The 72,089-nt window shown below is 40.7% G+C and overlaps 1 protein-coding gene across 1 annotated transcript; it reads right to left on the bottom strand.

Moving 5' to 3' along the window:
- Positions 1-42,709: 42,709 nt before the first annotated feature.
- Positions 42,710-66,984, bottom strand: LOC124287070 (heat-stable enterotoxin receptor-like). The gene is made up of 6 exons (XM_046723549.1): positions 66,816-66,984; positions 64,775-66,103; positions 62,465-62,602; positions 59,153-59,251; positions 44,979-45,070; positions 42,710-42,862 (listed from the first exon to the last, which is right to left on the bottom strand). Exons 1-6 carry the CDS (start codon positions 66,982-66,984, stop codon positions 42,710-42,712), a joined length of 1,980 nt encoding a protein of 659 aa, XP_046579505.1.
- Between the last annotated feature and the right edge of the window lie 5,105 nt (positions 66,985-72,089).

Here is a 72,089-nt window from a genome sequence, read left to right as displayed (position 1 = left end):
CCAATTGCTGCAGGCAGAGCAGTGGGATTTAGGGACTTGCACTCATGGCTGAAGATTGGACATGATGTCTGTAGAATACTAAGAATAGGAAATGACAGCAAGAAGATAGCAGGTTTACTGCAGGCCTGAAGAGGGAACAGTAGCTGTCTAAGCTGACAGCACAAGGACGCTATTTCTCTCGAGGGAACACGGGATTGATTAAGAATCACTGAAGTAGGTAGGTCCTGAGCACGACATCATTTTCACTCTGCAATGGACAACGTGTAACTTAATTTTAAATGTACAATACGTGTCAATAAGTTTACCAGGTGACATCTCCTCTGAATAAATCCACTTTCTTCATTACCTGCATCACCTTCGGCCAAAGGCAAGAAGAATGCTCAAGTTTCCTTCTCACGCTTTCAAGTAGCTGTCGTACGCCATTAGCGCAGCTGTCTATCACGTTGCGGTTGCCTCACAATGGCAATAATTGTTATTTGTCTGGAGTGGATGGTCTCACCCGAGGGTAGACATGGTGAATATGTACGTGCGGTGTTACAGACGATGAAAGTGTGCATATTATGGGACGTTTTCTGACAGCATGAATATATGTTGATGTTGACACGGGAATTGCATTAATAGCGTTGTCTTGTCGCCTTCTTCACGTGTAGATGGTTACGTGTTGACTTCAACATTTAAACAAGAAGACCCGTGAACATCCGGGTAAGAATTGGTTTTCGGTAACCCTTGCTTGTCGTAAGAGGCGACTAACGGGATCAGGTGGTCAGGGTTACTGACTTGGTCGACACATGTCATCGTGTGCTAATTGAGTAGATCAGTGCTCATACTGTTGATCACTGGATTATCTGGCCCAGATTCGATTATGTACAGACTGCCGCCATACAGCTGGAATACTGCTGGGTGCGACGTAAAACAAATAAAAACACTCTCATTGAAACAAGAAACATTGCCTGAGAAGAATCTAGTGTGTAACAAACGAATAGCAAGGAAATGCTACACAATGAATTAAAATTACAAATACATATAACTTACTGTACTTTTACTACAATGACTGTACACAATAGTGTGGCAGTACAGAATTCAATGGCAGTTCAATTATAATGGAAGCAAAAATACAGATGCAGTGGTAATAGCAATAAAGGCGTGATAATAACACTCACCTTACAGCAACTGTGCAGGTATGTTTACACAATGCCATTTAGGAAGTGGTCAAATGTAGCATATGTTACTGTGGAAGGCGCAATGGCTAAGCGGGTTAGGCGGCTGACTTTGTGTGCTGGCGATTAGGTGCCTGACTCTGAGGGTGTGGGTTCGAATCCCGGATGGGATTCAACCCAACAAAAGTACAAGAATCCGTACTTTACTAAGAAAGTGTAATCCCAAATATAACATATGTTAAAACTGTACATGTAATCAAGTTTGCTAAACAATGTAAAAATGAAAATAGGGTGGATACATAGTATAAATATGGTCTTCACTCAACTCCTGGTTTCGATATAAAGCGGGTTCCTCAAACGATTAATGTATCATCACCCTTGAAATGTTATGAAAGTCACGTTTCACAATGCCATATAAGGTTATATTACATATATCATTTGGATACCTTGGTTATGTGTAGTGTTTTGTCATATGTGTCGTACATATGAAAATATCCTATTGTCGAGCCCACCAACACACCTAGGCAAATCATGTACCCTTGGTCAAAGACGTATGTGTAAAAAATGCCCAGAAAATTGACTGTCGGTGACAGGAGGCGGCTTGGTATTCTTGTTTCTAAAAACAAACGAAGGAGTGTAGAAAACTTAAGGCTGGATATGATTGATGGAGGAACTGTGGCTGTCTGTAAGGAGACAATTAGAACTGAGCTGCATGCAATGGATTGGCAGAAAAGTCGAGGAATTCCATCACCGATCATGAAACCTGAACAAAAGGAGCGAAGGTTGAACTGGTGCTTACAGCATAGACATTTTAACTGGGACAATGTGATATTCTCAGATGAAAGTTCTGTGTGGCTGTGTGGCTGAAAAACCTTTGTATCAGTGCCCAAAGTACAGTCCCAAATTTAACGTGTGGGGTGGCATATCTGTGTTAGGGGCAACGTCCCTCTGTGTATTTGAAGGGAATATGAACAGTGAGCGGTACACAGATATTCTCGAGGGACATTTACTTCCATCTGCTCACGTGTTCTATGGAAAAAATTTGATTTTCCAGCAGGACAACGACCCAAAACATCGTTCAAAGCATTCACAGGCCTGGTTTCGTACCCAAATTATGACATTATTAGATTGGCCAAGCTATAGCCCTGACCAAAATCCGATAGAAAATGTTTGGGGACTCATGAAGGAAAGTGTCAATAAGAAAATCTGACAAATATTGCTGAAATGAAAGAAGATGTGGTCCGACATTCGGACAGCATGGACCACGACTTTTTAACTTCTTTGATCAGTAGTATGCCCCGCCGCATTGACGCCTGCATTGCTGCCCATGGTGACTTGACAAAATACTAACTGTTCACCTGTCTTTGGATCTGGAGTTATGTTCTGATAATATTCACCTAAATACGTGAGCAATGAGTGAAAAAAATATATAAAATTACAATCTTTAAATTCTCAATAACTACCAAACTAAATAGTCAGCAAGTCACTGATATCTTATTGTATCTGAGACTCTATGCCATATCGGTAGTGGTAACTCCTTCAATAAATCTTACTGTGTTACCGCTCGTTTGTAATAGAAATCGTAGTTTTTACATGTTAAGCCAGTTTAAACAGGACAGCATCACCACTTTCATGGCAGTTTGATGTTTTCTTGGGGCTCCATTTGAAACCCGGTTATTTTTTTCACCTGCTGTGGTCAAACTGACCCAAAAGGATATAAAGATTCCAATAACCTTCCCTGTTCTGCAACACGTGACACTGTAGCACGTGGGTCCCTGTAGAGCTCTGCCATGAAACTGATACGGAAGTGTATTGGCCATTTATTGACATTTACCTCTGGTTGTTTAAACCTTTTTTTAAGTTCGTGGACGTGTCTGACTTTTTTTTTCTTGCTTCGAAATCTTGGTCCAACATGGAATCAATATTCCCAAGAATGTGCACGGCATGATCACGTCGTTGTTTCGGGCACGCATATTCGAGTCAAACAATCACAGCATGTTCGATTATATTCTCTTGTCGAGTTCGCGATGAACGTTTTTTCCTGGGAGTATAATATATATCAATTGGAATAGAATTATGTATTGGGGCATTTGGTACGTTGATGTAAAGAATCCGCCAACAACTGCTTGCACTATTTTTGTTTGGCTTTTCTTGTTAAGTACTCTATGCATCCTTCTCAATAATGGATGCACAAAGTATACCATTGTTCTGACCTATTTCACCATCTTTTGAGATCAGTTGTACTGTGTTCATTAAGAAAACGTACAAAGCATGACATTAATGAAAACCTGTGGTTCGATATCACTATACATGTATTTCGCACACGCTCTGAGCACAGTTGTTGGTTTGGTATCAACTTTACAAAAGATACATGAGATACTACCATTTATCGGCTTGTATACCTTTTCCTGTTCCCTGCATGTGCTTGTGAAAAAAGATGGTAAAGGTAGTTGTCTATATTTATTCAACATGGTTTAAAACTTGAATGTAAAGTTCATCGCACGTTGCTCCGAGATGACAGAAGTAATATTGTATTTCATCTTTCTTGTACATCAGCCCGTAAAGATCCGGGTTCGAACTGGTCTTCAGCATCCCATAAGGCGACTAACGGGATCGAGTGGTCAGGCTCGCTTGGTTGACACATGTTATCGTATCCCAACTGATATTGATCACTGGATTGTCTGGTCCAGACTCGATTATTTACCGACCACCGCCAAACAGCTTGGAATATTGCTGAGTGCGAAGTTAAACAAGCAAACAAATACACCAGCTGTTGTGTTCTATTGATGATGATGGTGATGATGATGATGATGATGACGACGACGATGTTGATGATGGCACATGGATGATATGGTAAAGGCGAACGTCGACTGGGCGTTCAGACACGCCGCTCGGCTCTGATTAGGTTTTTGAGGTGTGTTGGCAAAATACCAAATGCTTTTGCGTTTCCACACTTAGGGATTTCCTTCCACATCATTCACATATGCCATGATATCACTCAAATACTGTTCAAATCGTAGCTGATGACATAGAATAATGAGTATAAAATCGTTTCTACTGTATTCTGTACTCCGCCATCAGTCATGATTCCAGATGTTCGATAGCAAACGTCTCAAACACGCGAAGGCTATTATCACTTGTGCAATAAACTGTGCATCAAACAGTCATGAATCGAGGGGTTTGCGAAAAGATAAATGATTGCAACCGTCAGAAAATACACGAAGGCTTTCATCACCTGAGCACTAAACTGTACACCAAACCCACCAACTCAAACACGCATCATTCATCCCCCCCCCCCCAACCGATCTTCATTACATGACATATCTCTTTTGAACAACCATTAATTCATGGATGTTAAATGACATGTCAAGCAGCTGAAGTCCCATTTGTGATGATATTGATCAGTCGAACTGCTATCACCTCATACGATGTCATATTTTCATTACCTGTGAAGATCCGTGTTAGAACTGATCTTCAGTAATCCATGCAAGTGGTAAGAGACTGACTGACTGACTGACTGACTGAGTTTGGTTTTACGCCGCTTTTAGCAATATTCCAGCAACATCACGCGGGGGGACACCAGAAATGGGCTTCACACATCGGCGTGACGAGCCAACGCTTTAACCATTAGGCTACCCCACCGCCCCTATGGTGGGAGACGACTAACGGGATCGGGTAGTCGGGCTCGCTGACTTGGTTGACACATGTCATCGTATCCCCGTTGCGTAGATCGATGATAATGCGATTGATCACTGGATTTTCTTGTCCAGACTCGATTATTTAAAGACCGCCGCCATATAGCTGGAATATTACTGAGTGCGGCGTAAAACTAAACTCACTCACTCACTCGTATTTTCACAATATTGCTATTATCGGTTGCTGATTACTTTTTCAAGTTTGTAACTCATTCTACGCCACCGGTCCACATTCGTAAAACTTTGGAGACGCATTACATAACTTCATGATTTGCGGTAGTTCCAAAACCATAACGATAGCTTACGAAATATTATGTCACACCTTGTTTTTTACTTTTGTACATTCATGCTTTTTCACTGCATAGTAGGACAAGGCCGTTCTTCTGTGTGCCTCGCCAAAGGGGATATAAGGAATATCACTGAAAGGATTTCTGTTTAATCATACAAGAAGCAGATTATACCTAGCGCTATGTGAGCACAACATACGTTTTAATCACGGAATGGGGCCATCTACGCGCAAAGAGGAAATTGAGAAAATTAATTACATTATGAATACAGGGCATTTCTGTATCAAGAACTAGTGCGTTAAATATCCATGTCAATCGAATCAACAAAAACATATTTGATGGTAAACGAAAAACGGGGCAGTCGACAGAAAACTATAACATGTCATGACGACCGTTGCTTGCAAGAGTACATTCAAACTGTATCGTAGCTCGCCGAAGGGGGATTACTGAAGCTTAGGGAAGAGATCCCCACCCTGATATGTTATACAACTGCACACAGCTGCACTTGGGTTTCTGAATGATCCGAGCTAAGCCTGTAAGTGACGTGAAGAAAACTGAAAGAGAAGTTTTATTTCATCCTTGTAGTGTTTGTTTGTTTGCTTAACGCCGCGCGCAACAGTATTCCGGCTATATGGTGGCGCTCTGTATATAATCGAGTCTGGACTGCACAATCCAGTGATCAACAACATGAGCATTGATATACCCAACTGGGATACGATGACATGTGTACCAGATCAGCGAGTCTGATCACCCGATCCCGTTTTCGCCTCTAAAGCCAAATATGTGTTGCTGAAGACAGTTCTGACCCGACTCTTCATGGGTTTGTTGTGCGGACTGTGGTCCAAACTTGATATATTGCATCATGCTCGTGATGTCAATCACTAGAGTAACAGGTCCACACTTGATTATTTACAGACCACCGCCACATAGCTGAAATATAGCTGACTGAGCGTTGAACACCAAACAAACAAACAAACACTCTTCCTTTGATGTGACACGTTTCCAGGCACACTACAGTGAGAATTTGTTGTTTGGGTTATTTTTCAGGTAGAGGTCGTATGAATAAGAACCCTTAGAGCCCATGCAATTCCCGTTCATGCATGCATCACGCAACGTGAAAAACAAGCATGTCTCGATATTGTAGTTTGCTGTTCTGTGTCGGTAATCCTTTTCATTTTACTTTTTGAAATCTTTCAAATAATTTGCTGATTCCAAAAACGGTAGTACAGGAAGTATTGATATTTAAGGAACGTATTTTGTTCAGTGATATCATTGGAATGTTTTCCTAATATGTATATGTTTTTCTTGTCTAAATTATTAATCTAATACGTGCCGTTTTGACTTTGTATTTTGATTTACATATATGTTTTGATAAAAAGGTATATTTTCTTCTTTTTAAACCGAAATGTGTAGTTATATTGTAGATTTGTGAAATTAAGGACGCTGACTGGCTTGTAGCGAAATAAGCATTTGTGTAATATGATGCTTTGATATGTCATTTTATCGTTGGAAATACCACTTGAATAAACCCAAAAAGCAAGATCGAGGAAATAAACTTCTGCGAAATGTCAAATCCTTGTTTGCCAATAATACTGCTGCTATTCAAAAGATATAATAACGTTGGCGAGATGAACATTCATTCCTCGGGAACCCGATGATTGCTTTTAGTTACGTTGGCTATTGAAAATACTTAGTACGTTATAAATTCTTACTTTATATGGAAGGGATCTCGCATTGGTTATAATTAAAACTTTTAAAAAACATATAGTTTTGCCGTGTGGGATTTGCTCCAAAGAAAGTTTTACCAGGCTGTCACTTCAGCCATAACATAACATAATACTTTCAAAGAGGAACAACATAATTAGAAGTTATTTTCTTTACTGTCGTTGTTTGCACGTATGAAACATAAATGACAGTGTCGACAAGTTTTGGGGGGGTTTGCTTTCAGGACTTAAGGTTTCCGTGACGTATTACATTGATAACATTCTGACAGACAAATGCTAGTACCCTAAATGTGACAAGATTTTTAGGATCAGTAATTTTTCAGTAGAAACTGGAAGCGTTCTACATAGGTTCTTTCTTCATGTACTCACGTCTCAGCGAATAGCTTTCTTTTTTCAAAATAACTTTACAGCAATAGTATTTAATTAGTCGAACGGAAAGGAAATTTAATTTTGAGATGACAGCAACCGAAGAAATATAAGCAAGTGTAAGAGAACAAGTGATGTCGTTTGGCATTTCATAATGAAGATAGGCAGGAGTCTTACAGGAGTTTGCCCTTTTCTGAGGCCCCATTGACAGTTTGCGTTTTTGGTGGTGGTTATTTGGAAGACGTGTGGATCAGTGGGTAAAGCAAAGGGGACGGCGCACATGAGTGTTCAAGTCCCTTATTCAATCCGCGGCATTGGTGGTATTCATTAATGTCATCAATTGGCAAAATGACTTTAGTCTTCGCGGATTCCCTCCAACATTGTGGAGGGGGCGGGGTAGCTGTGTGGTTAAAGCAGTCGCTCGTCATGCTGAAGCTCCAGGTTCGCTGAAACTCCCGGAGTGTGTAAAATGTGTCTATGTGCCTCCGTCTCCTTCAGTTTGCTCTATACTTACAGTGGAGGAAAGCTATGATTGTTAACGGCATATTTTGTTTACATTTTAAATTGGAGAGTGAAAAACAATAAATGCGTCTTCGTCATTCAGAAATATCCTCAAGCAATCGGTAACACTTGAGAACAGAATTATCCTTATCAAATTTGAGTAGAATATCCCCTCAAATGTGAGTAGTATAGTTTTAAACCTCTGTAATGTCGTTAATGCTTCCCCATCGTCTATGTGCCGGAATATACACCGATCAACATTTATTTTCATTTGACCATCACCAAACCACAACAAGATTTCAAGAAAGAGCATATCTCAGTAAAGGGGCCATTTACACAGCCAATCGGGCATCCTTAACACCATAAGACCTGTTCTAAAAGACTACAGCACATTCTGGAACTGATGTCGTTCCCATTACGAGATGATTGTGTCTGAGATCTGGCGAGTCTCCTGTAAGTCACATTAATCAACCTGCCCAATTGCTACAGGCAGAGCAGTGGGACTTAGGGGCTTGCACTCATGGCTGCAGATTGGACATGATGTCTGTAGAATACTAAGAATAGGAAATGACAGCGAGTAGATAGCAGGTTTACTGTAGGCCTGAAGAGGGAATAGTAGCTGTCTAAGCTGACAGCACAAGGACGCTATTTCTCTCGAGGGAACACGGGATTGATTAAGAATCACTGAAGTAGGTAGGTCCTGAGCACGACATCATTTTCACTCTGCAATGGACAACGTGTAACTTAATTTTAAATGTACAATACGTGTCAATAAGTTTACCAGGTGACATCCCCTCTGAATAAATCCACTTTCTTCATTACCTGCATCACCTTCGGCCAAAGGCAAGAAGAATGCTCAAGTTTCCTTCGCACGCTTTCAAGTAGCTGTTGTACGCAATTAGCGCAGCTGTCTATCACGTTGTGGTTGCCTCACAATGACAATAATTGTTATTTGTCTGGAGTGGATGGTCTCACCCGAGGGTAGACATGGTGAATATGTACGTGCGGTGTTACAGACGATGAAAGTGTGCATATTATGGGACGTTTTCTGACAGCATGAATATATGTTGATGTGGCATAGGCATATTGACACGGGAATTGCATTAATAGCGTTGTCTTGTCGCCTTCTTCACGTGTAGCTTGTTACGTGTTGACTTCAACATTTAAACAAGAAGACCCGTGAACATCCGGGTTAGAATTGGTCTTCGGTAACCCTTGCTTGTCGTAAGAGGCGACTAACGGGATCAGGTGGTCAGGGTTACTGACTTGGTCGACACATGTCATCGTGTGCTAATTGAGTAGATCAGTGCTCATACTGTTGATCACTGGATTATCTGGTCCAGATTCGATTATGTACAGACTGCCGCCATATAGCTGGAATACTGCTGGGTGCGACGTAAAACAAATAAAAACACTCTCGTTCAAACAAGAAACATTTCCTGAGACGAATCTAGTGTGTAACAAACGAATAGCAAGGAAATGCTACACAATGAATTAAAGTTACAAATACATATAACTTACTGTACTTTTCCTACAATGACTGTACACAATAGTGTGGCAGTACAGTGAGTGAGTGAGTTAAGATTTAAAGTCACATCGGCAGTATTTCAGCCATATCGTGACTAAAACTAGATCTAAATTCATAATACCTACATATACTATATACAACCCTGTCAACGAAGGACAGTAAAACCACTAGATTATCACAGATTGAGTTAAAACTAGCTAGCATATAACTTTAAAAGTAGAAAATTATTTCTGGACAATACAATGTAAAAATTGGCTATATATCGCCAACAACTGAAGGTAGATCACCATACTAGGGACCATGGGGACTTACAGTGCCTTTGCTACCTGCATGGACCCAAGTTGGATTTGCACCATCCCTTCAGCCGCTGGCGATTGCAGGACAAGTTTAGCAGAAATTTAAAGGGACAAATATACTACGTTTAAAAATCGGGTAAGCAAAAATTTAACTTTGAAAGTATTGGGACTTACATACCCTTTCAGGAGGACAATAATTTTACCATACTTTAACCCCCTTCGAGGATACAGCCACTAACAATCGCAGTTGCAAATTTATACTACCATGTTTAAAATACCATTGATCTATTTACAAATCATTTAACAAATCTAATTCTTTTAAAAATGCAATAATTAAATGAGAACTGACATTACTAAAAAGATCTTTCATAGTTCGTGATTTAAAATAGATATCCCTTATGATGGAATATTCAACACAGTCAAGCAGGACATACTTGACCGTGATTCTTTCATCACAAGGGATACAAAACGGAGGATCCTCACTTTTCTGTGGCAGTACAGAATTCAATGGCAGTTCAATTATAAAGGAAGCAAAAATACAGATGCAGTGGTAATAGCAATAAAGACGTGATAATAACACTCACCTTACAACAACTGTGCAGGTATGTTTACACAGTGCCATTTAGGAAGTGGTTGTGTAGCATATGTTACTGTGGAAGTTGCGCTGGCTGAGCGGGTTAGGCGGCTGACTTTGTGTGCTGGCGATTAGGTGCCTGACTCTGAGGGTGTGGGTTCGAATCCCGGATGGGTGGTGCAAGAATCCGTACTTTACTAAGAAAGTGTAATCCCAAATATAACATATGTTAAAACTGTACGTGTAATCAAGTTTGCTAAACAATGTAAATAGGGTGGATACAGAGTAAAAATATGGTCTTCACTCAACTCCTAGGGGCATCCTAGGAGATAGGGGCATGCACTTACCAACTTTTATGGTCTAAATTCGTCATAGCCTCAACGAAGGTTCCACTCCTAAATTAGTCTAAAGTTGTTCGAGAGGATTCCACAAATTATGGTAAGTTCCACACCACTACTTACATTACAACTAGTTAGAACAAACAATCTGTTGAATTTCTCTCTGAGTTTCGAATAAAGCAGGTTCCTCAAACGATTAATGTATCTTCACCCTTGAAATGTTATGAAAGTCACGTTTCACAATGCCATATAAGGTTATATTTACATATATCATTTGGAAACCTAGGTTATGTGTAGTGTTTTGTCATATGTGTCGTACATATGAAAATATCCTATTGTCGAGCCCACCAACACACCTAGGCAAATCATGTCCCCTTGATCAAAGACGTTTGTGTAAACAATGCCCTCGCTGGTTTGAGTCATTCCTGCGCCCCCTGGCTAGAGACGTTGGTGTAACCTATATGCCGCCGAGCTGAGACGCCTTTTAACACAATCTTTCCTCTAAGGATTACTGTACAGCTTCTCTAGACAACAGCCGTGCCCCATTACGGTCAGGTTAGGTGCAACAGTGACACATAACAGTTCATTATCTGAACTGGTGCACTGTTGATGAACCCGCCCTGTTAAACAATACGCAAGCCTGACAGTAAATTGTTCTGCTGCCCCTGTCTGCGTCATGGAAGCCCGGTCCAATTACCAATTTCTTGATTGACAATGCTATTCTTTCAGGATAACCTAACTGAACGCCTCAGAAAGGATGCACTGTAAACTGAAACTGATTCGTTGTCTAAAAAAAGACGCTCTTGCAGGTAAAGTACACGCAATAACGTTCTGAAGACATCAAAATCAAAAACGATTTAATCATGTGTTACAGGTGTGAGGTAAAGTGAGTGAGTTAGTTTTGCACCGCTTTTAGCAATATTCCAGCAATATCACGACGGACACCAGAAATGGGTTTCAGACATTGTACCCATGTGAGGAATCGAACCCGGGTTTTCGGCGTGACGAGCGAACGCTTTACCCACTAGGCCACCCCACAGCCCCTGTGAGGCAAAGGAGCAGTAAAGTAGAACAAACTCTTCGCTGATATGTAACACTACCATCTTATCAATGACACGTGACTCCACAACAGCCTCTGCAACATGTAACAATGTCACGAAACACCACCCGCTAGTAACACGTAATACCTCCACCTTCTAAGACACACCTAAACCTTCCACCTGATCAGTTACACGTAACATCAAGGAAACTGCAGTCTACTAACATGTAACACTACCATCTAATCAATGAAACGTGATTGATTGACTCATTGAAACATGTAACAATGTCATGTAACCCAACCTGCCAGTAACACGTAATTGCGTTACCTTCACACAAACGTAATTCTGCAATATGTTAGCGTTACACTATCAACAAGACCGTCTACTTACACGTGACACCACAATTTACTCTCGAACTCGCAACACCACCTACTATTAACACGCGGCACTACCCTACTCAATAAAACGCGTAATAGTGTCATCTGATCAATACCACGTAACCCCACCACCGCACCACCGAACCACCCCACCCAACACCTCCAACCCCACCCCCCAGCAACAAACATACTGTCACCTACTCAGTTAAATGTAGCACCGGCATCTACAACACAATCTACTCAATATCTCACAACACTTTCATCTACGTAAGAACACAACACTTAAATCTACTCAATAACACGATTCACAACTACTTTCTCACTAGGTTGCAACACCGCTTTCTTGTCTACACCGCGCAGCACCATCATTTACAAGTAACACCACCTGCTTATGACGATAACGTGACACCACCATCGTAAGTTTCTAACACACATGTACCACCACCATCTACTCACGACCACATAACACCACTATCTACTCACGACCACTCAAGGCCACCATTTGACCCGTGCAGATCCGGGTTAGAATTGATCTTCAGTAACCCATGCTTGTCGTAAGAGGCGACTGACGGGATCGGGTGGTCAGGCTCGCTGACTTGGTTGACACACGTCAGCGTATTCCAATTGCGTAGATTGATGCTCATGATGTTGATCACTGGATTGTTTGGTCCAGAATCTATTATTTACAGACCGCTGGAATATAGCTGGAATAGTGCTGAGAGTGGCGTAAAACTAAACTCCTTTACTCACTGAAGCCCACCATTTACTCATAGGCACATAGCACAACCATCTTCTTACGTGTAGATTACATCGGCATGTGGACACGTCTCTCCAAGTATCATAATTACCTGCTTAATTATACCTACACAACAAAATTAACTGATGTATTACCTTCAGATCAATATGGTCAAATCGACCTGACGTTTGAATCACGAAAGCGAACAGAATTTTGCATTCAAATATATTCTGATCAATCACAGCTCAAGAGATCTGAAATATTCTATGTTAAAAGTACACATTAAGTGCACAGGGCCATTGTCAGAAAATCGAAGTTGAGATCATTTGTGAAGATATGCCTTTCATCTGCGTCGATGAACACAAGCCAGAAGACTTCATTGAATATCGGTGACTTTCTGCACAATCAGCGGTTTCAAATGACAATAGTCACTTCTAATCGAAATAGTTGATGTGACAGCGGCGGCACCAAAGATGTCATTGATAAAAGTACTTCTTTCTCAGGCTGGGCATTTGAAATAGTATGTACACATCCAGGTTACAAGAGGATGTGTGGCAAAAAAACACAATGCAGAGTGTCGAATATATTATGCTATAACAGTGGCTTGCTAAACATATCAAGATTCGTTCAGATTGCTCCAGGGGTGCCAACTTCATTTTGTCTGACGATGTCTCTGTTCTACTCGCTACTGGCTTGCTAAGACGTGTAAATTTTGTAATTTCTCGGATTATGTGATACTTCATTTGAGTTTCGTTTTCTCTTGAATATATTAAAAACACTCGTGAAATATTTCTTTCTGTGTGGCACGTGATAACAGGTACGATTCGAGCCACTGCCCTGAACATGGAACTACCCAGTGTCAACATGAAGACCTTCCAGTGGACCTTCACTGTGCTAAACAATAATTTCAATAATTAATATACTGTTATGTATTTGATTAAAAGTAAATATGTAATTGCACTAGATACCTATATGAAAACTTCATTCTGCGTCATGATAATTTGAACAAATATTTGGACCGATATGTTCTCAGGAAGTCACAGCACCGGGCAGTCCTCATACCGGACGTGAAGCACGGACTCATAAGTCCGTGAAGCTATTGATGATCTTTACCACATGTCGATACAGATTGTATTGCATTCTAAAATGAGCTTTATTTTGTATTTTAGCCAGTTGGAGCTCCAACAGGATATGTTAGTTCATGGCATGTAGAATAAGTCGATTCAACTTATAATTACATCTTCTGAAGTTTCCTTGGCTGACTTTGGAATACGTTCCCCTTGGGCGTTCTGGTTTGTGATATCAGACGACTGTTTGTTTTAACTGACTGAGTTAGCGAGTGAGTATGGTTTTACTCCGCTCTTAGCAATATCACGGCGTTGGACACTAAAAAGGGACTTCACACATTGTACCAATGTGGGGAATCGAACCCGAGTCTTTGGCGTAATGAGCTAACGATTTAACCACTAGGCTACCGATACGCCAAGAATATTTACTGAAAGCTGGGATACATATGTAATAAAACAACACTCACTCACTCTTTGAGTTATGTTGAAGCGACCTTAATATATATATATATATCTTGATACAAATCAACGACCAAATTTACAACCATGAAGCAACTAACTATACTACCCATCAAAAGTTTAGACTCACTTAAAGAACTCACTATATGTTATGTATATATACTGAAATTAGGAATACTGCAATACTGTATATATGTATGGTTACATCGAAGATGTATGTTTCCACTAACTTGGGGGAACCAACTGAAAACCTTATGCAGATGAATTGCACGAGGATCATGCATCAAATCGCTGAAAGCATGTGCAAATATCATGCATGTGAACAGCTGCGTTTTGGTGTAAACTTTTGTTACGAATTCGTCAATTTTCACTGAGTTTCATCATTTATTGAACTCATGACAATAATCTTTTCAACGTTACAAATGTGTTTTACAATACATCAGTTCATGACATTGTGTAAACAGTACCTTTAAACAGTATGGGAAGTTTTGCAAAATTTATATTAGAACAGTTGACTTAAGTAAATGGCTACATTTATACTAGTGAGTCTAAACTTTTGATGGGGAGTATATGACACAAGTCTTTGAGAAGGCATTTTCACAACCTTTGTCAGATGAAAGGAACATTGTCAGTGAAAGTTTCCTGTCTTCATGAAAGCGTAACTAAATATGCAACGGGCAGTAGTCTAGAAAAAGTGTGACATATTCAGTGTCTCCTTGTTTGTAGTGGGGCGAAGACCATGATCACATTCAAACTGGCAAAGTATAACTGATCCACCTTGTTTTTCCCTGGGAGGAAACGTTGGATACTTTCGGATTGATAACATCAGGCAGTGTCGGCTTCTCTGAACGCTTTGAAAAAAGAAAGTGGGTGGCTCATCCACAGTCAAAGACTAATTTTAACAAGTAATGTTTTATTTTCAATCATGAGTAAAACTGTAACACGGAAAGGAAAAAGGGGGTTGACTCGAGGGGTTATTTTCAATAGTTTGATCCCATATGTCGAGAGATTGTCAGATAGAACGTTAATTGCTGATGTCCATATACGTGGAGAAGGAAAAGTCTCCCCGTCCCAACCAAGTCTTTCATTTAGAGGTGCAACGTTGAGGAAACTATGTCTGTCAGGTCTTGAACTTCCACACAATGCAGTTATTGTCTGCAACACACAACAAAAGCTACAAGCATGCTGACAGAAAATTGTAAGCGTCTTGATGTTTCGGTTAAGAAATATTCTGTGGAAAAGTTACCCAAACCAGTCTCTGCCAGTGAAAGTAGTTCATCAATACTACCATGTAAAAGACTCTCCAACACATCAATATGGATCTGTTGACAAATGCAACATATCTGGCCCCCGTATTGACTCAAATGTCCCGACGTCTTACAACTGAATTTTAAGCAAACCAAACAAACGCTCACATACTCACAAACACAAACACTCGCTCACATAGTTGTCACAAGACGCCACTCTGTACAGTTCAAGTGACAGACGCATGTGAAGAAAGGTAACATCTGCATGGTGCCGTTTATCGCAAAGTCCTGTCGACGTCAGTTGAGGGACATAGTAAATGTCTATATATCCTTCACACAGCTACATTATATGGACATTGATTGGCGTGTTATCGTTCAATGTGACGTTGTTAAATGGTCCTCTTTTTATTCTTCTGTGTAGGTGCTTCCGCACCAATTACAAAGCAACGCTTTCTTACACAAAGTAGATGTGAGAGGAATTTGTCACATAATCGAACAGTTTGAAAGACAGTGGTTCACGGTAATAGCAGTTTGAGGAGAGCATCATCTCAAGCCTAATGTCCAATGGTATTAGTATTTTATATTTGTCTTGGAATGAATAGTCTGCGCTGTATATGCAAAGGACGGTTTTAAGTAAAGTAGACAGATGACCGAGAATGCATTGTACAGCTAAATCATACGAAGGATTATTTTTGAACTGATGGAGAGGTAGATTGCAGATAAATGGGACCATTTGCCGAAATATAATATTCATTAAACAAATAATTTCTGTGTGATTAAATATTCACACGCGGTAGTTGAGTGGGTCAGGTTACAAGCCCATCCAGTGGGTTTGGTTTCCAGTAGAATCACGACGCGCCAGCTTAATGAGCGTGGGCATCGCTGAATGACGAATATTACAGACGGTTGTCAATTTGGTGAAACCAGAGAGATGATAAAACAAGGACTGTGTATTAATCAAAACGATTCTGGGATCCAAGGGATCGTCTACAAATATGATGAAACTGGTCACAATTCTTCTAAATTTCCTCCACCATTTGGTATCTACGTTTCACAACACATGAGGCACAATCAAGCTTACTCCTTCTGCGAAGGAAATTTCCATGAGCACCAATTATAGAATCTAGCATCGACGTTGGAAATGAGCAAATAAAGCGTGATATATATAACTGTTAGTGTCAAATTTGCTTTGTATTGAGACATAACAGAGGATGTGGATGTGACGCTATGGAAACGGGAAATGTTTATGGTATGCATGTTGAGGAAATCCTAGATTGTCTGGTCCAGACTAGATTTGTTTACAAACAACATCGTACAGCTGAAGCAAAAACATACTCATGATGTAGTCACAACTGTACAGTCGACATGTAGAAGAAATGTCTTATGGATGTCGAAAGGGTCTTGTTGGTTGTTTTCATTTAACACATACCATTCTTCAGTGACACTTCCAAGAGGAAAAAAAGAAAAAGAAACAATCGAACAGGATGGGGTCAATCCATTTTTAAATTGATCTTGATCGATACAGATTGTATTGGATTCAATTGCAAGCGTGCTGATACGCAAAGCCCCATGGGAAGTTCAGGATGGAGTATATTGAACACACTATCACACGCCTGTCCACAACATCAAAGGATTCGATGTATGCCTTAAGCGTAACCCTATCGCGTGGATTATTGTTTTACGTGATGTCAGTCGCATGGTTTGCAGTGTCACAGTTTGATATTGGTAACGGTCTATAAATGATCAGTATGACATTGATCCGTAATAACCCATAACCCGTAATAACCCATAGACATAAATGTCATTTGAGTATTTTTCTTACGAATAATCATATTCCTCACCAGCTGTACGTGATGAACATGAAATGTTGTAGTTTCTTACCAACACAAACCTACACTCAGTAATTGCATATTTAAAGGACTATATATTTACTCTTGCTTAACAACGGTAAAGGAATCTATACCGAAACGTCGCATCATAATATAACAGAAAAGTTGTTACCCATAAAGTATCGTACCTTTCTTATTATTCATCAACTCCTAAAATGCCAATCAAACAGAAATACATTTAAAGATTGAGAATTGACATGAAGTACTTCTATATTTATCACTAGAAATCCACACTAAAGCAGAGTTTATTTCATGTATAAGGCATGTCTTTATAATCCCAGGGGTCATCGAAATGGTGGTCGTATCCTGACATTTACAAAATACTCCAGTCGATCACTGGAATTGTCTGTGGCATTTATCAGTCGATTTATAAAAAATAGATGTACTGCCCTATGACTCAAACAACCAAACTGACATTTGAATTTCCGCTTTTGTTATGAAGTAGAGAGCCACGAAAAGGGCTCCCTAAACACACATTTCAAGTCCAGATGAGACGTAACATGTAAATGGTGCTGGTGAAAAAAGTCCAACATGGGTATAAACATTTTCTGGGGGAAAGGCGAAGATCATATTTCAGCTGTCAAGGTAAAATTAGCCAGTCTATCAAATTCTCCTCAGGGAACAAACGCTCTATGTTGTGCGACAGAAAGCCAATTGTCTGCTTCTTTGGAAGAAGAAAGTCAAAACAAATTGAACAGTCTGTGACGATTGCACAAATCGTGTTTCAAAACTAATGTTCGAGTATTATTGTATTAATCTGGAGTCCATGCACAAGAATTGGCAACCACTTGGTTCCACGTCATGCAGAGTTCGCTTTTCAGATTGAATTGTTCTTAAATTAACCTTCATGTACAAATGACCATATTTTGACTTTACCAATCCGAGTAGAAATTCTTATTCATACGCATAAAATGAGAAATCAGTAAGAAATGGAGCACAACTGATACCGCCATATATCTCCAATACTGCTGTGTGCGGCGTAAAACTAAATTCACTTACACACTGATACCTGAGGATTCCTCCTTCCAGCATAGATGCCCCCCCCCCCCCCCCAAGTTTACACAGATGCTGCTCAGGGGCGGTGGGGTAGCCTTGTGGTTAAAGCGTCCGCTCGTCACGCTCAAGACCCGGGTTTGATTCCTCACATAGGAACCATATGTGAAGCCCATAACTGGTGTCCCCCGTCGTGATATTGCTGAAATACTGGTAAAAGCGGCGTAAAATCATACTCACTCACTCACTACACAGATGTTGTCAGTGAGGAAGTCCACATTGTTTCATTCTTGGCAAGTTTTCTTGTAATGAACATCTGAAGTTAGGCATGTAACAATACAATTGTTTCCCACGTTTAATCAAATGCCCCTTGATTTGTCTTTTGTCACAAAGTTCTTTTTCTTTTTCTTTGTTTATTTATTTATTTCGTGTGTTTGTTTGTTTGTTTAATGGTTTCAACTAAAATAGCAGTGTATGAAATAAGGCCCGTCCGACCGCCCGAGACGGGCTAGATTTCTGCCGGACGGTCTAAGTTTGCAGCTTGCCAGCCCGATGGACGGGTGAAATAACTGGCCCTGACTGGTTAAATCCCTTCTGGGCTGGTAAGTTTTTGAAGTTACCAGCCCAGATGTCTGGCTGGGTTTTTGGCTCATTTCATACACTGAAAATAGTAACCGTTCCATCGTCTCGCTGGATTGTCTTGTCCAGGCTTCCTATTACTGTCTGGTCTGTCCATATGCGATTGTTCACAGACGTATTGCTGGCTGCAGTGCTAGGCAACAAACACATGTTTTGTAAAGCAAACTGTATGTGTGGCAGCAAATGCCGCTAGAAAAGAACATGCTCTCGACGAACACCTGCTTTCATAACCGGCTTTCGGCGATTCATTCATTTGTAATACTATTTTGTTCATGCCCAATAGAATCTGTTTAGACACACAATGGAGAGTAAATATTCTTCTTACGTTGACGTTTAGGTATACGTATCTTCAGTTACATTTTCTACATACCGCCATATATCACTAACATCATCCTTACAAAACTACGTTACACCTGTAGTCAGTTGAATTATGATCTATTCCGTGCTGGTTTAAGAGATAACCCAAGTTGTTCTTGTGGAAATGTTTGTGAAAATTCTTATCATTACTTATTTGACTGTCAATTATATACAGTACAGAGAACTATCATGATGACTAATTTACGCAGTATTACAAATGTGGATATAACCTATGAGTTACTATTACATGGCAATGCAGATCTGACTGTTCACATAAATCAAAACATATTTAAAATTGTTCAAACATATATTTGTCATTCAAAACGATTTTCTTAAATGTTGCAATTGTTCCTCTTTTTCCCATATTTCTGCTCTGTTCTTCTCTGTCCATCTTGTAGAATGAATGTAAATAATACTATGTAAATACTACGGAGAGGGTGTTCTAAGTTGTATAACTTGTACCCAATCCTTTTCTCATGAATAAAATATGTTTAAAACAAAACATTTTCTACTAAATGGACTGTGGTTTGTTTGTTTGTTTGTTTCAGGCCGCACTCCAGCAATTGTCCAGCAACAAATATTAAATCAATGTCCCTGGTAACACAGTCACCAAATCAAGCGGACAGTATATATTAAATAGTCTCCAATTACAATGTGTGTATAATTAAGAAACTATTTTATTGCCAATGTGAAACGTGACAATGTTACTGCAGCCGCGTCAGACAGCTAATCCTTTCATGACAGTTATAGACTTACCATGAAGTACAGCTTATCCGTCCGAGTGATTGGCTGAACCGAGATTAAGGACCGAGTCTTTAAGTGTCACGGGAATTTATTCCAGTGGGACAGACAGTCAGCAATTCCGACTTTCAAGTTGATTATTCTTTTCATTTCCAAGGATATTTCACAAAATTGACGAAAAGCGCAGGAAATGTCAGCTGTAATTAGCTGAAGTCAAATAAATATTAAACACTTGAGGAATTAGTGAATAAAAATGTACTGTAACAGTTAATGAAGAAGAACACGACAGAGATAAACTGAGCTGTATGAGTATGCTTGAGTAACTCGGTAAACGGGAGGTGAAGAATGTAAATGAGCAAGCTAAGAAGCAAGACCTTAGTATAAGTTGACGAGGAAGGTGTTTAGAGTACCTTGGTGATTAGGATCCTGGGAATCATCAGAGAAATACTCTTCAGTCGCATAGGACATCACAGGATTAACTGAAGAGGATTGCTCTTTAGTAACTTAAGGTTGCAAATGATGATTAAGTTCCGGTAGAGCAGGACAGAAGAAATCCATGAAGAACTTTCTTGAGGAACTCAAGGTGGTAAATGGCGTTCAGGTATCAGAGGAATATGCTAAGATTAATTGGACTCGTGGGCAACTTAATTTACTAAATGATGACTGACATTGGGAAGAACATGATATTCCAGAAGACATTGTCCAGTACGTTAAGGACAACGATGATTAGGTTCTGGATGTACATGATAGGATTAGTTGTAAATTAATATTAACGTATTTGGTTTTACGCCGCTTTTAGCAATAAACCAGCAATATGGGGGGAGGACGCGGTGGGCGAGCTGGCTAAGGCGCCAGGCTAGTGATCCAGCGAGGTTGAGGTGTTGAGGTGCCGGGATCGAGCCCACCTGTGACCAGGCGTAAAAACCTTGGAGTCAACTTTGTGTGCAGACTCTTTCAGTGTTGTTACAACCCCTAGTGTACAGTACACAACCCTGTGCACTAAAAGAACCCACGAATACGTTGGCCACATGAATATATGTGCATACATCTAGTTGAGGGTACGGCAACGTGCAGTGAACTTGGAAAAAGTACTGTTACTATGTGTCCCAGTCCACTCAGCTGTGAATGGGTACCTCGTTAGTATGAGAAAGCCACCATAACTCGGTGCGCCTAGTGGCAGAAAGAGTTGTGTACTCCCCAAGGAATTGAGATTGATAATACGATGTGTCGTTGAGATTGACATCCAATGACATCCAAAAAATACCAGCGCCTTGAGCATGCACTAGTTGCGTGGATATGTGCGCAATATAAATATCCAATAATAATAATAATAATATCACGGCTTGGAACACCAGAAATGGGCTTAACACATTGTCCCCATGTGGGGAATCGAACCCGGGTCTTCGGCGTGACGAGCGTACGCCTTAACCACTAGGCTACCCCACCGGCCCTTGTGACGTTAGGTTGCAGATGATGAACAATGATGTCTGTTAACCATTACAATGTCCTTATGCATAAGGTCCTGAAACAATGACGAGTGTATTCAGAATTTCCCTCCTATCAATGAGGCGTTTATTACATAACAAATTGACAGATGATATATGATGATCAAATAGTTGTGACATTGTCTACACACTTCACACCAGCGGAGGAAAATATAAAATGGCTGGATGCCTTCTGTATATCCATATGTCATTACTACGCATTATATGGTAGCCTGGGTATTGTTTTATGAGAAAATTTGTACCCGTATCGGGTTTTAGGATGCAAAAGAAAAGGCGTGAGTGAGTTAGCAATAACCCAGCAATATTACTAGGGATGACACCAGAAGCATCATACACGGTGTAACGAGCGGACACTTTAACCACTAGGTTCTTGAGAAGTTCTTGAGAGTCATTTAGAAGTTGGTGTTCAAATAAAACGCAAATATTATGGATGACAACTTCTTCTTTATTGTATGTCACAACGTTTCAGAAATCCGGTAATCCGTTGTGACATACAATAAAGAAGAAGGTGTCATATATATATTTTGCCTTTTACTTGAACACCAACTTCTACTTTACTTTTACTTTAACCACTAGGTTACCCAACGCGCCTCAGAAAATGGACACCCTCTGATTCTGATTCATAACCGTCTCCAGCCACCCTGGCGGAGTAGGATGCAAACAAGACACATGATGCACACTTACATACACTGAGTAAGGTCAGGGCTTGGTGCTGTTACAACACAATAACCGTTATCATGAATATATCGTTATCATGTACATTATGTGGCACGACAATTGGCTTGCACAGACAGTGTAGGGCTTTTAACCTGGTGGCGGCTAAATCATCAGGTTCACATGTTGACAAGTCTACATCTCATACCTCACAAACTAACTTCATGAAGTCCGCTATTTGTTTTGATTCGATACCTGTTAAGTGTCGACCAGTCGTATCGAACAACAAATTGCCCACTGCGTCAGCTAGAGATGAGCTTAATCACCTTACCCTGCCAAAATAGAGCAGATGGTATCGCTAAAACACACCATGTGTTATGTACCAGTCAGGAAGGTTGGACGTTTGTTGGGTGATTACTCATGATATAACATTGCCTAACAAGCTGTGTGTCCCCTACGCCGGGCAGGGTTGGATGAAGATATATTTCAGCCATGTAGTTGTTGTCATATCGTCTAGACAACTATGTATTTCTACAGCAACATGTTGATGCAGACTGTCAGTAATTTATCGGGAAATGAACGTACTGCTGAGCAAACAAAGGCTGAGGCAAAGCACTGGAACTTGTTTTCTATGCCTTCGAGCAAATAGGTTCAGAAGTCTACATTACATGTTGGTTATATGTGTTCTATTGGCATTTCCCTGGTTCAGACTGGGTGTGTTTACAAACAGCATCGTGCAGCTGTAATACATACTTATGACGTTGCTTTCAGCAGAGATTTCTAAAGGATACGGAAAGGATTTTGTCACTTCTATTAATAGGAACCATTTGAAATGCATGTAATGCAATTGTTGAAAATGATGCTAAAATGTTACTACTTTTTGTGTAGTAACCAGGGAAACGCTAATATAACCTTTCTCACTCTTTCACTAAATGAGTAGCCTTTTACGCCTCTTTTATATTTCCAGATTACACCTGAGGAATCCAGAACAGACTGTCTCTAGACTTACGAGTGACACAACTGTATATTGGTAGATATAAAGTGTTACCCCTGACGAGGTTATATAGTCATAGCGCTACGACAGACACTGTTATATATTGTTATATACAAAGCGCTATGGCAAACACGGTTATATATTGTTATATAGAAAGCGCTACGACAGACACAGTTGTATATTGTTATATACATAGGGCTACGACAGACACGGTTACATATTGTTATATACATAGCGCTACGACAGACACGGTTATATATTGTTATATACATAGCGCTACGACAGACACGGTTATATATTGTTATATACATAGGGCTACGACAGACACGGTTACATATTGTTATATACATAGCGCTACGACAGACACGGTTACATATTGTTATATACATAGGGCTACGACAGACACAGTTACATATTGTTATATACATAGCGCTACGACAGACACGGTTATATATTGTTATATACATAGGGCTACGACAGACACGGTTACATATTGTTATATACATAGCGCTACGACAGACACGGTTATATATTGTTATATACATAGGGCTACGACAGACACGGTTACATATTGTTATATACATAGGGCTACGACAGACACGGTTATATGTTGTTAATACATAGCGCTACGACAGACACGGTTATATATTGTTATATACATAGGGCTACGACAGACACGGTTATATATTGTTATATACATAGGGCTACGACAGACACGGTTATATGTTGTTAATACATAGCGCTACGACAGACACGGTTACATATTGTTATATACATAGCGCTACGACAGACACGGTTATATGTTGTTAATACATAGCGCTACGACAGACACAGTTTTATATTGTTATATACATAGGGCTACGACAGACACGGTTACATATTGTTATATACATAGCGCTACGACAGACACGGTTACATATTGTTATATACATAGCGCTACGCCAGACACGGTTATATATATTGTTATATACATAGCGCTACGACAGACACAGTTGTATATTTTATATACATAGCGCTACGACAGACACGGTTATATATTGTTATATACATAGGGCTACGACAGACACGGTTATATGTTGTTAATACATAGCGCTACGACTGACACAGTTTTATATTGTTATATACATAGGGCTACGACAGACACGGTTACATATTGTTATATACATAGCGCTACGACAGACACGGTTACATATTGTTATATACATAGCGCTACGACAGACACGGTTACATATTGTTATATACATAGCGCTACGCCAGACACGGTTATATATTGTTATATACATAGCGCTACTACAGACACAGTTGTATATTTTATATACATAGCGCTACGACAGACACGGTCATATGTTGTTAATACATAGCGCTACGACAGACACAGTTTTATATTGTTATATACATAGCGCTACGACAGACACAGTTATATATTGTTATATACATAGCGGTTCGACAGACACAGTTGTGTAGTTTATATACATAGCGCTAAGACAGACACAGTTGTATATTTTATTTACATAGCGCTACGACAGACACAGTTGTATATTTTACATACATAGCGCTACGACAGAAACAGTTGTATATTATATATACATGGCGCTACCAATGTCCCACGTTTTTGTTGCTGTTACAGAAGTGGACCGGCAACACCTTCAGGCATCACTGATAGCCAGGCATCCATTCATGCAAGTTCAGCACTAGTTTCTCTGTTGTGCACAATGGAAATTGGTTCTGTGTTACTGGCATTGGCGTGAAATTTGAATTGGGAATTCCTTCCACAGTCTTGGGTAACGCCAAACGTTGACATTTTTATACTCTGGATACTTCTGATTTCAACAAGACTGGATCTTAAACTCGGCTGCGTGTTGGAAGAAAGCGCTCCTCGCTGATGAACGGACAGTCAAGCAATGGCTCCACGCTACTGAAGACAGTCTGCCGTTGTCCACTGGCTAATTGCAGGACCGTAAAGAGCCGGATGAAATTCAGCCGATGACGTTGCCTGCCACTCATATGGACATCTAACACCAATGTAATGGCACCACGAGGCTCCGTGTTGTTGTGTTACCCAGCAACACCAGACAAGAAGTGCCAGCTCTTCTGTTAGTTGGCGCAAAATGGACACAGGGACAACCCGTAACAAATGTGTCTTCTATGGAGCAGTGCAATCAGTTTCTGTTGAGGTCGAATCACGTGTCCACATCCAAGCCAAACAAATTTACCAAAGCAAGACAACGCGATTAATTACTCCATTTGTCACTTTAAATAACACTTTTGATCTGTACTAAACCACAATATCAAAATGACATATGTTTGATATCAAATAAGTCGCGTTGTCGAATTTTTGCGCTTTGTTTAATTTTGCTTGTTATTGTAAGATTAACAACGCGACAATATTCCTTCAATTTATAGACCCGTGAAGATCCGGGGTAGAATAGGTCTTCAGCAACCCATGTGCTTGCCATAAAAGGCGACTATGCTTGTCGTAAGAGGCGACTAACGGGATCGGGTGGTCAGTTTCATGCTGTTGATCACTGGATTGTCTGGTCCAAACTCGATTATTTACAGACCGCCGCCATATAGCTGGGATATTGCTGGGTGCGGCGTAAAACTAAACTCACTCACTCCTTCAATTTATATAAATTTGTTTGTAGATTATTTTATTTCCAAATGTCAAGATTATTAAACACGATCGTATATATTTTTCTGAACTGGACTATGTCTTTTCGGACGACTTAACAGCACTGTAAATATGTTTACATAAATGTATCCAATCAAACATTTCTTCCTGTTACCAACATTCTCATCACAGAATATAAGTAGTGCTACATTTTATGTGCGATTCCTTAAACATCAGTTTATGGTTTGACCAAAAACACACAAAACGTCAACTCCAGAGAATCTCGATTATCCAAACAGTGATGAAATCTGTGTAACTGGATCAATGAACATAAGTGCAGACACCGGGTGTTCGCCTAGGGTACACGCGTCCTGCTAAAACATAAGTAAACAATATGCTTCATTTTAGATTAACCTAGTATCCCGCGTTCAGAGTCGTGACATGGCCAAAGTAACCTGTTATAGTGCAGAATGCAATTCCTGCGTCGCCGTAGTGAAGCTGTAGAGCATAATGTTTTATGTTGTGTTCACTTTTGTTAGCGGCATGATTACGTTCCATTCTACGGCATATGCACAGCATTGGAAAAATCAGTGAGGATAGTTTTACGCCGCTTTGAGAAATATTCTAGCAATATCACGCCCAGAAATGGACTTCATACATTGTACCCATGTGGGGAATCAGACCCGGGCCTTCGTCGTGAGAAGCGAACGCTTTTAACCACTAGGCTACTCCACCGACCCTATTTTGAATGAACAGATAAACCTCTTTCAATTCTCTTACATTTACACCTGTGCCATTTGCAGATTCGACTTCGTAACTTTAGTTAGGAACCGCAGCGTGATGTTTAAAATGATGTATGTAATGAAGATGTAAATGCTAAATTTGCAGCACAACGTTCTGTGATTGTGAAGGCAAAGACAAAAACTGGAATTTCAAGTTTGTTCCACCTGTTCTGGCATAACGACGCCTGTGATAGAATTACCGACTTCCACCGCCCACCTTACAGACGTTCCACCCACAACAGCACGGAGGCATGAGTGATGGGTTGGTGGGTGACTTGTACAGACACTAACTGTTCTGCTTAGAAGTCCACGGAGCCAGCACAGCAAGATGCATGTTATACGCACAAGTTCCTTCTCCATCACTAGGGACGCTTTTATCTCAAGTGATTTGGGTCCATGTATAGTTAACACGGTTAGCCATTTACGTCGTCTATCGTTGTTGATGAAGAGTGTCGTCTGTGATGTCGGGGGTAATTATGCAAAGCCGTCAGAAGCAATTACTCCACCAAACCTAATAATCCACTGTGCAATTTCAGTCAACATGTTTGTTTGCCGAAAGTACCTTTCGTAGTTTCGAAATGTGGCATCGTAAGGTCACCACAGCATGTAATTGCATCATAATGCTTTGCAGAACATTGTGACGTCATCGGTTACTATAACGTCAAAATCAAATGGCATCACCGTAGACTTGACCGAGTGTAAAAGGTCAACAAAGATATGATTCTTAAACTCTCATCGAGTATTGTTTATGGTAATATGTATTCGATGTCTAAAGGTGGAGATTATATACACATGTTTTAGGTACTTGATCAGCAATTCATTACCTCGGTCTTTCCAATCCCTCGCCCCTCCAACCGATGGCACATGTCACATACACATGCAAATTATTCGTGTCAGCTATGTCGCAAACAAGACTTTACTCTGATATTTAAAAATTAAACTGGAATCACTTACTGACTCTTCGACATAACACTCCCAACCACCAACCCCCAGCCCCCAACCCATCGGCTCTTAATCGAGGGCACACGTCACTTGTACGTGCAGTGAGTCAGATCCATTGTAAACATTTTATTACTCTGATTTCAAAACTCGAATCACTCACAGTCTCATTACAGAGACAAACTGGTACTTAAGTGAATACCAAACTCAATGAGACCTAATTATATCATTTCATGTGTTTTGTTTTTGCTAACGGTTTCGTAAAGCCCTGTAAGCTATACATGTCATGGTAAAAAACACAATTCACTACATTGTTCTTGTAAAAAATGAAAAAAGTTAATTTTTTTTCTTATTTGAACAAAAACAAAACATTCAACATGAACGAATCATTTCATCAAAACTGTCTGCGTTCGGGAAAAAAGTTAATTTGGAATGCAGCTCTGCGATTCCTATTTCAAAAACACGCAACAGTTGACTTTCAAGTGATCTTTGAAAAAGAAAACCTGAGCTAAGGGGCCCTGTGGGCTGTCTGGTCCATCATGAAAGATAAGGCCCCCTGGACTCGAGATAATGGTGTACATTTCTCAGCGTGCTCATACATACAAATATGCGCATAACGTGTTGAGAATGGATGTATGTTTTCAACCCAGTTTTATCAATATATAACTACATAAAAAAAAAGAACATCCGATATTTTCAAAGAACAATTATTAATCTGCCATACCAAGATGTATTACCTTTAAAGATATAAAACATTCTTGGCAAACATAATAACACAGTGGCGTCTTTTCTGTGTAAATGGTATCTGTGACTTATTCAGCTAAAACGTTATAGTTCTTCAAGAAGTATCCGAAACAAATAATTATTAATTTTCAGTACTGCTCTTATCCACAGGGTATATCCTTCTATTTCATGACAACAATTTGTAATGTAATACGATGGCAATGTGCCTGTATCCGTTGTCATGAAGAACAACACTCAGAAAGAGAAATATAGTGATATGAATTAATCAGGCGTTTCTTTTGAGTAGTATACAGTATATGGCGATGCAGAACACACAATGCAGCGGCTGCACAGGGTGTTGATACACTGTAACTTAACTGAGGGTTTCTTCGTGAAGGAGATCAGTGACCGCTTGGCTTCAACACCGTCCATTTGCCTGAAGATAGCGACGGCTGGATATATTCTTTCAAATGAAAGTTGCGCGTTACGCTTCTTACAAGTAAATGCTGTTATGGTACGCGTGGCTACATACATTATCCGCCCTTTGTTGTCGTGTATGAGGTTAATTGTGTTTGACAGCTTTCTCAAGAATGCGTTCAGTTACTTAATGGCTGCCTCCGTGTGGAAATGGCTGCAGACTAATTGACATGTTGCTTTAGAAGACTAACTTCATGCCAGTAACCGGTAATTCTTAAACACCTCAGAGAATCGCTGGAAAAGGGTTGGCGACATAGGAGGCTGTCAGGAGCTCATTATATCACTGTACACTACTGCTCAAAATAACCTTCCGATTTTTTGTCTTACATTTTCATTACTGTTACACTGTGCAGGAAGAACATATTTACTGAGACCTCACATGGCCCAAGTATGTTGGTGTATACTTGATTGAACTGTTGCCCAATATTGATATTGTTTCTGTGTCTATTGGTCTCATATTGGCAATGCAGTTGCTTCCACGACAGGCTTTTATCTGTATAGAATTAATGCAAAATTTGTTCAGGCTACAATGTATCTGAAGCACCATGACTACGTGACTTAAATGTCACCTTACTGGTTATATGATACCATGATATCAATGTGATACTCTTCATAGCGGAGGTAAATCAGTCGCACTTGTCGTCGAGACAAAAGCGTATCAATATCAGATTGTATGTCACATAATGAGATAAAGAAGGGGATCACTCGAAAACTATATTCTTGACCATGAGTCCTTGTTGTGTAAAGTCAGCTTTTGCCGGAGGTGTGAAGAATATGTTCTCGTGGGAGATATAGCGGTTTAAACCAGACTCACTGACTCACTAATCGAGATCAGAGTATGCTTGGAAAATACCGTGAAATACCGTGAAGAGTCACTGTTTGCACCGCTGTTAACAATATTTCAGCAATATCAGGTCGAGGGACACAAGAATTGGATTTTAAACGTTGTACCCATGTGGTGAACCAAGTCCGGGGCTTCGGCGTGACCAGCGACAGCTTTAACCACTAAGCTACCCAACCACCCCTCATTCGAAAGAGCCGCGAGATACTGCCGCAGGACAATTCACCAGTGCTTTCGTCACAAGTGGCAGTGCATGCAGCTATAAATTGTGGCTTCGATTTTTCCCAATGACCATAATTACTTTGCAATCACAAATCGCGCATGCATGGGTTCCTATCAGTTCTGATGAGGTGAGTGTTGGGCTGCCATCAATCCTTTAAGAAGCTCCAAGATAAAGTGCTCTCGTTACCAATGCCATAGGGTGCAACTGCAGATTGTGGCTTTGGGTTGCCCCTTACTCTCATGTCCCAAGACCCTTCTCCAATATATCTTACCAAAACTCAATTCATAGGGTGCTACTGCAGATTGTGGCTTGGGGCTGCTTCCAAGAGCCCCTTACCCTCATGTCCCAAGAACCTTCTCAAATATCCCTTACCAAACCTCAATTCACTCGTCAGGTGAGTTTATATCTGGTCAATGTCAACAGAGGTCAAAGGAGAGCGTAATGCAAAATATAGTTTGAACAAACTGCATCTATGAACCTCTCAGTTTACCTCAAACACACGTTTACATTTTGTCCTCACATACCTACTGAAGTGTGTTTGTTTCTTGCTTAACGCCGCACTCAGCAATATTCCAGTTATATAAGGATCTTGAAGTGCAAACAAATTCATAAAAGTCATTACAAGTAAAAGGGATCATTTTACTTGAGGGTGATTAATTTCATTTCTTTTACATGATCAATTTCCTTCAGATGGATGAACAATTTAACACGGTGTGAACAAGCACTGAGTTGAATTTTCTCATCTGCGATGTCAGGTTCCTTATGACATCGTAGTTAGAATTGGTGTTCAGCAAAGGCGAGTGTTAGGATCGGAGAGTCATGATTGAAGTGAAGGCGTTTACTGACGAAAAAATCTTATGTTGTTATCTTTTTATCGCAATAATATTATGTCAAAATGGATGACGTCATACCAGACCTTTGGTTATGTGGAAAAAATCATGAATTGTAATAAATCTTGATAGAACTTATAAATCATATCTTGTGGTATTCATATTGCAGTCATTAAATACCAATCAATGGATTTATGACCGATTCAAATTCGTCTTGTGAAAATAAATACATCAAATGTTTGTTAAAAAATATAGTTATATTTTCATGACTTACTTTACGTCAATAACCGAAGAATCAGTGTTATATGACTTCAGTACCACGGGCTTGTAATAAAATCTTCAGCAGGTAAGATTAGAAATGATTATAGTTTAATGAGATCCGTGACATTTTGCAAGGTAAAGTTGTACTTTTAATATCTTCTCATTTATCACTATATTGCTGATGGAAATAAGTTTGACAACAACAATATTATATTGTACAGATTATTGAGCATTCAAGATTGTTCATTTGCAGTTATTGTTCTGGAAACCATTTATTTGTAATTTCACAAAAACACGCTTTTAAGATGCATGTGATACTTCCGTGTTATCCTTGTGTTAGGGCCTAGGGCAGAATGCTTTACGATCAGATATCGAGCTAACTCATTAAAAGTTTTGAAAGCAATCACGCTTTAATATTACAAGTTCAAAAGATCAAACGTTCGCTGAGTCATGGTCTGCTCAGTAGTATGAGGCGCCGCAATTCACTGTGCTGTTGCGAACTGTGGGCATCCGATGCCATAAGTCGGTGATCGTAACCAATATTCTCCCTGATTATGTGCCCGTGAAGGCCCGGGTTAGAATATTGATCTGGTCCAGACTCGATTATTTACAGACCGCCGCCATATAGCTGGAATATTGCTGAGTGCAGCGTAAAACTAAACTCACTCACTCACTCAACAGGGGCAAACGTCTGAGTCCTGCATAACTTCGGACTGTCTTCCCAAATCAAGCTGACAAGCGATAAAACTCTTAATATTGATTTGCGAACACCATCCTTGTTTATGAAGCTGTCCTTCCAAATCAATTTGACAGGTGAGTTCAGACTATTGTCTGGATCATGAAGCTCCATTTACCTCCTCGTCGTGGAGGTATACAACCTGAAGCTGAAAGTGACAGCTTGGTAACGACGTACTTGCCCTTGGCATAAGCATAAGTCCAGAAACCAGTCAACATATATGTGCACAAATAATGAAATAGTTTGATGAACGTTTTCATCATCCGTTCACGTCGCGGATATTTGTTTTAATAAGAGATCAAGAACAAATCACCCCTCATCAACAAATGAAGCATATAGTTATTTTCATTGAGTTCCGTTGGTTCAATGAGCACCCACAAGTCATTGATTCATTCCTTATGTTGAACTACTCTGTTTTGTGTTGCGTGTAAAATCACCCTTCCTCGTGTGTCTGACGATAGCTATCAGTCACAGTTGGACTATGAAGGATGGACTATGAAATCAATTGCTTCTGATACTGTGTGAATATGAAACATCTCTAACGTTAGAGATGAGACTGTTGTCTGTATCACGAAGCTCCATTCACCTCCTCATCGTGGAGTTGTACAACATGCAGCTGATAGTGACAGCTTGGTAACGCCGTACTTGCCTTCGGCACAACTCCAGAAGCCAGTCAACAAGTATGTGCACAAATCATGAAACAGTTGGAGGAACATTTTCATCATCTGTCAAGTCACGATTGATTAACAGTTATTGTGTTGATATTTGTTTTAATAACAGATCAAGAACAAATCACCCCGCCTCAACAAATGAAGCTTATGGTTATTTTCATTGAGTTCCGTTAGTCATTGATTCATGCCTTATGTTGAACTAATGTGTTTTGTACTGCGTGTCACATCACTCTTCCTCGTCTGTCTGGCAATAGCTGTCAGTCACAGTTGTGCTACGAATGATACATGAAAAGAATTTACTGTTCCTAATTCAGTGTGAATATGTGACATCTGAAACCTCAACCCAAAACCAGTTGATCCTGCAACGGCAAATTTACATTGATCAAGTGCAGAAATATTATGGTCTGTGGTTTTAAACTGACATAAACATTTACCAATGTGCCCATGAGGACCACAAATAGTCAGCCTCTGTGTCGTGTGTGTGTGTGTGAGAGAGAGAGAGAGAGAGAGAGAATGTTGCGCGTATTTTTTGCACGTGTGTGTGAAGTGTGTCTGTGTGAAGTATGTGTATGCATGATCTGTGCAGTGTATTTGTGATGAGTGTGCGTAGTGTATGTATTGTGTGTAGTGTGTACGTTGGGTGTAATAATATAGATCATTTGTAATGCGCTTGACTCCACAACACTTGGCCATGCTCTAAGCGCAAACACAAGACAGTCAGTAGCGAAGAAAAAGAAATGTCTTTAGTTGAGATTTGAAACTTAAGAGAGTTGGAGCAGATTTGATGTCTGTAGGGGAGAGAGTTCCACAGGCAAGCAGCTGAATGTTTGAAGGGTCTATGTCCGAAAGTTTTGAGTTTATATGGAGGCACAACAAGAAGTGATTGATCGGCAGATCTGAGATTCCTCGGTGGGACGTAGGGTGAGACAAGGGCTTGGAGATAGAGTGGAGCAGTTCCATTTAGTACTTGGTAAGTTAGAGTTAAAATCTTAAACTCTATTCTTTCCCTAATTCTCGATCGGTGGAGAGACTTCAATGCAGGCTGGATATGACCTGATAGTTTTGTGCGCGTGACAATCCTGGCGGCGGTGTTCTGCAGTTTCTGCAGTCTGTGAAGTTGGTCACTGGTAATACCAATCAAGAGACTATTGCAGTAGTCTAACCGCGACAATAGTAGGGATCTCATCAGTGTGGCAGTGGTGTTTCTAGTAAGGAGGTGACGGATAGAACCAATGTTCCTGAGGTGGTGGTGGCAGATCTTTGATAGGTGGTTAATATGCTTCTCCATGGATAGATTCTCATCTACAAACACACCTAGGTTTTTAACGCAATGAGAAACAGGAATTTCTACATCATCGATCTGAAGATGATCGATACCACATTTCTGCAATCTGGATTTAGAAGCAGTAATCATGAGTGTATATAGTGTGTCTGCAGTGTGTAAGTATTATTTGGTGTTTGCAGTATATATATAAGGATATATATATAAGGATAGTATAGTATTGTGTGTGTGTGTGTGTGTGGTGGCATGGTTTGGGGTTGAGGTGGTGTACAGTTCTGCCAGAGCAGTGTTCCCTCTGAAACACACACGCATATATACATTTCTCTTGTCACTACTTGTGGTGTGTGCGTTGTGTGTGTTTGAGAGCGTATGTAGTTATTGTGTGCAGCGTGTGTATGTGGTGTGTGTGTATTTATTGTCTGTATGGTGTGTATGCAGTGTGTGTCTGTGTGTGTGGTGCCTGGTGTGAGAGGGTCTGCTGTTCCTACTCATGCAGGTTCTGTAATGCTATCACACCGAGATACCGTAGTTAACATGAAGAGGTGAACAAATAACCACTGTCTTAAAGGCATCTTATGTATGGCCTTGGTGAACGAACAGTTTGTCATGGTGGAGCACCGCTGTAACCCTGACAATTGTCGCCGGGTCAGTCTCCGACGTAGCTGCACGGGGCTTGTTCATACTCGCTGATGCGTCTCTTATGGGCTTCAGTATACTTCTTGCACCCGGGCATACATGGCAGCTGATTGTCAAACCCGTCCTTGTTGAGAAGCCAGTATGTAGCGATGAGACCCTTTCCCTGAGGAATAAATGTATAGGATCATTAACTGATTGGTCTGGTTTTCAGAAGACGTCAACACATTTCTAATCATCCTGATAACATGAAACACAAACAGCCGTTATCAAGTTATTGGTCTGGTGTCAGTTGTATTCGACACGACGTTAACCTTGAGGAATGAAAAGCAATATTCGATTCTATATTGTTAATTAGTACGTCCCGTTGTCGGCACGTAATATCAGTAATGTTCTAAATACACCGACAGAATGCAAACACAAGCCTATATTATTGAACCACTTGTCTGACAAGCTTATATTATTTAGCCACTGGTCTGGTGTCTGTTTCATGTTCATGAGATGAAGGTGTATGTAACAGCACACGTTGTTCAGTTCACACGTTGATAGGTTGGCCATGCGTTTAACTGAAGCAGTGACTGCTGTGCGTACGATCTTAGATTATGAAACATGTTTCATTGGGATAAAAGACAAACAAGTGGGATCGCCGAAAATCATTGACACCGGGTGTCTAAATAGCTGTTACACATCCGCAATTGCAGGAGTTCCCACAAGCCAACAATGCTGAAGGATTACTTACAATACACAGACGAGGTGGCACAACTAAGCATGGTTGGGGAACTAGGGAATATTTCATCAGGTAGTTTTCAAGTACACTTTAAATGTATTTACGATGTATTACACAGGATTTTTCAATATTTATACACAATCTATAGATGATGAGTCTTTACGCTGGAGGGAAGGTATGAATCTGTATCAATCTGAACGTAAGATCTCCTAGTCAGCAGTCTAAGTATTCTAGATCTGATGGCGTTTCTAACACTTTTCATGATAATATAGCTAGAATACGATCTGGGTGGTTTTGTTTCATTCTGTTTTTTGTCCATTCCACTGAGGCTAACAATCTCATTTAGGGCTGGAGCTTTTTCAATCAGTCATTCTGGTTTGTCTGTTTTCGCTGTTTTTTTGTCGATGGTCGAAATATAGACACGAACATATAATGACCTCCAACGTGATCATCAGTAACAGAAAGGCTTCGCTATCAGTATTCTTTCTGATAAACTTAGTCCACAGAAACGACTTATTCAATGAGTAAATAACGACATGTTACATTTGATCTGATATTGATCCACATATTGTTTTTTTTATGCTTTTACATTTTGATCGGTATGAAGAGTTAGCATCATCAATCTCAAAACTAAAAAAGAAATCGCCTCGGAGAGATTATTTGTTTGAAATACATTATACTGACCTACTGATCTAAAGAACATTTCGATATATCTGTCGGTTCGTTATAGTTTAGTTTGTCATGCAGACCGTGAAACTGATATTCCTAATATAGCCCCTGCAGGTCCAGAATATTTGGCAGGCCTCGACTACCACAGATTTTTAAAAAAAAAGAAAGTCTCTGGGCTCCTTTGTAATATATTCTATAAATATCATTTAGGATTTTTTTTTAATATGTAATATGTAACAGTTCATTTCAGAGTCTAGATGTAAGTCTAGTTACACGTGTGTGCGTTATAAACGTGGTGCCATATTTTAACGTCATTTGGTATGACGTTTCGCTCTCCAACACGACTGAATATAATCCTTACGATAGTATGTTTGCCTACCTTAACTTCGATCTCTCCTCTTCTCTCAAAAGAGAAGCCCCCGATTTCCTTCAGGCAGTAGTAGGTGTTGTTGCTCAGTTGAATTCGGTCCGCTGGAATGAGTGAGTGAGTGAGTGTTCTTGCCAGTTAGTAGAGTAACTCGGGTGTTTAAAAAGTTACGCCAGAGAATAACCGGTCTCGATTATCCGCCAAAAATGATTCCACTGGGATTAAACAGCAAAACAGAGACGAGAATCACTGATAACACCAGGTGTTCACAACGTGACAGTATGGTGTGGGAGAAATTTTCCATAGTAACGTAAGCTATTACTACTGTGATGACGTGTGGAGTTCTAGATCAAAAGGAGAACATATTATTACAATGGATCTTAGGCTGGGAGCTTCATATATCCTGGTATGACTAAGGGAGGCAACTGTTCAAAACAAATGCCGGTGCCGGAGACAACCAAGGCATGCTGTCGCAGAAGTAGACCGCTGCCATGTAGCTGGAATATTGTTAAGTGCAGCCTTAAACAACAAACAAACAAACAGTGTGCAGGTTCCATATGTAAATTATATAACCGGAAGTGGTGCATTTTTCGTTGGTGCACCTGGTTTCATTCGAAAGCAAAATGTCAGTAAAATTATACCAAATTATACCAAATACGGATTAACTAAGACTCAGTTAATATTTCTAACACAAAGAAATAGTCGTAATGAATTCTCTGTAGCTTCTCTTGTCGAGTTCCTTCCTCTTCAACAAATTAGGATGTCAATGAGGATGTTAGACGACAAGTGTGGCTGCCTATTTTTCAATGGTAAAGAGAAGGGCAGTGAACACTCATACATCGTGTCAGGCATGTGGGTGGAATCCTTTGTTCTGCACTCAGTTACGTGATGCAGTCAATCATTCAATCCTATCTGGCATTGAACTTATTTTATCTTTGAAAAGTAATACCACTCTAAATCGCCATGAGTGCAAAATCGTTGTTCAGCCACTGAACTTCAATCAGAAGGAGATGCATTCCTGTGATTGAGGGAACCTGAAGATTGGGTCAGCTGAACGAACTAAGATATCTCTGCGTCTTCGCAAACGAGTTTCAGCTCGAGTCCTTTAAGGTTAAAGGTTTAATGTTTAATTGGTTGCTTTTGCTACTTGAACACATTGCAGTAGATCTGATCTTATTGACATGGCACAATTTCTGAGTACTCAGCCCATTAGCTCAATAATTGCTGATACAGCAAAACATAACACTCGCTCTCCCAACAGATGTTTGTGACACGATACCCACTTAGTTAAAATCCATAGGACATTCTGAGCTATCACCTGAAGTGTTATGATATATCCGTGACAACTGTCTCTTTCTGAAGCATTACCTACAAAATCATCACCCCCATCACAATCACTGACATTTACCAGGCTGCAGGTGACGGAAGCTTGGGAAGCTGCGATACTGTTGACTGTGAAGGCGGGGGTGACAGAAAGTGTGAGACAGCTATATCAGGCATATTACTGTCGGATCACCGCGTATCCTACTGGCATTACCAAACTAGATCAAACGTAACCCTATGTTCCCCTGAACCTGTTATGGTGCAGTTTAAAGATGTTGTGGGTGTCAATTAGTGGGTCACTGACAAGGGTCGTTCATCAAACCGAACAAGGGGCCATTTACTGTTAGTTGACAGCACTGCGGGAAGCAGCAGCATGGAAACAGATGTTACTAGCTGTTATATCAGTGTATGTGCATAACTGACAGTTGACAGGTCGAAGTAGACGTTACTAGCTGTTGTATCATTGCAGGTTTTTGACTGACAATTAGACATGAGGTCGAAACAGGTTATGAAATGTTTTGTTTATTATCTTTGCGATTGGATACTTCAGAGTATTTTCATTCATCGAGTAACCTAGTATATGGATATATGAGTGATTGTGATCATGGTATCAACAATACTAAAGCAAGGTACACTAAATCCTTTTCAAATTGCTGTCGACAGAAAGCAGTCATCAAACATCACAAAACTCGATCAAAATTAAATCATCACTCTTCAAGAGTCAGTTTAATCAATTATCAAACCATAGAACACGATAGTCTCTCTTACTGCAGGTGACAACGGCCCCTATTCTGCCTCACAGTGAAACACATCTGTGTTGTCTCCTTTGGCGAATGACTGCATTCGAAATATGCCTCTTTGTACTCAGCGGTGAATGGATACTGAGTGGCTCTTAACCCTCTGACGCTTCAGGCTACCCTGGGCTGAGAATGAGATATGCGCTCACAATAATACAGTGCTTCGAGCATGAATTGGGTACAAGGTTGTGCCTTACGATCAGACCTTGTAATCAATAAAATGGTCGTCGTCATTGGTACCGTCATCTCAATCATGAGTTCTTCACACAACCTCTGCCCGTGAAGACCCGGGTTAGAATAGGTCTTCAGCAAGCCATTATTTGTATTAAGAGGCGACTAACAGGATCGGGTGGTCAGGCTCGCTGACTTGGTTGACAGATGTCATTATATCCCAATTGCACGTATTGAAGCTCATGATGTTGATCACTGGATTGTCAGTTCCAGACTTGATTATTAACAAAGGCCGCAATGTACCTGGAATATTGCTGGGCGTTAAACAACAAACAAACAAAACAAACCACATGAAGCTGACACTCGGTGTTGTAACTACGATACCTGTATATTGGGATGTCCGTATATTGTTTTCTTTGATTCCAATCTCCAGTCCGCTCTAAATCTCTTTTGCGACGTAAACTAGTAAAAGGTTTGGATCTAACATTTCCGGCGGACGTAGAAATTTATGCCCTGATGCGATAAAAGAGAAAAAACACTCCTATCCTTGAACACCCAGGAAAAGACGAGGTCAGGATGATCTGTCTTCATGTAGTTTCTGTTTTTAAAAAAATAGATTTCCGAATGCATGTCACGGACATGTTTCAATCTGCCGATGTACAAGAATAGGAATAAATTACAGTTGACGGTAACCAGCTGGTCGACTGAGCTGAGATTAATTTGACTTTCTCTGACTTGGAAAGAACGTTGGGCACTTCGTTTCGAAGCGGAGTTTCAGGGGTGTATTTTCCTGCTCCAAACCAATCACCATTGCGCGAACCAATCAGTTATAAACATTTTGACATTGTGTGTCTTTTTATGAGAGAGAGAGAGAGAGAGCGGGGGTGTTGTCGCGGGGCAATTAACCCGGGGGCCAAAGTTGTCCGGCAGGCAGTTAGCCTAGACCCGTAATAAATAGACACATGGAAAAAAACATCGTAATATCCCATTTTATTCATTGTATCTGAACTTATCTACACTTCAATTTAACTTACTATCTGGATTAATTGGCCGTCAAGGAATAATTCAATGTCGTACTGATATCTGTGATCGTATGACATACAATCCTCAAAACATCACACCACTACCAATAACAGAGCACAATGTCAGTATCTCGCCTAACCTCCAACCTAAATGTATTTTCATGTATCCCTGGGAATTTCACTTGGTGTTTTCTGACCTAAAATTACTCATTTTGGTCAGTTATCTTTTTATTTCAATGATATCATGCCAAAATGGGTGACGTCACGTGAAAAAAATCATGAATTGAAAATAATGATAGAACTTATTAATCATATCTTGTGGTATTCATATTGCAGGCATCAAATAACAATAAATGGATTAATGACAGACACAATTTCGTCTTGTGAAAATATATACATCAAATGTTTGTTAAACAATTACGTTATATTTTCATGACTTACGTCAATAACCGATATAGCAGTGTTGTGTGACTTCAGTATCACAGGCTTGTAATTAAATCTTCAGCCGGTAAGATTAAATGATTATAGTTTAAAGAGACCCGTGATATTTTGCAAGGTAAAGTTGTACTTTTAATATCTTCTCATTTATCATTATATTGCTGATGGGAAATAAGTTTGACAACAACAATACTATTTTGTACAGATTAAATGAGCATTCAAGATGTTCATTTGCAGTTATTGTTCTGGAAACCATGTATTCGTAATTTCACAAAACTTGCCTAATCTTAAGATGCATGTGATACTTTCGTGTTATCCTTGTGTTAGGGCCTAGGACAGAATGCTTTACGATCAGATTTCGATCTAACTCATTAAAAGTTTTGAAAGCAATCACGCGTTAATATTACACGTTCGATAGATCAAACGTTCGCTGAGTCTTGGTTTGTTCAGTTGTCTGAGGCGCCGCAATTCGCTGTGAAGTTGCGACCCGTAGGCATCCAATGCCATAAATCGGTGATCGAAACCAATATTCTCCCTGATTATGTGCCTTTGTTTGCCCGAGCCATATTACATTTCTTCGGTTCCTCAACAGGGGCAAACGTCCGAGACCTGCATCACTTCGGGTTGTCTTCCCAAATCAAGCTGACAAGCGATAAAACTCACTCACTCGCTCACTCTTTATTTGTGATTTGCGAACACCATCCCTTGCTTATGAAGCTGTTCTTTCAAATCAATTTGACAGTCTTTGTGTTGAGACTGTTGTCTGTATCATGAAGCTCCCTTCACCTTCATCGTGGAGTTGTACACCTTGAAGCTGAAGGCGACAGCTTGGTAACGACGTACAAGACCTTGGCATAAGCATAATTCCAGAAGCCAGTCAACATGTATGTGCACAAATGATCAAAGAGTTTGAGGAACGTTTTCATCATCCGTTTAGGTCACGATTCATTTACAGTCATTGTGTTGATATTTGTTTTAATAACAGATCAAGAACAAATCACCCCGCCTCAACAAATGAAGCCTATTGTTATTTCCATTGAGATGAGTTGGTTCAGTCATTGATTCATGCCTTATGTTGAACTAATGTGTTTTGTACTGCGTGTCACATCACTCTTCCGCGTGTGTCTGACATTAGCTATCAGTCACAGTTGGACTACAAATGATACATGGAATAAACTTATTGTGTGCATATGTGACATCTGAGAGACGAACCAAAAACCAAGTCACAACACTCTTCCTCATGTGTCTGGCATTAGTTATCAGTGACAGTTGGACAACGAATGATAATACATGAAATGAACTTATTGTTCCAGATACTGTGTGAATATGTAACATATGAAAGCTCAACCAATAACCAGTTGATCCTGCAACGGCAAATTTACATTGATCTGTCCCTATGTAGCGAAACCGCTTTCTCCAGTCCATGTCATGAGGTCTGCCAGCGCCTTACCCATGCTCGTGAGTTTCATAAAAGTAGTCTGAGACAGACATGAATGATGCCTCTCAACCCACATTCAGCTGACGCGTCTCAACATACCTGGAATGCGGTTCAAAGCGGCATTAAAACACAAGCATCCCAATCAATCTTTAGCAAAGCAATGAACAAACGAATAAATGTCTTGTTGATTCTCACACAACGAATCTCTTGCATTAAGACATTGTGTTAGACGCATGATAGTTGAATGACATAACAATCACAATGGTACAATTCTTATTTCAAGACAAAAACATGAAAGAAAATGGAGATAAAATGACGATAACTAACTTTGCTTTTCGGCCCAAGTGGACAATTGGATTTACATGATGCTGCCGATGGGATATTCCAGTGCAGAAAAAATATGGTCTGTGGTATTAAACTGAAATAAACATTTACCAATGTGCCCATGAGGACCAGAAATAGTCAGCCTTTGTGTCGTGCGTGTGTGTTTGTGTGTATGTGAGAGAGAGAGAGAGAGAGAGAGAGAGAGAGAGAGTGAATGTTGCGCGTGTGTGTGTAATGTGTATGTGTCTGATGTATGTTATATGTCTATAGTGTGCGTAGTTTATGTAAGTGGTGTGTGTACTGTGCATAAGGGTATTGTGTGTAGTTTTATACATGTGTATGTAGTTTGTGTAGTGTGTCTGCAGTGTGTAAGTATTATTTGTATGTGTGGTGTTTGCAGAATACATATATATATATATATATATATATATATATATATATTGCATACATACATGCATGCATACATACATACATGTGTGTGTATATATATATATATATAGTGTAGCATGTGTGTTGTGTGTGTTTCAGCGTGTATGTGTATTATTATATACATGGTGTGTCTGCAATGTGTAAGTATTTTGTGTATGCGTGGTGTATGTGCGTTGTATGTGTTTTGAGAGCGTGTGTATTTATTGTGTGTAAAGTGTGTGTATGTGTGGTGTGTGTGCATTGTATGTATTTTGAGAGAGTGTGTATTTTTTTGTGTATGTGTGGTGTGTGCGTTGTATGTATTTTGAGAGCGTGTGTATCTATTGTGTATGTGTTGTATTTTGAGAGAGTGTGTATTTTTTTGTGTATGTGTGGTGTGTGCGTTGTATGTATTTTGAGAGCGTGTGTATCTATTGTGTGTAAAGAATGTGTATGCGTGGTGTGTGTGCGTTGTATGTGTTTTGAGAGCGTGTGTATTTATTTTGTGTAAAGTGTGTGTATGTGTGATGTGTGTGCGTTGTATGTGTTTTGAGAGCGTGTGTATTTATTGTGTGTAAAGTGTGTGTGTATATGTGGTGTGTGCAGTATCTGTTGTATTTATTGTCTGTATGGTGTGTATGCAGTGTGTGTCTGTGTGTGTGGTGCCTGGTATGAGAGGGTCTACTGTTCCAACTCATGCAGGTTCTGTAATGCTATCACACCGAGATACCGTAGTTAACATGAAGAGGCGAACAAATAACCACTCTCTAAAAGTCATCTTATGTATGGCCTTGGTGAACGAACAGTTTGTCATGGTGGAGCACCGCTGTAACCCTGACAATTGTCGCCGGGTCAGTCTCCGACGTAGCTGCACGGGGCTTGCTCATACTCGCTGATGCGTCTCTTATGGGCTTCAGTATACTTCTTGCACCCGGGCATACATGGCAGCTGATTGTCAAACCCGTCCTTGTTGAGAAGCCAGTATGTAGCTATGAGACCCTTCCCCTGAGGAATAAATGTTTATAGGATCATTAACTGATTGGTCTGGTTTTCAGAAGACGTCAACACATTTCTAATCATCCTGATAACATGAAACACAAACAGCCGTTATCAAGTTATTGGTCTGGTATCAACTGTATTCTGCACGACCTTAACCTTAGGGAAGGGAAAGCAATATTCGAATACATATTATTAATGTCAGTAATGTTCTAAATACACCGACAGAATGCAAACACAAGCCCATAATATTGAGTCACTGGTCTCACAAGCCCATATTATTGAGCCACTTATCTGGTGTCTGTTTCATGTTCATGAAATGAAAATGTGTGTAACAACACACGTTGTTCAGTTCCATGTGTAAGGGTAGATTAGCCATGCGTTTAATTGAAACGGTGACTGCTGTGCGTACGATCTAAGAATATATGAAATATCTGAAAACTAAATAACATAAAACATCAACGTCAGGGAATAGCCAGTCTCGATCATCTGCCGAAACATGTTTTTCATTGGAGTAAAAGAGAAACAAGTGGGGAAAATGTGAGAACGCCGAAAAGCATTGACACCGGGTGTCAAAATAGGTGTAAGCGACAAAGAAGTGGGGGAAATGTATGAAAAGATCACCGAAACCATTGGTGACACCGGGTGTCCAAATAGGTGGTATGACACATTCGCAGTTTCAGGAGTCAACAATGCTAAAGGATTAATTATAATACACGGACGAGGTGGCACAACTGAGCATGGTTGGGGTACTGGGGTATATGTCATCATGTAGTTTTCAAGTACTCTTAAAGTTATTTTAAACATATTACATAGGAACTAGGAATATTTATAGACGTTGGGAACAGGATAGTGTTTTCAAACTGGATGGTAGGTGTTTCAGTGTTAATGTAATATTTCCGAGTCAGCAGTCTAAGTCTTTGTGTGTTTTTGGCCAATCCACTCAGGTTAACAATCTCATTTAGAGATGGAGCTTTTTCAATCAATCATTCTGGTTTGTCATTTTTTCACTGTTTCTTTCTTCTTCTTTTCCCGATGATCGAAATATATGCACGAACATATAATGAGCTCCAACATGATCATCAGTAACAGAAACGCTTTGCTTTGAGTATTTTTTTCTGATTAACTTAGGCCACAGAAACGGCTTATTCAATGAGTAAACAACGAAATTTTACTTTTCATCTGATATTGATTCACACATATTTTATTTGTGTTTTGACATTTTGATCGAATGGAGTGTGTGCGTTATAAACGTGGTACTATATTTTAACGTCATTTGGTATGAAGTTCCACTTTCCAAGCACGACTGCAATTAATCTTTACGATAGTCTATATGCCTACCTTAACTTCAATCTCTCCTTTTCTCTCAAAACACTTTTCATGAGAATATAGCTAGAATACGATCTAGGTGGGCTTTTTCTTTCTGTTTTTTCCCCATTCCACTGAGGTTAACAATCTCATTTAGGGCTGGAGCTTTTTCAATCAGTCATTCTGGTTTGTCTTTTTTCGCTTTTTTTGTCGCTGATCGAAATATAGACACGAACATATAATGACCTCCAACGTGATCATCAGTAACAGAAAGGCATCGCTATCAGTATTCTTTCTGATTAACTTAGTCCACAGAAATGGCTTATTCAATGAGTAAATAATGATATTTTACATTTGATCTGATAATGATCCACATATTGTTTTATTTAGGTTTTCACAGTTTGATCGGAATAAAGCATAAAGTTAGCATCTTCAATCTCAAAACTCCAAAAGATATCGCCTCGGAAAGATTGTTTGTTTGAGACACATTATACTGACCTACTGATCTAAAGAATATTTCGTTATATCTGTCGGTTCGTTATTGTTTAGTCTGTCATGCGGACCTTGAAACAGATATTCCTAATACAGCCCTTGCAGGTCTAGAATGTTTGGCAAGTCTCGACTACCACAGTTTTAAAAATGAAGAAAGTCTCGGGGCTCCTTTGTAATATATTCTATAAATATCATTTAGGATTTGTTTTGACAAGTAACAAGTGTGTTCGTTATAAACGTACTACCATCTTTTAACGTCATTTGGTATGACTTTCCACTCTCCAAGCACGACTGCAAATAATCTTGACGTTAGTGCTATACCTACCTTAACTTCGATCTCTCCTCTTCTCTCAAAATTGAAGCCCCCGATTTCCTTCAGGCAGTAGTAGGTGTTGTTGCTCAGTTGAATTCGGTCCGCTGGAATGAGTGTGTGAGCGAGAGGGTTAGTGAGTGTTGATTCAAGAAGAAACACTAACTCCTGTTTATAAAACGTCAACCCCAGACAACAATCAGTCGCGATTATCTGCCAAAACAGATTCCACTGGGGTTAAACAGCAAAATAGAGACGAGAATCACTGACAACACCAGGTGTTCACAACGTGACAGTATGGTGTGGGAAACATTTCCATAGTAACGTAGGCTATTACTACTATGATGATGTGTGGAGTTCTAGACAAAAAGGGGAACATATATCTTGGTATTAGTAAGGGAGACAACTCTTCAAAATATATGGCGGTGCCGGAGACAACCAAGGCATCCTATCGTAGAAGTAGACCGCTGCCATGTAGCTGGAATATTGTTAAGTGCAGCGGTAAAGAACAAACAGCAATCACAATTTACAGGACCATATAGAGTTATACGATTTGTTGCACTCTTTGAAACTATGTGTTTAGATTTATTTTCACAAGTCAGGGAATACATATAACCCAACTACAAATTATAAGAACGTCACTTACGTTAACACTCTTGAAATTGGAACAATATTACATATAATGCGGAGTGTCAGTTAAATGGGGGAGGAAATCCCGAAGTTATGCAGCTAGGTTTGTTGGCAAGGGATGTTGCTCAGTACAGCGAAAAGTGGCACAGGCACCTGTGTCTCTTGAAGATCCCGGTTATAATTGGTCTTCAGCAACCCGTGCTTGTCGTTAAAGGCGACTAACGGGATCGGGTGGTCAGGCTCTCTGACTTGGTTGACACATGTCATCGTATCCCAATTGCATTGATCGATGCTCATGTTGTTGATCACCGGATTGTCTGGTCCAGACTCGATTATTTACAGACCGCCGCCATATTGCTGGAATATTGCTGAGTGAGGCGTAAAACTAAACTCACTCATGCAATATGCACACTGGGTCATTATTCGCTGATGCACGTGGTTTCATTCGAAAGCAAAATGTCAGTAAAATTATACCAAATTATACCAAATACGGATTCACTAAGACTATATTTCCAACACAAAGAAATAGTCGTAATGAATTCTCTGTAGCTTCTCTTGCCGAGTTCCTTCCTCTTCAACAAATGAGGATGTCAATGAGGATGTTAGACGACAAGTGTGGGTGCATGGTTTTCAATGGTAAAGAGAAGGGCAGTGAACAACACATACATCGTGTCAGGTATGTGGGTGGAATCCTTTGTTCTGCACTCAGTTGCGTGATGCAGTCGATCATTCAGTTTTATCTGGCATTGAACTTATTTTATCTTTGAAAAGTAATACCACTCTAAATCGCCATGAGTGCAAAATCGTTGTTCAGCCACTGAACTTCAATCAGAAGGAGATGCATTCCTGTGATTGAGGGAACCTGAAGATTGGGTCAGCTGAACGAACTGAGATATCCTTGCAAGGGTGGGAAGAGTTTCAGCTCAAGTCCTTTAAGGTTAAAGAGGGCGAATTAAGCTGCAAGGGATGGGAAGGGAGGAGTATAATTTGCTTGAGCTGAAAAGGGGATGAAAATTGGTGGGGGTGGGTGAGTGAGTGAGTGAGTGAGCGGGTTTGGGTATGTATGGGTGGGTGGGTTGGTGTGTAAGTGAACGTTTTCGTGAGTATTAGTGTGGCTGTGTGAGGGTTTGAGTAGGTTCCTCAGTGTATACGTTTGTGCGTGAGTATGAATGTGTGCAGGAACTAGTGATTTAATATGTTTGCCACCGTAATACTTCTGAATTTCTATATGTGTGGTTGACAAATTTCTGATCTCATTAAAATATGTTTAATTGGTCGCTTTTGTTACTGTAACACATTGATCTAATCTTACTTACATGGCACAATTTCTGAGTACTCAGCCGTGAACAGCTCAATAATTGCTGATACAGCAAAACATAACACTCGCTGTCCCAGCAGATGTTTGTGACACGATACCCACTTAGTTAATATCCATAGGACATTCTGAGCTATCACCTGAAGTGTTATGATATATCCGTGACAACTGTCTCCTTCTGAAGCAGTACCTACAAACGCATCACCCCCATCACAAACGCTGACATTTACCAGGCTCCAGGTGACGGAAGCTTGGGAAGCCGCGATACTGTTGACTGTGAAGGCGGGGGTGACAGAAAGTGTGAGACAGCTATATCAGGCATATTACTGTCGGATCACCGCGTATCCTACTGGCATTACCAAACTAGATCAAACGTAACCCTATGTTCCCCTGAACCTGTTATGCAGCAGTTTAAAGATGTTGTGGGTGTCAATCAGTGGGTCACTGACAAGGGTCGTATATTTAACCGAACAAGAGGCCACTTACCGTTAGTTGACGGCACTGCGGGAAGCAGCAACGTGGAAACAGATGTTACTAGCTGTTATATCAGTGTATGTGCATGACTGACAATTGACCATGAGGTTGAAATAGACGTTACTAGCTGTTATATCATTGCATGTTTTTGACTGACATTTAGTTTTGTTTATTATTTTGTTTCATCGAGTAACCTAGTATATGGATATATGAGTGATTATGATCATGGTATCAACAATACTAAAGCAAGGTACACTAAATCCTTTTCAAATTGCTGTCGACAGAAAGCAGTCATCAAACATCACAAGACTCGATCAAAATTAAATCATCACTCTTCAAGAGTCAGTTTAATCAATTATCAAACCATAGAACACGATAGTCTCTCTTACTGCATGTGTCAACGGCCCCCATTCTGCCCCACAGTGGTGAAACACATCTGTGTTGTCTCCTTAGGCAAATGACTGCATTTGAACTTTGTACTCAGTAATGAATGGGCACTGAGTGGCTCTTAACCCTCTGATGCTTCAGGCTACCCTGGGCTGAGAATGAGATATCCGCCAATAATAATACAGTGCTTCGAGCATGCATTGGGCATGAAGTTGTCCTTTACAGTTGGACCTTGTAATCAACATAATGGTCGTCGTCATTGGTACCGTCATCTCAATCATGAGTTCTTCACTCTACCTCTGCCCGTGAAGACCCGGGTTAGAATTGGTCTTCAGCAACCCAAGAGACGACTAACGGGATCGGGTGGTCAGGCTCGCTGACTTGGTTGACACATGTCATCATATCCCAAATGCACGTATTGGTGATCATGCTGTTGATCACTGGATTGTCAGTTCCTATTAACAAATGCGGCAATGTAGCTAGAATATTACTGAGCGTTAAACAACAAACAAACAAAACAAACCTGGAATACCTAAAAGGATGTCCGTATGTATTTTTTGCTTTTGATTCCAATCTCCGGTCCGCTCTGAATTTCCATTCACACGTAAAATAATAAAAGGTTTTGATCAAACATTTCCAGCGGATGTGGAAATTTATGCCCTGATGCGATAAAAGATACAAAAACACTCCTGTCCTTGAACACTCAGGAAAAAACGAGGTCAGCATGATCTGTCTTCATGTAGTTTCTGTTTTTAAAAAAAATTGTTTCCGAATGCATGTCACGGACATGTTTCAATCTGCCAGTGTGAAAGAATCGGAACAAATTACAGTTGACGGAAAACAGCTGGTCTACTGAGCTGAGATTAACTTGACTTTCAATGACTTGGAAAATATCATTGGATATTTCGCTTCGAAGCGGAGTTTCAGAGGTGTATTCTCCTGCTCTGAAACTATTGCATCCTTTTCTCTTCGTGCCGGGGTATGATGTGTTTTCTGTCCCTCTCAAGAATTTATTTCCTCCATGGCGGGAGATATTGCATTTTATCCAGATCACGCGAACAAATCAGATTCGAACATTTTGACATGTAGGTGAATTCATAAACACACGAAACAAATATCGTAACACCCCATATTATTCATCGTATCGGTATGTTATCATTAACCATTGTAACGGAATTTACCCACACCTCAATTTAACTTGCTATCTGAATAAATTGGCCCTCAAACAATAATTCAATGTGATGCTGATAACTGTGGTCTTATGACGTTAACATTTTCAAGATTCTTACATACAATCCTCAAGACATCACACAAGTACCAATAACAGAGCACAATGTCAATATCTCGTCTAACCACCGCCAACAGTAAAAATATTCCTGGCCCTCCTCTTTATCACACGATGAATTTGACGTTGAGGTTTCCATTATTGAAGGAGAGCCTGTTCCCGTGCATCATGATTTTTGTACTGGAGGGTCTCTTTGGTGTATTCTGCGACTCCTAATATCCCAAACATGCTAAGTGGGATTGAGATTTGGATTCCAGTTGGACCAAGATAGAATCGTTACCACCTCTTGGTGGAAGAAACCAACGGAAACACGTGCACGATGTAGTCTATGTTGTGTTCAGAGGATGGTCCTCGAAATGTGGTACAACAACCCTGTCTAGGATGACCGTGGTGTACCCATGTCCATTCAGATTTTGTGTGATCATCACAAGGTCAAGTTTACAGTCATGTTAGGCGCCCCAAACCATTACGGAACCCCCGCCAAACGGCGGTGTTTCTGCGGAGGGCTCGGCCATCAGTCAGCCATGAATAATAGAAATCGACCATGACCTCAAAGTCCAGTAATGATGAGTTTGACACCAAGCTAGTCATGCTGTTTTGCGCTCTGGGGATAACAACGGATATTTGATATGTCATTTGGTGCTATAGTCGGCCGATTTTAGGTGATTTCGACCGTTCTGTTGGACAAATAACGATATTGAAGCCACTCTGTCCTACGACGTGACATGAACGGACATGAACGACGTGATTCTGAGAATGGCTGTATCCTCCCCAGGAGTTCACTTTAAACAAAAAATTCACTATAGTCTGTTTGCATGAAAACGTACCCCAGGAGTTCACTTTAAACAAAAAAGTAAATCAAATAAAGTGAAATTAAGATTGCGAATCCTCATAATTTTACCTTACCAATTTAACATTTAAATCTCAAAATTTTATTCAAATTAGGATAATAGTTGTTTAACAAACGATCATAGATTCAAATCGCTATTACTGGTTTGCATTATAATGGGGTAAGCGCAGTAGTTGGAACAGTGAAACAAATGCACGTGCGGTACGTGAAGAGCGTTAACTTATAACAGCCCTTGTCGTTTTCGGTGTTACATTTCATGTGCATACCCCCTTGTAATACAAACCAATAATAGCCATGCGAGACTATGATCGTTTGTTAAACAACTTTTATCCTAAGTCGAATAAAATTCTGAGATTTAAATGTTCAATTGGCAAGGTAAAATCATGAGGATTCGCAATCTTAATTTCACTTTAGTTGCTTTACCTTTTGGTTTAAACTGACATTCATCGGTACGTTTTCACTGCAAACAGACTATAACGGTCGATCAACACGTTGACGACAATCCTAAACGTCATCTGGATGCTGATCTTATATGGACAATTGGCTGATATATTTGAAATAACATTTGCTCAGTAAAGTGCAGATTCTAGTACATTTGTTAGGTTGAGTCCTATCAAGGATTTGAACCCACACTCTGAAGGTCAGGCACCTAATCCCCAGCACACAAAGTCAGTGAAGCAATATGTGGAAGTGCGCTGGCTGAGTGGGTTAGATGGCTAAGTGTTTTACACGTTTTACGCGGTGAAAGCAATATTACAACAATATCCCGGGGAACACCAGAAATGGGATCCACACGTTGCACCCATGCGTGGAACTGAACCTGGGCCTTCGGCGTGACGAGCAAACCCTTTAACCACTTGGCTACCCCATCGCCCGCAAGTTGCATTGGCTACTGAGTGCGTTAACATGTTTCGTGCATATGTGTACGCCAGCAAATGATTGTTTTGTCAAATAATATTCAAAGTTATGCTTTATTTGCTGAGAAAATCTGATATCATGAAAGTATTGTGCACTCATAATATAGATTAAAGCTTCACCTAAATATATAACATTTGTTGATGCACAAGCCGAAATACCAAACAGTGTACCTGTTAACTTCTTACTGTAAATGCATTCCAGATTTCATAAAGTTCAAGGCTTAAACTAGTTGTTTACACAGTGAAGTACGTCCAATCATAAACATTAGCATGTCATATTACATTGTACAAACAGTTTTCTTTTACGTCACACTGTCGTCCTTCCAGATCCAATTTATCGCCATAATTGAATTTTTACTTTGAAATCATGACTCCAACGAAGAGTTGAGTATCTGCTGAAAGTTGGGAAAACATGTCAGAATACAACAGATTTGTTCGGAATTAATTACACGCAGCATCTCGATTTCTTCATGTCTGTCATCTCCCGTATTGTATTCCCCAAGCACTGCATGACCGGTAAATATTGACGGCAATGCATACAGCAACGTTATAGATTGCAGTCTTGTCCCACGACCATTGAAATGTGATGAATGGCGAAAGTTGGGTGAAAGAGATACCTGGCGTCCCTCTCAAAGATTTGAATACGGATTTCCAGAACTGTATTAATATCTTTTTTTAGATACACAACCGGTGCTATAATATGCCTTGGGAGTGTACTCAACAGCAGGGTGTTGACAGGGATTTCGTGTAGAGACAGCCGCTGGACTGGTTTAGCATTTTCGATGCGCAAAACTACGAGGAAGAGTGATCTCCTCTCAAAGGAAATCCCAGCTGCAAGACAATTTTAATGACTTATTCCCCATGATATTACCCTGCACTCATCACCTGATCTTGTGTCTCTTGTCACAGAAAAGGCCCTGGAGGATGTTTGGAACTAGTGTTTTTTCAAATTACATGCATCAATTTGAGTAACGCTGACCTTGACATGTGACACGGATATTGGAGGACAACACTTCGATTAATATTATGCTCCATGACAAATTTACAATATGAAGTCCAATACAGATCTTGTAGCCTAACGGTTAGAGTGTTCGATCGACACGTGTAATTGCCGGTTTCTGCTACCCACACTGGTTCAATGTGTGAAGACTATGTTTTGACCCAACCTTGATATTGATGGAATATTTCTTACTCACGTAGTTCCATTAAGTTTGGGGCGGTGGGGTAGCCTAGTGGTTAAAGCGTTCGCTCGTCACGCCGAAGACCCGGGTTCGATTCCCCACATAGGCACAATGTGTGAAGCCCATTTCTGGTGTCCCCCGCCGTGATATTGCTGGACTATTGCTAAAAGCGGCGCAAAAATAAACTCACTCACTCACTCACTCCATTAAATTTGGATATTCCAGGCGGTGTCTGGTCTACACATATTTACACAAGTAAAAGCAGTGAAGTATTCCTTAGATCTTCCAGTTCACTTTCGCAATGACGCTTTTTATTAGAACAGTGTTACTGCATTAGTTTCACAGAATTTTGTGTCACAGTACTAGTTGTCCTTCAGAGACCGGCAGTATTTCCTCCAATTTTCTCATTATCGCTTGATGCATCTGTAGCACATGTACTAGTTGCACCAACAGATGTAACATGTCACTTCATTTGGGAAACCTAGGAAGACTAACGATGCAATACCACTCAAAGTTTGTCAGGGTCAGGTTTTTTGGGTATCCATGTACACAGTGATGGGTAACCGCTATACGACTTCCATTTCATAAATAGACACAGGCAAGTTGTCACAGTCCAGATGTGCAACAGGAATTCTAACTGTGTGAGAATTCGTTGCGAATTATGATCAGAAAGCCCAGCAGCAAGTGCCGCGGAGGATTGCAACAATTTAATGCACTTGTACCCCCTTAAGCGAGAAAAATGTCGTTTGACGACGGCAGAATTTGCAGATGCGTGAACCTAAAACTGGGTCAACTCAACGTCACGTGGCAAACGTGGTGCATGTCAGCCGAAGTGCGATGGGCAGAGAATTAATTCCATATGTTTGTAATGTTTATATTGTTTAACGCCACACTCAGCAATGTTCCAGCTATATGGCGGCGATCTATAAATGATAAAGTTTGGACCAGACAATCCAGTGATTGACATGATGAGCCTCGATCTACGTAACTGGGAACCGATGACATGTGTCAACCAAGTCAGCGAGCCTGACCACCCGATTCCGTTAGTCGCCTCTTACGACAAGCATGGGTTACTGAAGATCAATATTCTAACTCGGATCTTCACGGGTAAGACGTGTTTGATCACGCGGGTGGTTGACAGCGTTCAACATAAACGCCTGAACGCCAGATTGCAGAAGGACGCTCTTACTTTGTGACTGCAACCACTTTGAATTGACTGTTTCCACTCGGACGGTAAGTACTGCCTCCGTCAAGTTGGTCTTCGGTCCTGGGGGACACACATTCGCATCACACAGACCCGACCTCACAGGCAGGTACGTTTCGATTGTGATGAAGATTACGACAGACCAGATTTCTTGCACTAGTGACCTCCACTGAAGATGCATCTGGACAATGTCTGGGCTCACAGATCGTCCTGCACACAGGCTTCGGACAAGATAGACTTCGTCGTCATATACGACAACGAACGACCTCATCGCGCCATAGTCGCTGATGCCTACTTTAATGAGCATTTTCCGCATGGTGTGGAAACCAGATGTCAACCGATTCGAACACACGTGGAACGAGCTGATGATCACGACGCCGTTCACGCAACTATGCTCTTGTTGAAGAATGGAACAATTTTCCCTTCGCGACCATGAAGACACTTATTGGGAGTATGAGACGACGGTGTTAGCCTGGTGTCGTATCTCGTGGACACATACACACGACTGAGCGGTTTTTTGCACAATCAAATTTGTCTCCGTGAATAATTTTACGTTTAGGTTTAGGACAGAAACTCTCATTTCGATGTAAGGACATTTACGTAACCCTGAATTCCACGCCGCATGGGCATGCTCTTAACGCACACAGGATAATGGACATTACAACCCCAGTTAACCCAAGCTGCCTCTCAGACGCTTGAGGCGTCAATAGCCATATGACTTATACTACCGGGTACCCATTCACTGATGGATGAACAGAGGCAATTTTCATTGGTCACATGGGATTACTGGATTATTGCTCTACACATAGCACCTGACTATCTCAACGCACTGTTGTTTTTGGTTATTTCAACACAATTTGACGTGTTACCAAGGGTGACCCTCAGCAAACTTGCAGTAGTATCTGATTATCTGTCGGTTGCTGTTTAACGCAGCACTCAGCGGTCTGTAAATAATCGAGTCTGAACGAGCCAATCCAGTGATCAACGTCATGAGCATCGATCTGCGCAATTGGGATACGATGACACATCTCGCTAATCCCGTCAGTCGCTTCGAAGAAGCTGAAGACTACTAGTAAGTCTGACTCGGCTCTCCACGGGTCAGTGATATATGAGGCTCTACACAATACTGACAGGACTGGGATGTTGGCTGTGGATTAACCACGTAACAACTGAAACCTTGTTTATATTTGTCTACATTGTTGTGTGGTATATGGTACGTTGATATATTTCTTCATGTCTTGTCTCTGCGAAGGCATCGACTCTCCGTTCCGAACTGACGAGTAATGGACAGACAATGTTTCAACTATAGCACTATCTGCCTCAAATTATGAGTGTATTTTTTCATGAAAGGCAATCTGTTTTCGATAAATCTCCATGATTGATTACACTGACGTTTGCAAGTATTTCCCACTCATCACAGACGTGTTGTTTTTTATCTACATTATCTGCAGTCGTTTTGGAGTATTACTTCGCGTCGGCTGTCACCACACAGCTCATGTGACAGATCACGGTGCCGGATCCCCCCTGGCTCTGCTATTATGGAGATGGGAACTGGTGGCACTACTCAGAACCCATGTACATTACGATCAATCAATCAGCTCTTGATGACAAGCGATAGCGTGCGGTGTCGCTTGTGAAACAAACACTGGGTCATAAAATGAAACCAACAAATCGGAACAAATGATGTGGTATTAATCAGAGACGAAATTGGTAATTTTTCACAGCTTCATGATTGTGTCGTTTTGTCAAAATATCTCGGTCGACCTTTCAATCAAAGATTTGACTCATGTGGATCGGTCTCATCATCATCATCATCATCATTACTGTCATCTTCATCATCATCATCTTCATCATCATCACCATCATCATCATCATCATCATTACTGTCATCTTCATCGTCATCATCGTCATCTTCATCACCGTCATCATCATCGTCTGTCATCTTCAGTTACATCATCATCATCATCATCATCATCATCATCATCATCATCATTACTGTCATCTTCAGCATCATCACCGTCATCATCATCATTATCATTACTGTCATCTTCATCATCATCACCGTCATCATCATTACTGTCATCTTCAGCATCATCACCGTCATCATCATCATCATCATCATCATTACTGTCATCTTCATCATCATCACCGTCATCACCGTCATCATCATCATCATCATCATCATCATCATTACTGTCATCTTCATCATCATCATCGTCATTTACATCATCATCCTCATCATCATCATCATCATCATCACCGTCATAATCATTGTCATCTTCATCATCATCTTCATTTTCATCAACATCATCGTCATTTTCATCATCATCATCATTGTATTATAGTACATGATCTATTTGGGATTACACTTTCTCAGTGAAGTACAGATTCTATCATAAGCCGCGATGGCTAAGCGGGTTAGACGGCTGCCTTTGTGTGGTGGCGATCAGGTGCCTGACTCTGAGGGTATGGGTTCGAATCCCGGATGGGACTCATCTCAACAAAAGAACTAGAATCTGTTCTTTACTGATATCCCAAAGTGTAATCCCAAATATAACATATTTTACATTTGACCACATTCTAAATGGCATTGTGTATTTATCATCATAATTGTTGTCGTCCTCGTCATGGGCTTCGTACACCACCTTCGTGAACACACGATCATAGGTTTCTGGTTCACCTAAGGGACGCAACTCTACATTTCGAATCACCACAAGGCTTCCTGCCAATATTTCTGACATAAGTACCCGTGAAGGTCCGGGTTAGAATTGATCTTCAGTAACCCATGCTAGTCGTAAGAGGCTACTAACGGGATCGCGCGGTCAGGCTCGCTGACTGGGTTGACACATGTCATTGTATCACAATTGCGTAGATCGATGCTCATGCTGTTGATCCCTGGATTGCCTGGTCCAGACTCGATTATTTACAGACCGCCGCCATATAGCTGGAATATTGATGAGTGCGGCGTACAACTAAACTCACTCACTCTGACATAAGTAATACGTGTGGACAGATTTCGAGGGATGACAAATGTGAAAACAAACTGTGCAGGAAACACCGAGCTGATGGTGGAAAAAAATCGATCACGAACACATATAAGGCATCATATGGCAGTTACGTTTTGTACCCAATGTTTTGTATCAATGTCAAAACGACCTTCTATTGGTGAAAAAATTAAAATTCTCTCCAAGGTCAAATACACTCGACATAGCAACTTTGCAGACTTTAATACTATAGGGCATACTGAATGACTGACCAAAATTAGATTTCAGAAAGTGGAATATCGAAAAACGGACGATGGAAAACAACATGCCGATTCCTCATGAGATTCCTCTTACTGGGTTAAAACTGATTCCAGATGTTTAACACGCTACGCAGTTTGAAAGTCTGCTCCGCCTCGAATTCTTTAATCAGCTTATTCTGGTTGGTCATCCGTTTGATAACCGTGGAATGGGACTGAAGACAGCCGGCGGTTTATCGGGGATCTTAAAGATTATCCAGCAGATGTTGATAAAGGCACACATTCACACGGTCGTTTTGACCTGCATGGCAAAAGGGGATTGAGTTGCACTTCTCACACATCACACAGCATTGATTACCGTGGAATGAGACTGGAGGCAACAGGTGGTTTATCGAGGGTCTTCCAACGTGTCCAGCAGATATTGATACAGGCACAGATTTATTCGATCGTGGTGACGGGCATGACAAAAGGGGATTGAGGGGCGCTTCACACATGACACGACATTGATTACCGTGGAATGGGACTGAAGGCAACAAGTGGTTTATCGATGGTCTTCAGGCTTTTCCAGCAGATATTGATACAGGCACAACATTTTTTGTCGTTAAACACAGCCGTCGAACTCTATAGGCACACATTTACCCGATAGTGGTGACTGGCATGACAAAGGGGGATTGTGGGGCGCTTCACACATATGACAGGACATCGATTACCGTGGAATGGGACTGAAGGCAACTAGTGTTTATCGATGGTCTTCCAGCTTATCCAGCAGATATTGATACAGGCACAACATTTTTTGTCGTTAAACACAGCCGTCGAACTCTATAGGCACACATTTACCCGATAGCGGTGACTGACATGACAAAGGGGGATTGTGGGGCGCTTCACACATATGACAGGACATCGATTACCGTGGAATGGGACTGAAGGCAACTAGTGTTTATCGATGGTCTTCCAGCTTATCCAGCAGATATTGATACAGGCACAGAATGTTTTGTCGTATAACACAGCCGCCGAACTCTATAGGCACACATTTACCCGATCGCGGTGACTGACATGACAAAAGGGGATTGTGGGGCGCTTCACACATATGACAGGACATCGATTACCGTGGAATGGGACTGAAGGCAACTAGTGTTTATCGATGGTCTTCCAGCTTATCCAGCAGATATTGATACAGGCACAGAATGTTTTGTCGTATAACACAGCCGTCGAACTCTATAGGCACACATTGACCCGATCGCGGTGACTGACATGACAAAGGGGGATTGTGGGGCGCTTCACACATATGACAGGACATCGATTACCGTGGAATGGGACTGAAGGCAACTAGTGTTTATCGATGGTCTTCCAGCTTATCCAGCAGATATTGATACAGGCACAGAATGTTTTGTCGTATAACACAGCCGCCGAACTCTATAGGCACACATTTACCCGATCGCGGTGACTGACATGACAAAAGGGGATTGTGGGGCGCTTCTCACATATCACACAACGAGCTGGTGAACATCTCACAAAATAATACGAAGCAAACTGGCTATCTATCTTTACACACACTGTACTGAGTGAAAACTATAATACAGTGTTTGAGTGAGCAAACATTTAATAAGATTAAGGCTATGAATGAAATTACAGACAAGTATTCCACTGAGTCAAAACGGCACGTTGAATTATAGATTATTCTCAGTTCTACGGAGGGTCGGTACTCTGATTTTTCCATAAGCACGTTCATAATTATTAACCGTGGCAGTTTACCCATAGAGAATGGTGCCCAACCACCATTGGCACCAAACATGGCTTTGTCACGAAGAATGTTAACATGTAACTGAGCAGTTGGTTGACAAGTCCAGTCGAAGGGTGACAACCAGCTGTGAATAGATTCATTTAGATACCACAGGTTAGGCAAGATACAAGTGCAAACATACTTGGTTTGAAAGTCACCCACGAAGAAGAATCGAAATCTCGTTTATGCTCTTGAGAAGGAGATAAAACAACTTCTTGCCAACCAAAATCCAGTGAATGTGCAGTTTGATATTAGAATTGTCGTTAAACACAGCATCCAACTCATCATAATCGAGTCTGGAACGGACAATCCAATGGTCAACATCATGAGCATCGATAAGAGTAATTGGGATACGAGGACATGTGTCAAGCAGTCGACCATCCGATCCGAAAGGTCACCTCTTATGACAAGCATGGGTTGCAGAAGACCAATTCTAACCCGGATTATCACGGCGAAAACTTATCCCTTGTGCATTTTGTTTTGCCTCAGAAATCATTTTCTGCCAGACAGGTACCCGATGGTATTTGATACCCCCTTCCCTTCCCAAGCCTTAAATACACATTATATGTAACGACAGTCGTAAGTCAACATTACATGTAACGACAGTCGTAAATCAACATTACATGTTACGACAGTCGTAAGTCAACATTACATGTAACGACAGTCGTAAATCAACATTACATGTTACGACAGTCGTAAGTCAACATTACATGTAACGACAGTCGTAAATCAACATTACACGTTACGACAGTCGTAAGTCAACATTACATGTTACGACAGTCGTAATTCAACATACATGTTACGATAGTCGTAAGTCAACCTTACATGTTACGACAATCGTAAGTCAACATTACCCGACAAGCATGGGTTGCTCAAGTTCAGTTCTAACCGTATCTTCACTTGTGACTCCTCACTAAGTACTTACACATGCCCGTGGACTCCATCCTGGATGCTGTGTTGACTGTATCCCCGAACAGACAGTATCTCGGCATCTTGGAGCCCACTACACCTGCCACCACTGGTCCTGGGAGGAAGAAATTTAACATTATCACAAATACATCATCATGACCATCATCATCGTAGTTATGTTCATTGTCGTTAGTAAAAGATTAATATACATAATGCAGATTGAAATAAATAATCTAACGAAGATGTATCGAGTCTGGCTCATTTGGCTCATCATCATCTCAGGGTCCTTCTCCCCTTTATATCCAAAGGAAGCCCTGTCTGGTCGAATCCACCAAGAACGTTTCTGAGAATGTGTAGACTATCAAACACTGCAGCATTCTGCTTTGTAAGTGCCAGAAGAGCTGTGTTCCTGGCAGCAAACCAGTAACTCTTCAACCGTCAGACAACGAAGTTGTTCTGGAGGCTGTATGGTTGGTTGGTTTGATGTATAACGCCGCACTCAGCAATATTCCAGTTATATGACAGCGGTCTGTAAATAATCGAGTCTGGACCAGACAATCCAGTAATTAGCAGCATGATATGGATCTACGCAAATTGAATACGATGACATGAGTCAACGAGCCTGACCACCCGATACTGTTAGTCGCCTCTCACGACAAACATAGGTCACTGAAGATCAATTCTAACATGGATCTTCACTGGTAAGTTTGGAGCTACCAAACCTAAGCCACAAAGAACAATGGGAAGCTGGACCACTTTTGTAGTTAAGATGTATGCATGTCATTTTGTAAGAGGGGTCCGCATATTTGCCATATTTTTCCTGAATCATGTCAACCACTATAGTTTCGAAAGAGACAGAGAAACCAATGATTTATAAGATTTTGTATTCATATTCTGTCCTCTATTATTTCCAATTGATATAATGTATAATGGTAGCCACAGAAAATATCACCAAGACGGATGAAAATAGTAGAATATGTCAAAAAGTCCACGTTATTCATATTGCTCCAAATAATGTTGTGTAAAGTTGCAGTGACATTCGTTTCCTTTTACGACTGCTTCACCTAACAAACCCCACTGAGATCTGAGACACACATTTTCGTGATTATGAGTGAGTGAGTTCAGTTTTACGCCGCACTCAGCAATGTTCCAGCAAAATGTAAGTAATGGTGTCTGGACCAGACAATCCAGTGATCAACATCATATGCATCAATCTTCACAACTGGGATACGATGACATGTGTCAACCAAGCCAGCGACAAGCATGTGTTCCTGGGTATGAGGTATGGTGGCAAGGTTAACTGAGGTTTAGCGAACGTTCCAGATTATTCCTCTTTCATGATGACGTGTATCCGGCTGTGTTAGTGTGTGTGTGTGTGTGTGTGTGTGTGTGTGTTAGTGTGTGTGTGTGTGTGTGTGTGTGTGTGTGTGTGTGTGTGTGTGTGTGTGTGTGTGTGTGTGTGTGTGTGTGTGTGTGTGTGTGTGTGTGTGTGTGTGTGTGTGTGTGTAAAGGTGTGTATAGATACTCTTCAGAAATTCAGGGGGCATTAAACAAATCTCGATACCAAGCAATAGAACAGGCGTTGACGATGAATGGGTTTAGCTAGAACGTTATCTTGCAAAACACATCCAACGCAGAAAGCGCAGAAAACAGCGTGCAGTGGTTAATACGCTCAATATTTTACCGCCTGAGATTAGCAGATTATGGAGCTGGTACCAACCAACAAACACGTTGATGATCGATCCAGCTCCAGGTCAACAACTAGAATACAGGATCGATAGATCCGAAACCCGGCTCTGCAAAATCGAGCTTTCGAAATCGAATACATGCAGCTTATGTTCAGGCTTGATAGTTACCTATTTGTCCCTTACGAAACGTCATATTGCCAACCAACGTCAGTGGTTACACAATGTCAAAACTTGGTTATTCGTCGTTGGTACGTGAGTCCCCACTGATTTTACACTTCCTTGATAGGTGTGGTCGTACCTGTGGAAATAACGCCATTGACGCCTCATTACAGGTTTGGCGGTGAGTCGGTTATGGTGTAGGAAAGGCATCACTAGGACTGGGCGACCCCACTACATATTGTCCAAGGGACGGTGGGATAGCCTAATGGTTAAAGCGTACGCTCATCACGCTGAAGACCCTGGTTGGGTTCCCCACATGGGTACAATGTGTGAAGCCCATTTCTGGTTTCTCCCGTCGTAATATTGCTAAATGCAGCGTAAAAACTACACTCACTCACTTACTCATATTGTCCAAGGAGTGGTCACTGAGCGGTGGCATAAGGGCACCTGATTCTCTTTGTTTGGCAAGGCGCGTCAGTCGACGTCTTGTCTTTCAGGAAGACAACGCTAATCCTCATCGAAATCAAATAGTCAATGCAACTACAGCAACACGGAACCCACACAATTCAAGTCCAGACCTTTCCCCCATTGAACAGGGGCGGTGTGGTAGCCTAGTGGTTAAAGTGTTGGCTCGTCACGCCGAAGACCCGGGTTCGAATCCCCACATGGGTACATGTGTGAAGCCCATTTCTTGTGTCCCCCGCCGTGATATTGCTGGAATATTGCTAAAAGCGGCGTAAAACCAAACTCAGTCAGTCAGTCCCCCATTGAACACGTGGAACGTGGTATGGAAACGTTGGCGTCAACGTCATTGATCAGTAGCTTCAAGAAGAGTTGTACACGGTCCCTATATTCGTCATTGGGGCACTCAAATGCAGTATGCTGAATGAATGTATGAGAACTTCCGCCGATATTACGCTCTAGTGATCCAAAGACGACATTTCGCATCCTATTGCCCTTCAAAATCGTTGTCGGTCATTACGTCAACTGTCATACTGTCAATACCGAGTGCAATACATATCCTTATGACAATATACCCGTGAAGGTCCGGGTTAGAATTGATCTTTAGTAACCCATGCTTGTTGTGAGAGGCGACTAACGGGATCGGGTGGACAGGCTCGCTGACTTGGATGACACATGTCATCGGTTCCCAGTTGCGCAGATCGTTGTGTATGCTGTTGATCACTTGATTGTCTGGTCCAGACTCGATTATGTACAGACTGCCGCCATATAGCTGGAATATGGCTGAGTGCGGCGTAAAACTAAACTCACTCACTCACTCTGACATAAGTAATGCGTGTGGACAGATTTCGAGGGCTGACAATTGATAAAACAAACTTTGCAGGAAACACAACTCGCTCACTCACTCATGCTGTTGATCACTGGATTGTCTGGTCAAGACTCGATTTTTTACAGACTGCCGCCATATAGCTGGGATATTGCTGAGTGCTGCATTAAACAACAACTATATCACTCCTCACCTGTATGAACCCCAGCTCTGAGACGGAATGGGGTGTCGGGGGAATGGGGGATCTCTAGATGGGTCACATGATGTGCGAGGTCAAGCGCCATTGTTCCCACCTCCACAGCGTGCTTGTTGCCATTTCTTCTCGGAACACCTGTCATGACAAACAAGCTGACATGGTAACACCTGACTTAACACTCGTGAAGATATCGGGTGCACCTTTAATGATCACTTGTATAGGCATCGGTAGCACCGTTAATGGACACTCGTATAGACATACGTAACGCCTTTAATTAATACTCGTTCAGACATCGGTAACACCTTTAATGAACACAAGTATAGACATCGGGAACACTTTTAATGAGCACTCGTAAAGACATCGGTAACACCTTTAATGAACACATATATAGACAATGGGAACATCTTTAATGAACATTGAATAGACATCGGGAACACCTTTACTGAACATTCGTAAAGACAGCAGGGGCACCTTGAATGAACACAGGTATAAACATCGGGACCACTTTTCGTGAACACTTCAGACATGGGGAACAGTTTTAATGAACCCCGGTGCGGACATCGGGAACACCATTAATGAACACGGGATGGTGGGTAGCCTTGTGGTTGACGCGTTCGCCCGTCACGCCGAAGACCCGGGTTCTATTCCCCACATAGGTATAATCTGTGAATCCCATTTTTTGTGTCACAAGCCGTGATATTGCTGAAATATTGCTAAAAACGGCGTAAAACTAAACACCGTCAATTGACACGTGTACAGATATCGGAAACACTTTTAATGAACACAAGTGCAAACACCCGGATCACCTATAATGAATACTGGTCTATGTTTACCGACTGAATGTTTTAAATCCTGTCATAAATAATGAATATTTTAGACACTAGTTCTTGAATATCGTAAAATTGGTATCTAATGAGAATGAGTGTATCATCTTAATTTGTCACCCATGTAAATATGACTGACTGACTGACTGACTGAGTTTGGTTTTACGCCGCTTTTAGCAATATTCCAGCAATATCACGACGGGGGACACCAGAAATGGGCTTTACTCATTGTACCCATGTGGGGATTCGAACCCGGGTCTTCGGCGTGACGAGCCAACGCTTTAACCACTATACTACCCCACCGCCCCCCATGTAAATATGAATATAAGTGGAAATAAATACCAAATACACAGCAAACTGAAACCGATCGCAAATGTGAATCTTAATTCGAAATTTACATGCATGAAAATTGACAAAATGATCGTGCTATTGTGCGTGTTAATACTTAGTTGTGTGGGTTGAGCAACTGCAAACATAACACAGTATATGGGCGTGACAGGCAAGGCATCTGTGAAACTGGAGTAATGGATCACTGAAAATCGGGGATGACGCCAGGTGTTAACGAATATGATTATAAGGATTTTAAAAGACAAACAGTCCGCTCCTTGAATATCAAGACAGTCGATATGTCAAACTGCTGGCGCTCACGCTGTGCAATCAACACTGTTCGGCTTTATCGGTCTATCAGGTGAATTCTGTTTGATTTGAGAAAAAAGAAATCAGATGGCTCACGAAGAGGTTTGTGTTCGACCTAATTGAACGAAATATACTCGAGAAATGAAAGCTCACAAACTAGATTCTGCTTGCAGGTTACGTCATTTTCAGTTTCAATCGAAGGGCGAGGTCATCACGAAACTACAAAAAAGTGTGATCACCAGTACTTAATCGATGGCAAACCACCTGTAAGTAAACATCATTACATTTTCACAAGACCAGAATAGTCGACCTTAAAATGTTTTTAATCTCTTGCATTCCTGCAATGACTTACCGGGTTGGTCGGGTAGCCTAGTGGTCAAAGCGTTTGCTCATCACACCGAAGATCAGGGTTCGATTCCCCACATTTGTATATTGTGTAAAGCCCATGTCCTATCGTAATATTGTGTGAATATTGCTATAAGCGGTGTAAAATTAAACTCACTCATTCAATGACTTACCTGGGCGCAGGGGTAACCTTGTGGTTACAACGTTTGCTCGTCACGCCGAAGACCCGTGTTCGATTCCCCACATGGGTACAATATGTGAAGCCCATTTCTGGTGTTCCCCGCCGTTATATTGCTTAAATATTGCCAAAAGGCGGCGTAAAACCAAACTCACTCACTCACTCACTCACTCACTCACTCACTCACTCACTAATTAAATGACTTACCAGACAGAACCGAAATATTTCGCGGCCACATCTTTCACTAGAAGCTGCCACGTGTCTTACCGGGAGCAACTAAACAACTTACCGGAAGAGAAAACACGACTTACCAAAACCACTTACCGGAAGCGACCATGTAAGCATCCCCAATTGTCTCCACCTTATAGACATCGTAGATCTCGAGACGGGCGTCAAAACACGTGTACAAGGTGTTCAACAGCGCCACCACCTCCATCGGTGTACACGTGGACGAAATGTTGGTAAATCCGACAATATCCGAAAAGAAAATAGTAACTGTTTCAAAACTCTCCGCCTCCACCTCTGTGTTGGTCTTCAACTGGTCTGCAACAGCCTTTGGAATCATTTGGTACAGCAACGATTCCGTCCTGTGTCGTTCCCGTGTCAATTCCTTAGTTTGGTCAGCGAGCGTGAACGCGAACCGTTGAATATCCGACACCAATGCACGCACCGATATGACTATTAAAGGGCAGATAACCAAAATGGCGCACAGAACAGCTATGCTCGCCGATATGTCTTGTATATCTTCTGTGAATTCAGCGTCCATTGATTTCAGAATGGCGTCAGCAAGATAAAGCTGCGTGTCGAACAGGACGTCGAGATATACAGTCATGTTGTCGAACAACCACCTGCTCTTATCGGCCGATACGGGTACTGTGCCATTGCTCGTACTTATTTCCTCACGCATGCTTTCAATGTGTTTGGTGATGTTGGTTTGCTTTTGTTGCTCAAGGTCTTGTTGAAAATAGGGCCCAACAAGAGGTGAAAAGAGTTTGGAGGCTTCAAAGTTTCCATTCCCGACATTTTTCTTGCGGAGATACCAAAGGTAGAAGCTTTGATCGAACTGCCCAGTCAAGTAAAAGACACTCCCGAGCGTTCTTTCAACGCCCATGTCATTTTTACTTGTTAAGAGCAGTTGATAGGCAACCATCATTCTCCAGGTATCTCCTTCTTGCGAGAACTGTATAGCCTTATACAACCACGATATGAACGCCTTGACAACGTTATTGTAGAACTTTACCTCTTCGTAAAGAGAGGTCGTTCCAGGGGTGGTAAGCAACGTATCTCTGTGATCTTGAAGGTAAAGCAAAAAGTTTTCTTTCGTGGGAAATAGTTTCATTGGTGTTTGTGTCTCGCCAGGCCATCGTCTGAGCGACGCTAGGGCTTGGTTCGTTTCCCGGAAGCTGTTCCTCATGAGCTCAGCAGACCCCGCGCTGGGGGTGGCCGAAATGTACAGTGAAGTGTAGCCTCGTTCCCGCTGAATGTAATGGATGAACTTGCCAACCTCTGTGCTTAGTCGAATCATGTCCTGCACGTTATGGCCGACCTGGTTGCGCGCTGACACGTTCACGACGTCGATGACGGAGATGATGACAAGCATGACGGTGGGGATGATAGTCAGCGTCAACATCTTCGCCATCTGAATACGTTTACCTGTAAAATATATATCTGAATACTTTTACCTGTAAAATGTATATCTGAACACATTTACCTGTAAAACGTTTATCAGAATACGGTTACCTGTAAAACGTATATCAGAATACGTTTACCTGTAAAATGTATATATGAATACGTTTACCTGTAAGATATTATATCTGAATACATTTACCTGAAAGGTATTGTATCCGAATACGTTTACCTCAAAAATGTATATCTGAATACATTTACCTCAAAAATGTATTTATCTGAATACATTTACCTGTAAAATATATATCTGAATACGTTTTCCAGTAAAATATATATCTAAATACTTTTACTTTAAAATGTATATCTGAATACTTTTACCTATAAAATATATATCTGAATACTTTTACCTGTAAAATGTATATCTGAATACGTTACTTGTAAAATGTATATCTGAATACGTTTCCTGTAAAATGTATATCTGAATACGTTTACCTGTAAAATATATATCTGAATACGTTTACCTGAAAAATGTATATCTGAATATGTTTACCTGTAAAATGTATATCAGAATACGTTTATCTGTAAAATGTATATCTGAATACTTTTACCTGTAAAATGTATAGGTGAATACGTTTCCCTGTAAATATATATCCGAATACTTTTACTGAATCCGGAGTAGTATTGAGTGTAGTAATACTAGCAGTACCAGTAGCAGTAGTAGAGGTAGTAGAGGTAGTACCTGAGTTGGTTACTGGATTTCCTTTACAGAGTTCCACAAGTCGGTTTCCATGACCCCCCAACATCTTCCTGACAGCATCGTCCAGCTCCGCCCTTGACCGCACAGACGCCGCGGAGAAACTGGACATGTTCACTTGACTGGACTCCGCGTGGACCCTCGTAGGACGCATTGTGAATACCTGGCAAAAAGTGAGTGAGTGAGTGAGTGAGCGAGTTTAAACATTTCTTGAACATTTGCACATGACAATGATCTCAATGTAATTAGACACCGTGAATATCTGACAATCTTGACTCAGGTAAATATTTCTAAACTGACTGCTACAAATACTGGTTTTACTCGTGTACACGACAGCAGAGTGGAGGCAGCCCTTGAAGATACGGGTGGATGAGTGAGTATGGTTTTACGCCGCTTTGAGCAATAGTCCAGCAAAATCGCGACGGGGGACACCAGAAATGGGCTTCACACATTGTACCCATGCATGGAATCAAACGCTTTAAGCATTAGGCTACCCCACCGCCCCTTGAAGATACGTGTTATAAATGATTTGATCAATCCATGGTTGGGATCAGGGAATGAGGGTCGCTAACGTGGTTAACACATGCCATCGTGTCCCAACTGTCAAGATCGATGCTCAGACTGTCGATCACTGGATTGTCTGGTCCAGATTCTATTATTCATTATCCGCCATATAGCTGGAATATTGTTGAGTGCGGCTTTAAAAAACAAACAAACAAAACCTAACGTTTCGCAGATCGAAAAGTATTTCTGCACATTATACTTTTTTACATTATTACAGTTTTAAAATTTTAAAATTTTAAAATCAGCCATATACGGGCTTTTTAAAAAGATATAAATCGACCTGTACTCACAACTCACAGCAGTCAGTCAGCGGGAGTATTATAGACCAGTTCCAACCATCATCTGACGCTGATGCACACACAGATCTGTCCCAACCTTGTTCCACCCTGAGGACATTCAGCTAAATGAACAATCTATCAGCATAACGACCCCCTGATTAAACACGTAGAGATCATCTCCACGACCACCCGGTGATCCTGCTGACCATTTTTTGTGTGAACTCTGATAACTCGATATCTCGGTTGTCTCGATATAACATCTCGGTCCCGGCAAAATCCTTCATAATTTATCATTATTCAAGCTCTTTTAACTCGATACGGATGTCTCGATATTTCGGATATCTCGATATAATTTCATGGTCCCAACAAGCAAAATTACCCTTTTAACTCGATATTTGCAAAGAAACTCGATATTCACCTACCTTTCATGGGCAAGTATCCCTCTGAACTGAGGTTGTTTCCACACGTTTACACACGGTGCGGCATGAATCAAAGGGATGCGGTAGTGTAAACTAATTAGGGCTAATTGAGTTGAAGGTGTCACTTGTTTGTTATTTAATTAGGATTAATTAAGAAGGAATTAATTAGGAAGTACTCACTGTTACGACTAAACACTACTGATAACGGATTATAGTTTCGAATCAAAACATACTGAGAAGCGTTTTGTTTTCTTTCATAGTGATATGTGATGATATGCCCTGGTCGGATGTCTCGAAGTTCGGATAACTCGATATTTTTCTTGGTCCCATGAATATCGAGACAACGGTGTTCGACTGTATAGCGTGAAGCCCATTTCCGGTGTCCCCCGCCATGATATTGCTGGAATATTGCTAAAAGCGGCATAAAACTAAACTCACACCCTCACTCTTTTGTGCCTCATTATTCAAACCCTTCAAAAGGTATTAAGATTGTCCATTATTTTCTTTCCATAATTATCCTTACATTTCATAAGCTTTTGATTCTCCTCATAGTAAATTTACATTGGCTACGGTATTAACGTTTAAGTTAATTAAACGGGTTTTTTCATCTTTTTATATTGGGGACCATGCCTAGATTTGTTCTTAAAACGGGGACATGAAACTGACATGATCGTGCGTCACAGGCTGCACGTGCGTTGTTTGTGAGCTTGTGGCTTTCATCAAACACCGACTGTGTGATTTGGGATACAATGGCGTTCCCTGTGGCAAACGTTTGTGAGTTGACAAAGTTTCTTTGTATTAATATCTGTTGTATTTTCCAATATATTTGCAATATCCTAATGATTTCATAACAATATTTTCTGCTCTTTGTTGCTGAGGTATTTCAGGTTCATTGGGCTATATATCATGATATTAAAGGTGAAGGTTATAGGTCAGAGGTCAGAGGTGACAAACATGAAGGTGAAGTTTCAAATTCAATGACTAATACAAAGAGAAACGCAAGTAACATTGTCAAGAAGACCTTTGTCTTTACACGTATTTTCCCTATGTCGGTTGAATTCCAAGGCAGCATTTGCGATACCGTAATTGAAATTGTTTCACATTTGAAACAGTGTAATATCTAAAACTATATTTTTCCTCGTCCTGTGATACTATCGTGCGTGGTATTTGCAGATGATCCATGAAAGATTCTAACTCAGATATAACAGTTGTTCAACCAGTTCAAAAAGATGATGTGATTGTATTTCATTTTATAATCAGGTAAGTTACTTGCTTTGTCATTTAAGTCTAATCACAGAGAAATGAAGTCACTCTTTGTCAACATTCATAATATTGATTCTTCAAATTTAGAAAATGTAACCTAGAAACATGTTTAGATCGTTATTTATTTTTTGTATTTTTTTTCTGTTGATTTTGGTTTTGGTATGAATGGTTTGCCAATCAAGAATGACATGCTACGGGGTACCGTGATAGTTAAAGCGTCCGCTCGTCACGATAAAGACCCGGGTTCGATTTCCCACAAGGGTACAATGGGTAAAGCCCATTTCTCGTGTCCCCCGCCATGTTTGAATATTGCTAAAAGTTGTGTAAAACCATACACACTCACTCTTCCACGAGCCAGCTCCTCTGCCCACTACTTAATACTGATGAAATAAGAAGGTCCATCCTTCCCTTATGTTTGTACTCATATGATCGTGGATGGCATTCGGTGCTAACGTCTTTTCTGCAAGTCCTTGATCACTACAGCTTCCTTCAGGTTGAACACTATTACCTGTGTAACTCAAGAAGGCCGATTTAGGAGATAAACGTACTGTGTTTGGAACTTAGATAAATGTTAGACCGAACAGATTGTCTCGAAATTTAATTTGAAGCCGAACGCGTAGCCTCCCCCCCCCCCCCCCCCCCCCCCGGCATGCGTGGAGTGACAGTGCTGCTTTGTGTACATGCGACTAACTTGGGATTCCTTGGAACATTGTTCTCATTATTTGGTACTGGATTGTAGCCAACCAAGCTTTTTTCAAAGTGTACGAACATAGCAGTGACAGCCTTGCGGGGAAGGTGGCAGAGCGCGGAATTCTCGTGGTTCAATTTTTGACATTTTGAACGATGCAACGGGACATGATGGAGTATGAGTGGCATAAAGTTTGTGTTTCGCCTGATCGTTATCTTGCGAATTTCCCATTCTACACGGAAACGGGAAAGACTCCCACCCGTACCCCCCCTTAAATTTCATTCTAGTCAAATCATATCACCTGAATATATATATCATCGTCTGATAAGGATGAATTTAAACATGGTTCTTTAATTGTATCTGAACATACCTGAAAGACATATCCAACTTCTGAAAATGCCACTCAAAGGATTTTTCCTCATCGTTAAAGTTTAGGGGGGTACGGGCGGAAGTCTTACCCCGGAAACAAATATAACATTTACCAGGTAGGTAAATGTCATATGATTTATATGTAAGATATTGTTTGTTTATGTTTGGGGCTGTGTATTGTAATTGAGTTTGAATATTTTTATAATAGAAGGCAATAATTATGATAGGTTCCCTAATAATTGTGGAGGAGAAATCGTATAATTGTATTTTCCGAGTTTTAGTAAATGTTTTATCAGCATTTCCATCACGTCTGTTGTGTTCATATTAGTCATGTTGGTGGCCAAGCTGAAGTAGTGCGCAGTGAAACGCCGTGAAATCAGACGCATTGTCAATCCAAAATTGATACCGTCTGATTTTATTGATTGACCAGTCAAATTCGAGCATTTCACGTAGCAATGGTAGAATGTCGCATTGTCGCACTTTTGCTAATTTTGACTGTTTCTGCTTCATTTCAACGCGGCATGTCCCTTCTTTGATTCCATGAGTATTTAGTTCAGTCCATGTAACACCAACTAACTGTGTCTATTCTTTAGTCATAAAGTAACAAGGTTCTACTTGCCATATGTGTTTGACGTAACTGGTAGCGATTGAATTATTCATCACTGGTCTTACTCCTGTAAGCATATCAGCCAAAGAATATCATGTTAAGAATAAATTATAAGTCGTTTCATTTCAGTACCAGCATGTCAATGTAACGGTATAAAATCCACAAAGTTAAAGATCACATATACTCTAGGGGGGTACAAATACATAAATCACTAACTGGCATCGCTATAAATGAAACCCCGTCATTAAAACTATTCACTTCGATCTTTAATCAACTTAAATCGACCCTTTTGACAACAGTGCACAATTCTCACCCGCGAACGAAATTTCAACCAATCAGAGCGGGGCGTCTCTGTGACGTCATATGAGGAATAGATATGAGGGCCGATGCAGAATTCATCTACATTTCAGGGGGGTAAATTATCTTGTTTACAGGTTTGTATAAACCTGAAATCGTAAGAACTGTTGTGGAAAATGAAAGCTATATGTTCTCACAATCAACTGTCATATAAGTTTGTCTCCTGCTTTGCCTAGTTTCCGAGTTACAACTTGTTTTCATAGACAATTCTGTCAAAATCGCTTGGTGTCGTTAGGCCTTATTTGTATAATGACTGATCCAAATTGATCCCATTTCTGTGTTTTTTTTACCTCGATATTTCATCGTATCATGTACAAATATGACGTCTATTACGTATGATATTAAAAATTGACATTTGATTTATTTGAATCGGTAAACTAAACAACCCTATTTGGCCATTGCTAGAAGAATCTGAAATTTTACTTAGGTAAATAGGTACACACAGCAAATGTTTATATGTATTTCTTATGCAACAATGAAGTTCTGTTTGTATTCTCAAAACAGTGTCGGCCCATAAGTTTTCACATGCAATTAAAATTGCATGCAATACAGCAATTAATACTCCCTCGTTGTAACCCGTGTTAGGTGGTATAAACCTACACATGTTATTTGTCATCATTCACTTGATGGTCAGTTAATGATTTTATAATAGGTATAATTAGTGATAACACCACTTAGATTACCCGACAAAGGTTCCCGTTTGGCATTTCTTGT

Source organism: Haliotis rubra, unplaced genomic scaffold (assembly GCF_003918875.1).
Source record: "Haliotis rubra isolate DU_JTF1 unplaced genomic scaffold, ASM391887v1 Scf4, whole genome shotgun sequence".
Lineage (NCBI taxonomy): Eukaryota > Metazoa > Mollusca > Gastropoda > Lepetellida > Haliotidae > Haliotis > Haliotis rubra.
Note: the sequence above shows the minus strand (reverse complement) of the source record. Positions and strands in the feature narration are given on the sequence as shown.

Bases quoted from the DNA above. Each gene is read 5' to 3' on its own strand.
- LOC124287070 (XM_046723549.1), bottom strand. From the start codon at position 66,984: ATGCGTCCTACGAGGGTCCACGCGGAGTCCAGTCAAGTGAACATGTCC. The intron at 59,252-62,464 runs GTGAGGAGTGAT...TCTTCCTCCCAG, and splicing joins CAGAGCTGGGGTTCATACAG to GACCAGTGGTGGCAGGTGTA. The intron at 45,071-59,152 runs GTAAGTACTTAG...CACTCATTCCAG, and splicing joins GATGGAGTCCACGGGCATGT to CGGACCGAATTCAACTGAGC.